The sequence below is a fragment of the Melospiza georgiana genome, chromosome 4 (assembly GCF_028018845.1).
Source record: "Melospiza georgiana isolate bMelGeo1 chromosome 4, bMelGeo1.pri, whole genome shotgun sequence".
Classification (NCBI taxonomy): Eukaryota; Metazoa; Chordata; class Aves; order Passeriformes; family Passerellidae; genus Melospiza; species Melospiza georgiana.
The window spans coordinates 67,225,689-67,286,636 of NC_080433.1; the positions used below are offsets into that span (position 1 = coordinate 67,225,689).

Genomic DNA, 60,948 nt, shown 5'->3' on the forward strand with positions numbered 1-60,948 from the left:
TTGATGAATTAAAACAATATTAAATTTATTTCTATCTTTGGGCCCAAAGGCCCAAAAACTTGCGTGTAACCCTTATGGACTCCTAACCCTGACTGTGATTTCCCAGGGCTCCAGGAGAGGACACAGCTCATGGTCAGTGTAACCTGCAGACACAAAATACCACTGAGTTCACAAAAATACCTCTCAGTTCCTGTGGTGCCCAGCTGCTTCCATGATCCTGCCTCCTGTCGGGGCAGGTCAGCCCATACTGAGCTCCCATTCCCACTGACCACCAGCCCACGTCTCAACACAGCACTGCCACCACAGTTTCTGTGTCCTGCAGCATGGGCTGGCTCCAGCTCCTCTTTACTTGTAAGGGAGAGGGTGTAACTACATTTGAAAAATAAGTAATTAGTTTCTTCCAAGCCATTTCATTGTTCCTGCTCCTGATTCAGTTCCACAGGCTTGTCGCCCCTCAGCAGGCATGGCTGTGTGACAGAAACAAAGTCTCTTTGCTTGCTGTGGGTCCCTGAGCCCTTCTGGGGCCCATCTCCCACTGGACTGTCTCTAATGCTTTTTCCTGCTGTAAGCTTTGAGGTGGTTCCATTTCACCCTGCTTCCTCAGGGAGTTATCCTGCATAAAAATGCTGTAGCTCTTTTCCTGACAGGTCCTTAAGACATGTTATAACTATTTTTCATATAGATGCAAAGAGGTTGGCAGCATTATATTCAGATGGAGCCATTTGTCACCAGAGGTTAGCAAGGCTGAACATAATTTAATAGCATGGCAAAATTCTTGTTCTGTTTTTGCTGGAACACCAAAGCTGTGGGTGAGAACATTTCAGGCCTGAGATCCAGACCTTGTCACTTCTGAGTAATTATGGGCACAGCTCTGGGGCCATTGCTAGAAGGGAAGACTGACATATGGTGCTAGCCTGACAACTCTGGGGGTAGCTGTTATTTTCTGAAAACTTTAGCATTTATTTTATTTTATGCTGATCGGGAGATCTCCAAGCTGAGAGCAGATGGTACTGATTTGCTCAGGGTTATTGCTGGTCTAAACTAAACAGTGCAGCACTCCATTCTCCCAATGAGCTATTAAATTGGATATCATTCATCCATCAGAATTTCACAGGAGTTCAGCTGGGAGTGAAGCCACACTCAGCTGGGCACTATTCACTCACACACAGAGGGCGTTACGGTTCTTCATTCCTAAAAACCCAAACCAGAAGTGAAAACCCCAGATGCCCTGACCTCAGGCTATTACCAAACACTTCTCTTACTGTTTCCAACCTCTTTTCTCAGTAATATTGTTTCCTCTTTCTCCCTCCCTAGCTTGAGGAGACCAGATGTGGTGTTGCAGCAGCTGCTGACCCGCCGGCTAGCAGGACACCCCTTCAAGGCACCTCTGAGCTGCTGCAGCTCTAATGTTGGGGTTGCTGGGAGTGGCTGTGCTTCTCTTTTCTGTATTGAAACATGCCCTGTCACATTATCCTCCAATTCAGCACTCCTGCATCTATTTGAGAGCTGTTTATTTGGTAAAACATAGGCTAAACCTGCTGTGGGCACCATCACAGAGATGCCTCCCTTGGGCAGTCTTTTCCTCCTTATCATGGGAAAGGGAGATTGCACAAGGTACTGTGATAACAGAAATGTTTCCCTGAAGCAACTATTGACAAATCCATTGTCTTTCTCAAAGCCTGTATTAAAACTACTGATTCTGGACACCATGGTCTAGCAGAGCTTGGAGGACCTCAGCAGCTCAGTGTCCCATGTGGCAGGTCTGGGGCAGGCCTGCTCAATTCTTGGGATTGGGGCAAAACAGCACTTTGGAAAGAGAAAGTGTCTCCAGGAACATGGAAAGCAGAAGAAACAGAGCCACGAGGCAATACCCATTTACCTCTGCAAAAGAATTTAACAGATTGTGATACCCAGAGGCTTTGTAAGGCCACTTTGCTTTCCCTTTCAGCTTTGGCTGATTTTGCTCCAGTGCATAAAAACATTCAAACAGTGAAATCTACTAATTCTTAGATGAAGAAAAGCCTAAAGTTAATGTAATGATTGCCATAATAATGCACATCTAATTACAACTCATCAAGGCTGTCTTGCGACAAATGTGACAGAGGCCAGTGATTCCCTTAAAACAGCATAACTGTTTCATAGGTTTGGGTAAATAAAAGCTTAAGAGCAAACACTGATTTATTACTTGGGAAAATATTACAATTTTTCAGGGGAAGTTGTATGATCCAGAATGAATTGGAAGTGTGTTCAATTTGAATTAATTTCTTAGATTAGTAATTCAAGAACAGAGATTTCCAAATCCCACAACCAGGACAACTTCTTGCAGTGGCAGGAGCTGTCAGAGTAAGTTCCCAGTATGAAACTCAAGTCTGTCCCATGGCTATAGGTGTGGCAAGGTGGCTATCAGGGCTCTGCACACCCTGTGCACTGAATCAATGAGTTCCCTGGGTGGTCCAGGAGCATCCCAGCTTGTCATCAGCACAGATGAGATAGCAAAGCTGCTTTGAGACAAGAGATTGCCTTAAAAACAGGTCTGAACTCCTCAACACATCCATGATTAAGTAATCAACACTCAGGACTTCTCCGGGGAGGAATTTTTGACAGTTCAACATATTCCCCCAGGTAGCTCCTGCTGCAGCTCATCTCCTTTGTATCTCTAAATGTGTTGGGGTGCTGAGTCCCCCGACTTCTGGGACTTAGGCTGGGCTTTTTTAGGGGGCTCCCTGTCAGGGGAGACCCTCTTGGAGTGGTTTTGTGTTAGGAAAGAGAGACGCATTGGATTGTTTTGGTCTTTAGGTTTTTGTTTATTACTATTTTATTTAAAGTTTTGTACGCTGTTCACACTAGGCTCAGTGCAGTGGAAAAGCACCTCAAAAATGGCTAACAACTTGTTGTTACAAGGTTTTAAAGCTAAATATCCATTAAGAACTGACACCTAGATTATTTCCCCTTTTAACTTAATAACTGATCCCAAAGAGCCCACAATGCAGATTTTCCCACCCAATTACAAAATGTTACCCAAACTCATGAAGAAGGAGGAAGAAGAAGCATGAAGAAGAAACTCAGGATGACACCTTGTGCCTTCTATTGCCTTCTATCTTGCTTCCTTCCACAACATACAAAAAATCCCAAAACCTAAATTTTTTACCTAAGTGATAGACCTACACTACTCTCTATAATCTACTTCACAGTTTAGTGGATTCTAGTCTATCTTGAAGTTTAGGAAACTTTCTCCATGAATGAGAGTCAAAGTCAGTGCTCCCCTGGGGGTCAGGGCACCCCAGAGCAGACAGAAATATTCCCAGAACCCTGGGCTTCCACATAAATGTTTATGTGATGATTAACATTGTGGGTGCATTGTCCCTGGCATTCTCATGAGATTCTGTTGCTGTAGCAGTTGCAGAAGGGATCAAGTTGTACACAGATATGACATTTGCAAGTAGTCAGTACAAACTGTTCCTGCAGATGCAAAAAAATACTCATGTAGGACAGTGTTTTGTACACAGTTAGGATATTTAAACCAGTTTTGTATGTAGTTGTCACAGACAAAACTGTTCAGAATTGGGTTTTTTTGCTTCATTTATTCCCAGACCACACAAGCTTCTGATACCCAATTTGGATATTAAGAGAAAAAGGAGCACAAACAGCCAGACACTTAATAAGAAACTCCACCCTTCCTCCTTCCCAGCTTCAACTTCTTTATTTTTTCTGCAGTCACAATTGTTCCATCACAGCTCCCTGGCAATGGGATGGGTGGAAGCAGAGCATGTGACATTTCTGCTGCCCCTGCAGCTGTTTCTGCTGTGCTGCCCTTTGTGACACCCTGAGCAGGGGCTTCCACCACCCTGCACACCTTGGCCTGTGCTGCTCTCCCCCTGTCCCTGTTGCTGTCCCTGCTCTGGCACAGCTCACTCATGGATGTGTTTTCTCACCAGATGATTTCCACTCATTTCAGGGCAGGCTGGAATAATTTTTGGCAGGCAGCAAGGCACGGGCTCACCCCAGAGAGGCCAGCACTGCAAACCAGTGACACATGAAGCCTGGTGACACCTGCCCAGTGCAGCAATATGGTGACAAGGACGGATGGTCACCATGGCTTGCAGCCAAGCACTCGTACAGCCACTTCAGTGGGGGGACTCCTGTGGGCACAGGACAGCAAAATTTACTTTGAACAAACATTCTCTCAATGAGTATCTCTGCAACATTGGCCCGTGTGAGGAAAGGTTACTAAAATGCCTCCCTAGCACTCCATGGGAAAGATGCACAGCTCAGCAGCCCAGCACATCCCCAAAATCATGGACAGGAGTCTCACCTGCCTAGAACAAGCAGGCTCACTTCAATTAGAAACTGCAGTACACATCTTAGAGGTAGAGCCAAATATTATCAGAGATAATTTTTTTGTTTATGCTGACAAATGAAGGGGATCTGAAAAGAGGCTGTGTGTCTGTCCATGTCTCAGAGAGCATTGCAAGGAGCAAACCTGCCAGCCTGATGCCTGTGGAGGAGCATTCTCACTTTAGGATGAGTTTCAGGGCTGGTGTTGCCATGTGTGTCTGTGTGTGTGTATAACAGGGAATCTGCCAAATCTGCAGATTGGATGTCAAAGCACTGCCCACAGTCAGACTGATGTAGCTGCCACCCTCCTTAAACAGAAATCTGGGACCGCTGAAGCTCACATAAAGTGTCTCGAGCAACTTCTCTGTGTAGTTACTCTCTGAGCTGGGAAAACAGTCTCCTTGTGTCATGTAAGAGCTGTTGGGGTCTGCTCCAGCTGTGTCCATTTTGGGTAAGGATTAAGAGAGGTTTAAGTGAGTAGGGGCAGCCTGCAAAGCTGGGACATTTGAGGGGATTCCATCCTTCTTCCTTCTGCTGGCTGACTTGAGAGTTCTCTCACCTGATTGTTTTTCACACCAATGCTGTTGTATATGAAGGTACAATGATTGCTATAATTAAATCACTTCATTGATCTAAATAATCTCTTACAGATTTTTTGTATTTATCTAAATTTATAAAGAATGATGTCAACTCTGGTAGCAGTTATAAAGCCCTCAAATACCCTCAGATATTGCTGTCCAGAATAAGTGCACTGTGAACTCTAAACATTTTTTTCAGAATATGCTTTTAAATGAAGAAAACCATGGCAGCTTCTCAGGGAATACTGCTTGCAGTAGCCAGGCACTTAGTTTTAATGCTGATCCCTAATCCTACTTTGAGTAAATCAAAAGTGGAAATAAAACTGTAGTATTACACAATTGCTAAGGCAGTCAGTTCTGCTGTCAGCAGATGTGATGGCCAAAGATCCCCTTAATCACACACAGGATGTCTGAGTGATACATCCTGGACAAAAGAATAAATATCAATGTGAAAGTGAAACATTGGAAACATTACATGTAAAGCTGGAGTGATGTACTGTGCCAGAGGGTTTGAGTCATAGATACATTTCACTGTAATATCAGATGCTGCAGACTGTGAAAATGTCATCATTAGCACAAGTTGTGCCCCCTTATCAGGCAGAAATAAAACACAGAGGTCAGTTAACCTGCCACTTGCTACACTCTTTTTTGCTATTATGGCAATAGTAGCTCCACTGAATTCCTATGTGTAATTTATTTCAGGTACAGATAGGAGAATCATTTTTAAATGTCTGTATTTAAAATATATTTTATACATATAGTATATGGATCCCACTACTCCAGATAGTTACAAACTTCTACAATCACACCCCAAAGATTTCTCAGAGGGACTCACAGATTACTGATGTTTACCCCAGGGTAACTACTGTCACACCATGTGTACCTTTTGTCTGTCAGATACATTAAACTGAGATACACTGTGCCAAGTGAGGAATGTCTGTTTTCTCAAATTCCTTTAAAGATGCTCAACTTTTAACTGTCCCTCTCAGACACCAGATGAAAGCAGCACTCAGATATTTAACAGCTAAGTTTTGCTGCACGACTTGTCCCAAGGCCAGGGTAATGGAGATTCCTTGAGGATGTATGAAGGTGATCTCTGACAACACATTCTTTGCTGGCAGGAGTTTCAGCACATATATACCTGGAATATATCCAACTATTTTGGGAGTAGTTGTATAAAATCTAATCTGATTCAGCATTTCTGTGCAAATGTTGATAGATAAAATGGCATAAGATAATTTTAAATAGAGACTGTCTTCTTCATTCCCTGTGCATTCTCCCTTTTTTTCTTATTTTCCTTAAACCTTCTTTTGGCTTTCAAGTCCCCAGTCACATTTTCATTGCACATCATTAGTTGTGTAAAACCTGGAAACTGAAGGGTTGTTTAATTGCAGTGCATGCCTACAGACTAGGCTAAAGTCCATGTGAGTTACTGTATTCCTCTGGACAGCCTTGGAAGCAGCAAAGGGCAATGTGTGAGTGCAGCCTGTGAGGGGCTGCAGCTGTCTGTTCAATTGCTCTGAGACTGCACTTTTCCAGAGTGAGTTAAGAAGCTGTGAGCTGTGGGCTGCTAGCTGACAAGGCTGTCACACCACAGCTTCAAGGGGTCTGAACCTCTGCATTCACAGAGGAAACAAAGCATTTTCATGGCTGCATGCAAGAAATATCCTGCTATAAAAGAAGAATTAACACTAGTGCAGATGGAGCCCTTATCTCCATCATCTCCAACAAATCTGTAAGAGACTGAGTGCCCAACCTTGTGTAAATACTTCTCTGTTTAGTACCTGAGGAGTACAAGGAGTTCTCCTTCAGTACATTGATTGCACTCCTGTTACAAGGCAGGTGCTGAACAAGGTCTGGTGCAGATTTTACTTAATGTCTAATGAGGAGGAGGTTCAGGAGGATCAAGGAGCTGCTGCACATGGTACATCTAGAGAGGCTGGGATTCTGTACCCTGGAGGAGAGAAGGGTCTAAATGAGCCATGGCAGAAGAGCAAAAGATAATGGGCTCAGATTGAAATTTAAAAAGGTGTACCAGATCTGGACATTGATAAAAGTTTCTTCACCATGAAGAAATTCCCAACAATCACGCATTAGAGCAGATTGTCCAGAGAAGTTGTGGAGCCTCCATCCCCTGAGGATTTCAAGACTCAACTGGATACAGCCCTGAGGGACACAGTCTGATCCCATAGATGACTCTGAGGCCCCCTGAGGTCCCTCCTAACCTGAATTATTCTAAAATGATCAAAATGTTGTGGAGTTCTCATTGCTGTTGCAGTTTGTGCCCCGTTCCCATGGTCCTGGTGCCACAGCATGGATTCTGTGTTTGGGTAGGGACAGGAAGGGTAAGTTCTCATGGCTTTTACTGGAAGTTATCTCCAGCATACACTGTTCTCATGCTGACTCACAATTGTCTGTGCATGCCATAACTCATTCATGTGGAGAATTAAGAGGCTCCTGTCTTGCTTTGTTTTACCTATTCCTTCAGCCTTTCTCCCTTCTTTCAGCATACCATTGGAAAGGTGCTGCTGCTGATTGCTTGGACTCTTGAGCATGCCAGTGTGGCCTGGCAAGGTTAGTGGAGGACAGAGGAGGGACACTATATCCCAGAAGGTTCTGGCAAATGAAGAAGGGGGGCATGTGGAAGACAGTGCTGAATTGTTTTCCCCATGTACAGAGAATAAATGCAGTGGCAAAAATGCTGACAGTAACAACATGGTGCTTTTCATTTTGTAATGCAAGACCTTCTAATAATGACATAAATAATCAGTGATTGATACTTGTAAAGTAAAAATACAATCAACTGAATAGCAGAATATACATTTCATCTCGTCCACTGTCTAGTCCATAGAAGATAAGATTATACTGCTCCTTCTGATAGTGGTTTTAATACTGAGAGACCCAGTCCTGGTGAGTTTTATCAGATTAAACATGACAGCCTTGATATTGGTTTGATATTCAGTCACAATAATATAACATACAGCAATTTTATTCATTATTTGAAAATCTGATTTTATCAAATGTTTTAAAATAATTTTATTAATTATACAGATCTTTATTGGTCTTTAAAGGTTTTAATTGTTGTGATTTAACTAAACTGGACAAGGATCAGGGAAAAAAAGCATTTGGATGTTGTGGTAATGAAGTCTCTTGCTTCTGCTGAATCAGAGCTCACACCTGATTATCTATTTTACTTAAACCAGAACAGAAGAACATTTCAGCCTAAATTTGCCCATTTCTGTAACCATTACACCTGTGTTACATCGATTTTGGTATGTTTATGTCCATTTTATACAGGGAGTGAAACAAGGCCCATGTAATTTGACTCTCCTTAATTCACACAGTTAAGTTGTAAATATTCAACATGTATGAAGTGGGTAAAAGCTTATACTCCAGCATAAAAATTAGGGCATCTTTACTTACATCACTGCCACTGACTGCCAGGCAGAGCCATGCAGATTGGAGCAGGAGAAGATTAAAGCACTTCAATTGTGCTCCTTCTGTGTTAACTGATAGGTGTTGCTCAGAAAATGCTAAATGAAGTCCATGTTTCCCCTAGGCACTCATAATTAAGCATATTAAATCTAAGTAGCAATTCACTGTGTTTTTCTAAATAACTCAGCTGAAGACCAGAAATTTCTCAAAAGTCTTCTATACATTAATAAATCACAGCAGCATTTGCAGAAATATTCACAAGAGTATTGGTACATCTTGCCTCCTTATGACAAATGTACAGACTCAAAAAGTGCACAGGAATATCTGTGTAGAGAGGGGGTTCAGCATGTGTTGCTTGTCCAGGCTTGTCCCACCATCAGGAGCTCACCTCCTGAACCAGAACTGCTCTGAATTGCTTTCGCCTGAAGTCAACAATGAGAGGAAACAGTGACTGCAGAAATTGCTGAAAGGAATTTGCACGGCTTGCAGCGCCCTTCAAGGGGGACACCAGCAGTTGGAGTCTGCATTTGCTCCTCTGATGGATCCTTCAATCAGCTCACTTGGAGAGTCATAAATAAGAGCCATGCAGAGGTTCTGCCTGTGCACAGTAAAGGGGAACAAGGGATTCATGTACCACACTCTAGATACCTTTCTTCACTGTTGGCATAGGCTGCAGGATCTTCCATAATCTCATTTGTGATGGCAGGGACCACTGGTGCCTGGCTTCCCAACACCTGCATTATCTGAGCAAAAATGCTGCATCATCTGAGCAAGTGTTTGGGGAATTGTCTGACTTAGCAAGTAGGAAAGAGTGAGTAGCTAAAAATAACACATCTCATGAATACATACAGACTATAAAGAGTTTCTTATTGGAAAGAGAAGCTAAAATAAAACCTCAACTTGTTTGTTTCCAACTCTTTTTTTTTTTTTTTTTTTTTGGCTAGAGCATGCTCAGGATTCCAGATAACCCCAAAGGTATGGATGACCCAGCTTTATTTAGTGCTCTGGCACTAAAGCCCTGCAACCATTGTCTCCAAAGATTCCAGATTCACCAGATGGCTCAGGCAGGATTTGCCCTTAGTGAAGCTGTGCTGGCTGTCTCAGATCACCTCCTTGCCTGGTGTGTGCCTGAACATTTTTTCCATGAGGATCTGCTCCAGGACCTTCCCAGGCACAAAGATGAGCTCACTGTAGCTCCTGGGTCTTGTTTTCTTCCCTTTTTAAAAATCAAGAGCAATGTTCCCCTTTTCCCAGTCACCAGGGAGTTTGCCTGACCATGGCTTTTCAAACACACTCCTCTGCCTCATTCTTTACCAGCAAGGTTCCCTGGGCTGCTGTGCCTAGAGAGGGAGCAAAGGAGAACTGTCTTCTCCTTGGAAGAGGATTGAGGCAAGTGCCTCCTGACAAATCTAGACTCACCCAGTATGATCAGATCACACATGCCCTGTGTACCTGAAGAGGAGTTTAGGAAGCACCTCATAGCAGCCTTCCAGTGCCTGAGGAAGGCTGCAGCTGAATATAAGGGTGGGGAGGAACCACTAGGAGGATAACTAATCGCAGGAACAAATTCTCTAGAGACACTGGAAAACTTGTGTTCTTGGAAATTTTCAAGACCTGACACAACAAAGTCCTGAAAAATACTGTCTGAAATCTTCACTGACCTGCTTTGAGCAGCAGGCCAGACTCAAGCTAGAGCTCTTTCAAGGGCTGTTCCAACCTGGACAGCTCTATGAATTATCACGTGGTTTAAGTAGCTTAAGATTCAACAGGAAATGGTTGAAAAAGAAATCAAATCAGGATTTGCCAAGATTTCAGCTCAGCTTTTTCCCTTGGTGCATCTCTTCTCTTACCAGCTAAAAATAACATTATGTTTTTAGAGACTACCATTCTATCAAGGAACACCCTCTGACTCCCAGGTCTGAATCTGGAGCCATACCACCTCCAGACTGATCTGGAGCTCTGAGAGAGATGTGGATGTATGGAAGTTCACAGCTGCCCTCCTTGCCCTAACCGTGCCTTGCATGCCACATTAAACAACCCCAGCTCCAGGGAAGCTGATGCTGAATGGGTAACACAGCCAGAACACCACTGGGCCATGGGGTGACTCAACACAAGAATTGGGACACAATTCCTCTGTGGATTTCCTGCTCTGGTGGAACCCCATAAAATCTGTCTGTAGCCATGACTCACAGGAAGTACAGAAGATGACTCCAGCACCATTTGCACAAAGAAGGATGTCTGACTATTTCCTCTACATGTACATTCCTTGCTGTTATCTTCTGGACATTTTCAGTCTTTAATTTCACTTCCACTCTTCTTCATTGCTTCATGCTAGTTTGTGGTCACCAATTGTTGCAGAGTTGTGAGGATCCCCAGGATGAGGTCAGAGATGAGAATTGACTCCAAGTTCTCAGAAGGCTGATATTATGTTATGTTATTTCATATTATATTCTAAAACTATACTAAAGAAAGAGAAAGAATACATCAGAAGGTTAGACAAGAATGATAATAAAAAACCTGTGACAGACTCAGGAAGTCCAACACAGCTGGACTGGATTGGTTCATTAAGTCAACACAATTCACATGGAACCAATCAAAGATGCACCTGTTGATAAGCAACCTCCAAAGCACTTTCCAAGCAATCAGATAATTATTGTTTACATTTCATTTCTGAGGCTTCTCAGCTTCTCAGGAGAAAAATCCTGGCAAAGGGATTTTTCATAAAATATGACAGTGACACTAGTTAGTTGACCCTCGCTGTCCTCAGAATGTTTCCCTTTGTGAGGAAAAGTTTTGGCTCTTTAGTATTTCAGCATCAAACAGAACACTGTTGCTTTAACTACACAGTCAGACATTTCCTCCTTAAATTTCCAGTGTTGGATTTCCATTCTCTCTGTAAAGAAGACCTTTGGGATTAGTAAATATTGCACAACATTTATCAGTTAGTTGTTCTTTAAATCGCAAAAGTCTTCTACATTTAAATCTTTTAATTGGAATAAAATAGCAGATCTTTGTGACAGTATAGGTTAGGTGAGTGGATAATACATAGACACTAATAAAGGGACACAAATAAATCCTCTTAACAGAAATATGCATTAATTTTCACTACTATGATCAGTTTATAGAGAGAGGACACATTACTATGTAAAACACTGGAGGAGGTATCTGTACAGGAAAAATAAATCAGATAACTTCTGATTCCCCAGCAAGAAGATAGAAACTCCTGCCAGCAGCAGTAAAATAGATCCAGTAAACAGAAAGACAAAGTAAATGGAAAATGATAACATAAGGAAGGCACTGGTTCAATATTGTAAAATTAACGAGGGCTGTGGAAAGGTTCACATTTTATCTGACACCAAGGATTTGACACAACCTACTTATCTCAGTGAGTTCACTGGCCCACATACTTCCCCAAATATTTGTGGAATGATTATTAATTGCTACGTGATAAGATAAATGCCAGCTTTTTTTTTCCTTGAAGATTATCTCATATTCCTGTTTAAGAAGTAATACTTAGATATGACTATTGTTTTATCCCAATTTCAGTACTGTTTTGACACAAAAATCATACCTCTAAATATAAGCCATCTAAAATCTCACTCCTATTTCCAGTAACTTTGAGATCTCAGCATCAGATTTCAGAGAGAAAAATATAAAAGATACCTTGCTAACAGTCCAGAGAAAGGACAGGCTAAAAACAACTGTGAATTTCAAGGATGTGTTTCAATACTTGGTTCATTTCTTGAGAACTCTGATAAAGAAATTAGACTGCAGTCAGGAACTGAAGTCAGAGAGCTTGGCAAATCTTGGGGGGAAAGAGGAAACGCTGTGTGCAGGGGCCATGCTGTAATTCAGCTCATTGCAACTTATCACATTGGCAAACTCTCCAAATGTCACCACAGTGAAAGGGCAGAGCCAGACCCTACAGGTATCTGTTAGGTAGGTGCAATCCAAATCAAAGAGCTCAAACTGGGAGCCCACGTTGATTCCTGATGCAGCACAAGCTGTCACACAGAATGCCTGCCCTCTCTCTCCCCAGTAGGCACAGGCAGCTCTTCCTTCTACTCCTTAGCCTCCTAATTTAAGATAATATGTTTTTTTTTTTTTTAATTTATCCATCATTCTGATCTGTATTGAAATTGAGGAATAAAGTTCATTCCTGTCTCGTCCTGCCACAGTAGGCTCCAACCTACAGTTTCCATTTCATGTTTAATTACAAAGCACTAAATAAAATTTAGGACAACTGTGAGTAAAGTTGTAGAGTTTTTCCTGGATCTTGGGTCTTCAAAGAGACAAGAGCAGCTGTTGGTTGTAGTGAAGTTGTTTATTGCATGCATACATCAGTCTTGAAGGCAAGGAGTTCAGAGTATTAAAGTCCATGCCAAAAGCTTTCGGGCACAAAGTCCTGAGCTCCCACACCTTTTTCTTCTTCCTTCCTCTTCTTCTTTTCCCAAGATCTCTGTGGATTGATTTACAGGAAATGCAGAGTCTCTGGAGCAGTGGACACTCTCCTAGAGCACTGCCCTAGAAAAATACAGGGATTTTACTCCTAAATTATCCAATCAGCTAAAAGCAAGATTCTAAAACATTCTTCCTAAACCTACCCTGGCCTGATTCTAGTGTGTGAAAGTAGTGTCAGTTCTTACACAAGATCTACACATATAATTTTATCTATTTACACAAATGGTTCTAGCTGCTCTATCTAGAAATACAAGCAATGTTCTGCTAGATTTCATTATGTCTGGAACTAATTTTGTGAAAGGTAACACTACTGTGAAAAACACATTCACTCTCCTGTGAAAATGTAAAAGGCTTAATAAATGACAGTAGGAGACAAGGAGCATAGAGCAAAGGTTATTACAGTTGGGTGCATCTGGGCACTCAGCCAAGAGCACACTCTTATCTTTGGGGATACCCCTTAAATACCTTTTCATTACATCAGCCTATTGCACATTCATAGATCCTCATGCATAGTAAACTTCCTTCCCAAACTAGTTTACATGTTCCTAGAATTGTCTAGCATGGCTCCTCCTTGGATCCGCCTTTCTAGAGCATGTGTATTCTCTGGTTGTAGTTATAGTCCATTCTTATCACCTCCAATTTTTGGGCCTTGGTCCACACTGTCTTCAGACAGTGAGTGCTGATAGTTCACATATCAGCAGATATCTTCTTCATATGTTCATTGGATGTTATCCCATCCAAGCAGGCATTTAGCACAAGCATAATTATATCAGCTATTTTACTACTATGTCTAAGCTTAATTAACAAGAAAAATAAAAATGATATCTTTACAATCAAGTTACTTTACATTACACATATAAAATCCATTTTAATATTTGCAAAAAGCCAGTATTATAATCTGTATCTATAACACTACTGGCCTTTAGGGCCTTTTACTAGCTAACACAGTCTCTTAAGGCATTTAAGATATAGTTCTCCTTACTTAAAACTAAAACTTACACTTCTATTTCATATCTGTGTAGCTTTATATTTCAGCTTCTCTAGAGGTTCTAATTCAAACTCTGCATTCCTTTTTCTCTCTGAGGCACTCAGAGAGGTTTCTATTTCACGCATTCCAACACAGAGGAGAATTTAATAGAAAGAAAAAGAGCTAAATCCAAATGCAGCATTCACAGAAAACTGTGCAGCAGAGCAGGTGCCTTGTCTAGCCCAGGGAGCCCTCGATGCCTGTCGGTGCCTCTGTGTGTGCTCGACTGCTCCAGCGCCTGCCTCTCCTCAGCCCCTTCCTTCCTCTGCTTACATCCTCAGCACATTTCTAGGCCATGCTCCTTGCACACTAATGGGATTAAGCTCTTCACAAAGTGCAGCTGCAATCTTTTCCCATGCGGACAGCAGGAGCAGAAGATTGCCCACGTGTTTGAGCAGCAGCCCCAGAGCAGAGGGCGGTGCAGGGGCTCCCACTCTGCTGCCAGCCAGGCTGGGCTCTGTAGGCAGCATTGAGGGTGCACTGGCTCTGCAAAAAGGCCAAGAATAAACCTACACCTCATCTACACTGTAAGGACTGCAGGGCAGTGCTCTAGGAGAGTGTCCACTGCTCCAGTGACTCTGCATTTGCTGTAAATCAGCCCACTGAGATCTTGGGAACCACAGTGACCTGCGCAGTGCAAATATTGTGTAAGACCACTTCACAAAAGCCCAGCAACTTGTTTTCAGAGATTATTTATGTTTGAGACATCAAAGAGAAAGACTTCCAGCTCTGAAAATTAGTTTACTTAGACACAATTTCATCATTTTTGCATTCACTCACCAAACACACCAATTTTAATCCTGCTCAATTCAACAGACTGCTAACATCCAAAATTTAAGCACCCAAGGCAGTTTTTGCCTGTTATCAGCTTAGACTAATATTCTAAAGACAAATCTTTTCCCTTCATTTTTACTTTAAGAAGGAATAAAATACAAACCTATAAATTTCCATGAGGATGTCCCTGTTTTTAAAGGTATTCTCCTAGACAATTGTATTTCACCCTCTGCACAGAAGGAGCCCAAGGAATGGCTCAGTCCAGCAGCAATTTCCGTGCAGCAGCTCTGAAGGAGCAGAAATGATCCTGCATCTGTGTGCTGGGATTCCTCACCTGCAGCTGGGATGACTTAGCAGAACAGCACTGCATCCTTATGCAGCACCACAGCCCCAGCCACGCTACAAACACCCTTGCTGACTGAAATGGTCTTGATTTGTCTCCCAGTCAAACTGTAATCTGTCCTGCACTGTTATGAGAATGGACAATGCCTGGGGCTCTGTCCAATCCCTATCATTTTATATTCACTCTCCCCAGGAACAACAGGAGCAAGGTATTTCCCTCATAAACCTCACAGTTCCTTTTGAAAAAGGACACAGGGGAAAAAAAATCACATTTCTTTAAAACTGTAGTGCAACAAATTTTGTAACCTTGTGATATTTTTTTTGGTCAGAACATTGTCTGTATAGTAGAGCTTGCCCTCCATACAATTCTTTTAGTGAGCATAAATAAATTATTCAATTTCTTTCTCCCCTTCTCTTTAAAGACACAGTGCACAAGATCCTGAGTGTACTAAAGTCACTGGCAGCTCACTAGAATGCCACTGCATTTTACAGGATCAGGCTGAACTAGAAAGTGTTTGAGCAGAGAAAAACACAGTTCAAGGCAGAAGTTCATGTGAGGACAGTGGCTGATGTCACAAACTGTGAAACCGTAACTCCTCTAACTGATGTGTTGTAGCAAAATGCCCACTGTCTGTCCCTCTACTGCTTTGTACAAATGTGTTGGTTTATCTTGTTTTGCTTCAGGTGTTCTTCTACAAAGCCAGCAAGAATATTACAAAACTGGGCAATCAGTAAATATGTATAATCTTCCATGCTGTCTACTCCTCAGAAAAAGAAACTCTGGAAAATTTGTGTTTCTAGGGAGTTCCGTTTTTTGGGTTTTGGTTTTGTTTTTTTTTTCTCTTTCACAGAAGGCATGAATCAAACGAAGAAAATAGACCCTTCAGCTTGCTAGAATGAAAATGGAGACCTGAATCATTAGAAAGTCATCTTCTGTATTTATAAACTGGACAGGTGGCATTTGATCCTCAGACATAACCGTGGCAGCTAGTTGAAATTCACATGTGCTGCAGAAGTGTTGCAACCTTGTATTTTCACCTGGACACACAAGTGTGTCTGTCCCACAGTCCAATACACACTGTGTATTGTGAAATACAAAACAAAAGTCAATCAGTTTAGCTCCAGGCCTCTGATCCCTCCATCACATAAAGCTCAATTATGCCCTGCAGACACTGTGGTTGCTGCTGTAGCTATGTCAGTGCAGGGGCTCTCACACATCAGGTGATAAACAAATACATCACTAGAAATGGTCTCAGCTCCAGAGGATTCAGCATTTACTCCAGAGCAGTAAACATTGATTAAATTATAAACTTAACTCTAGATAAACAGCAATAAAATCTTCACACTGTGACAAAACATCACAAATTCTGCATTGGCCAAACACTGCTGAAGAAACAATTTAGAAGTATATCTGAATTCAGAAATGAATGTGTTGGAAATATTTCATTATTTTTCCTATAAAAGCCAGAGGCATTCATTCTAATGAACTCTATTTGACCAAGCTGTTACTCACCACTCTTATGAAGTGGAGGGTGGTTGGTTTGGGAGGCAGAGAAACTACTTTGTGCTGATTTGATTCAAAGGGAAAAGAAACTCAGCTGTTTGGATGTTTGGGAATCTCGGTATGTGGACAAAGTACAGGTGATTGAATCTAATATTCCTGTCAGCTCCTTTCCTGCACTGCATCCCACACCCCACAGCCATCACTTGACCAGCTGCAGAGGCTTATTTCAGTTGCACATTGTGTCAGGGACACACTCAGTCCAGCTCAGAGGTTACAATTACAGAGTTTATTGGCTCAGGTACAGCACTGCACAAACCACATTACACAGTGCTTGGGTGTCAGTTCAGGAAGTGGTTTTGCCACTTTTATATGTCCTGGGACATAAAGAACCAGCTTTATTAACCCAAGCCAGCTCCATACAACTGGATATCTGAGCCACAGCACAAAACCAAGAAAATCCAGAAATGCAAGACTTGCACTGTTAACTTTATAAATCCCCATTGGAATTAGCAAGCTCCTGCTCAGGAGGATGCTTCTTGATGCAAGCTGATGCTGGACAGATGCAGTCAAACACCCATGAGCAACATTCACTTGTCACCCAGCTCCAGCATGGACAAAAGAGATGGCAGGTCCACCTGAGTGTCTCTTGGTAGAGGGCACCTCAGTACACCCAAACCTGGTAAACTGTGCTGGATCCACAGTGCCAATTCAGAACCAGTAATGCACATTTGTAACAATCATTTTCAGCATGTCCTGTGGCATTTCACCCACCTGTGTGACGGCAATTTCAAGCTACCTCAGCTTTACAATACTCTGAGCAATGAAGGGACTGAACTTCACTTACTCTTTGCAGAACATGCAAACACCTCAGTACTGGTTATGCAATGCATACCAAGAAACAACAATTTATGTGGTGTGATACAAAGCCATCCCCGTAATCTAAAATCTGCCTCTTCCAAAAGTCAAGGCAAGAAGGCTCACAGCATGTCTGGAAGTCTACCAATCCAAGTGCCAGCAGAAATATAGGCAGTGGCTTCCAGAGAACCAACCTGAGGGCTAGATGTCATTCTTAAGAAGTTTTAAAGAAAAGAGAAAAGCTGACTTGCAGTGAGTCACGCTCAGAAGCCCAAAAAATGGAAAAATATGTGAAGGCCAGAAATATTTATTCACTTCTGTGGAAAATAAAATACTTCTCTGTGATTCCTTGTGATTGGGATACTATTTAACAGGACTATTGATGGACATGGTTTATCAAAGAGAATTAAATTCTTAAGCACATTAAAATCTGCTTAGATGACTTTAATGAATTATGAACTGATTTATTCTGGAGTCCCAGCCAGGTATCCAAGGTGAAAGAACAGTACAAGAACACAACTAGATGTTGCAGAATGGTGTAGGATGGGAAGCTTTAGAAAGGATAAAAGGAGTATAGCCTTGGAGGAAGAAAGAGTCCACAGGTTCCACTCTGTTTTGCTTACAGCTTCACAGCAAAGAACTGAATGCAGCAAGGTGGCAAGTGACAGATATCTGATAAACTCCAGCTGCACCAGCCTGGCCATCAGGCACCAAGGGACCTGCTGCAAAAATTGTAAGTTTAAACACTACCACAAGTAACTAAAGCACCAAGAAGCACATTTAAAATTCTGCCCTTTTGCCAGCGTATCTGAAAAGAAAAACAACAGCATTAAGAAACAATGTTGACATTCAATCTGTCAATATGCCTTGGAATTATCACCCAAATAAAGGGAGCACAGAGGATTTGTTCAGGCTCAGAAGTAACAACCAAAACAACCAGAAATACTAGAGAGGAAAATTCATGCCCTGAACATAATCATAGTGTGTGCAGAAATTCCAGTCACAGCAATCCTCTATGCAGTGGTGACAGGACTCTCACTGATAGATTAAACAAATATCAAGTTTTGCAGTAGTGAGTGAAGAAAGGATATGGTGTCATGTCCATCTTAATTTGACTGTCCTTGCATACTTCCTAAGACATCAGCCTGAGGACATATTTACAGGATAGCTCTCCTCCAGATACAGCACCACATTATGGACTTTATATACATAAAATGCTGAGTGCACGATTCTGCTACACAGAGCATCATTTATTATCAGAAATCCCTGAGGAACAAAATGCATCCCTGGATTAATATGACTTTATTAAAGCTACCTTAGAGCTTTGTTTATTAAAATATCTAAACAAGTGCCTCTAAAAATCTCTCACATGCTAAAGGAAAATGTTGGAAGATAACTGTTGAACAACCTCACCTCAGTCTGTAGGTAAATGGTATCAGAAACAATTTAGCTGAGCTCACATTTAAATTGAAGAACATCATTTCTTGGTGTGGTTCCTTCTGGAGGGAGAAGTTAAGCCCCATATATGTTACAAATCCTGATTTCAACAAGCCAGTTGAACAGTCCAAAGCCAGTTTTACAGATAGTAGAGGACAGATACAGCACAGAAATCAAGTATTTGAGTTTCCCAGGATTATTTCTCTTTCAACATTGTGACAGTACTCCCACCACCTACAGCTGCAAGAGTTGTATTTAATTTTTTCCAAACTTAAAATATGTTCTCCTCGGAGCCAATAGTGATTTAACATAGTTCTGTTTAGCATAGTACCATTTTCTATTAATACTCTAAATGCCCTAACTTTACAATATTTTATTATAGATACAGCTTAAGATATGTTCAAACGAGCTAAATTAAACCATTATTCAAGATCTGGCACAATATAAGTTGCCAGAAAGAGCCAGCAGGAGGGGGAACAAGATGCTGACAAAAATTCTGTCTGAGCAAATAATCATTAATTATTCTATTGAAGGCTTGAAGATATATCAGCAGAATTCTGTAGTGAGAAATGCCATTTAAAAACAAAAACCAAAAAACCTGCAGTATTTTTCTGACTTTTCCAATTTCTTGCTAAGGTTCAGATAAAAGTTTGATCTGATAAAATAACTTTTGCTTTTTACTAATGAGCTTTATATTAAAGCAGAATTTAAAAAAAATAGGCTTTGTCCCTTGCATGCAGAGAGATTTCACCTTAAAAAAGATATGGACCAATAACACAGACAAAGGATGTGTTAAGGGACAAAGTCCTGATGTGACACCACAGAAGAAAATTTTGTGACAAAACATGGGAGATTTGCATATAAAGATAATTTCAAATTATCACATGACCATGTTGCCACATTGATGGGACACTCCACAAAAGGAATCCTCAGAAGGAACTAAGGAAAGGTTAAGTCTGGACAATTTCAGAAAAATAATTTTTTTATTTAAGGAGGATGTGGAAAAGGTACAGCAGCTTTCTAAACTAGCCAGCACTTTTAGATCAGTCTTGCCAGTGGAAGACAGCAGACTGGGTTGTCTATGCAGCAACAAACAAGCAGAGATAAAAGGGGAAGAGCTACAGAGAAACCTTAGAAAGAAAATGGACATTTCAATTTTTTTTTGCTCTGATGGGGAAGTTATAGGTAAGAAGATAGTTCTGTGTCCACAAGACTGAACAAAAGCAAGTGGAACATCCAAGACAAGAATTAGTTGCAAGTTCATGGTGCTAATAGCAATAACAGCAATTGCCACTGCTAATTTTATATTTTGGTGAAAAACAGCACTCAAACAAGATGGCAGAGGGAAGAATACATTAAACTCCTGATATATGGAGTCTCTTAATGTTTCCAACTTCTTCACAGACCTTCCCCTGTTGTAGGGAATCCCTTTCCCTCCAGAGAGAGCAAATGAAAGCAGTTTCCAGGATCACAGAATGGGCAGAGCTGGAAGGGACCACAGTGGGTGTCTGGTGCAAGCTCCCTGCTCAGGCAGGGTCAGCCTGGAGCTGGCACACGGCACAGGATTGTGACCGGATGGTTCCTGGATATCTCCAGCAAGGGAAACCCCACAGCCTCTCTGGGCAAGGTATTTGTATTTATATGTATTTATATATATAAAACTGGTGCTTTTCTCTCATGGAATGGCACAAAACAAGAGCATGCTGAGGTCAACAAGGACTCACAAGAGTAATCAAATTAATGTAGCTCACAGGGATGTTACGGATACAACATTCAATTTTTGGATTTGTTTATGATTGAACAACAAGGTAAGTTGTTTGGAAAGCAGGTGTAATTTTATACGTAATCCCCGATCGACAGCAACTGTAAAGAATGCTCGGAAGTATTTCTGTCAAAAAGTGTCACGTTCTTCCACCGCGGCAGCCGGTGCCGAGCGTGGGCAGTGGGGGTGGATGGAGATCGGGCTGCTCGGGAAGGCGGGCAGCTCCCTCCCCACACGGGCATCAGCCCCAGCCGCTGGTAAAAGGAACCGCAGGGCGCAGCGGCTGCCCAGGAGCTCGGCTCGGCCCGGCCCGGCCGGGTGCAGGTGCGGGTGCGGGTGCGGCGGGGGTCCCCCCGGGCCCGGTTGGTGCCGGTGCCGGTGTCGCCTCCCCTTTCCCGGAACGGCGGCTGCCGAGAACCGAAACCGGGACCCCACCGCGCATGCGCGCCGCCCCCGTCCGCCTCAGCCCCGCCGCCCGTTCAGCCGAGCGCGCGCCGCTTGCTACAGCCAGAGGGCGCCCGCCGGCCGCGCGGTGACGTCACCGGGCCGGCCCCGCCCAAACCCAATGAAAGAGAACGTGCGGCGCGGGACGCTCCCTGCCCGCCCCTCCCCCTGCACCGGCCGGCGGCGGGACCAATCGGAGCCCCCGCGGCGCCCCGGCCCCGCCCCCCTCGCCGTAACGTCAGGGAACCGCCCTCGGTGGCCGAGCGGTCCAACCAATCAGCGTCCCCGCTCGCGCCCGCCCAGGCCGCGATCCCCTGTTTCCGCCCCGCCCCCTCTCTCCGTGCTCCCCCCGCTCAAAACGCCAGCGGTGGCGGCGGAGCCCGGTTCTGTCCGTGCGGGCGGCGGCGCCTCCCGGGGCTCGGCGACATGGAGTGCGCTGCGGCGGGAGCCGAGTTCAACATCCTCCTCGCTACCGACTCCTACAAGGTGGGCACGGACAGCCGCGCGGGAGAGAGGGGGTCACCTCTGCGGACACCGGACCCGCCGGTGCGCGCCGTCCGCGGGGCGCCGAGCCAGGCCGGTCCCGCCGCCACCGGCCCCTGCCCGCGTGGCCGGGGCTGGGAGATCCCCCGGGGCGCCAGTGAGGGTGCCCGGCCTCACCCGGGCGGTGCGGGGGAGACGGCGCAGGCCTGGCCGGGGCTGCCCCTCTCGCCCCCGGCAGCCCCGAGCCGCTGCCCGCGGGGTGCCGGGGGCCGCGCAGCCGGGGGGCGGCGGCGGGGCCAGAAAAGAAAGTGAAAGCGGGCGGGGTGGGCGCCGCCATCCCGCCGCCTCTGGGCGCGGGGGGCGGCCATGGCCGGGCACGCGGGAGGCGGGGGCCGCCCGGCCCCGAGCATCGTCCGGCCCCGCCGGGCTGCCCGCCCCCCGCCCCGGCCGGGGTCGCGGAGGGCACGCACGGCGCTGCCGCGGGGCAGCCGCTCCTTCCCTCTGCCGCGCCGCGTCCCTCCCGCTGTGCTCCGCTCCTGCCCGCGGCCGTGCGCCTGGCGGCGATGCAGCGCGCCCCGGGAACCGGCTGGCGCAAAATCCGTGTTCGCTAGCCCCGTGCTTAGCTCCGGGCACTGCGGTGTCACGTTGGCTCGGCAAGGTGGAGGTCAGAGCGGAGAGGCGCACGCACGGCCCTCCCTTCGTTTCTTGGAAATAGCGGGGCTGACAGCGGTGACAAAGTGCAGGCGCCCTGTCCGCGCCGGTGCTCTGTGCCCCGGCAGCGCCTGCCGTGCCTCGCAGCCGGTGTGTCCGGGCCGGAGCTTTGTGCCCCGGCCGTGCCTCGCAGCCGGTGTGCCCGGGCCGGAGCTCCCTGCCCCGGCCGTGCCTCGCAGCCGGTGTGCCCGGGCCGGAGCTCCGTGCCCCGGCCGTGCCTCGCAGCCAGCGTGCCCGGGCCGGAGCTGCCGCTGTGCCGCGCTCATAGAAGCGCTCAGCATCCAGGCTCTGGGCACAGCCCCCGTGTGACTGCCCCGCCGGGCTGGACACGTGTGCCCGGCCTCTCCGAGGCTGCAGGGATCGCTTATTTCCTTCAGCAGCTGCGTTGCAGTGTCCACGAGGTTCTTGTAAACAAAACTACAGTAACAGTCCTGGTTGTCGTTGTAAAGCATTTATTGTGTTTTAGCTCTTTGAGCTCTTTTAGCTCTCATCTTTTGCTGGGATGAGTTTTCAGGGATGAGGGTACTTCTGGATGGAGGAATTGAGAAAGCAAACAACAAGATCACAACAAGCTATGTTGTGACCAGGTCTTGTTACTGAGTAACTACTAAAGTACAAACCTCAGTAGTTGCTGACTTGTGATATTATTATTGCTATTACTATTATTTTCATTATTATTGTCATTACTATAAGTTGCATCAAGACATAAAGAAAGTTAACAGCTATTGTTGGTGTTTGTGGGAAGGAGTTTTGGGAGATGCTGATAAATGTTGGAGCAGCTCAATCAGAGCATCCTGATGCTGCAACTGAGGGCTTGCAAAGCTGCCTCCATTCCGGGTGCAATCTGACTACAGTGCTCTTTATGAACCAGGTTTAAGTGTTTGTTGTCTAACTTATTCAAATGTGGAAGATGCACTTTTCTTCCATATCTGAGACTAATCATATTAAATACTGCAGGCCTGGGTTAAAACAGTATCTACTTCAAATGTAATTTGCACACAACTTTTTCTGAATTCTCTGGGTGTGCTCAAGGATTGGTGGCACACTGGTCCCTTCAAGTTCAGCACACTGGAGTGACATAAAACCAGTTTGCTTCTGTTTTGTTTGCTGTTTCATAGTATGACTTGGTAACATTCCAGGAGTGGTAGAAGTCTTAAAGAGGTCAAATAAAGGCCTGAGGTGGTTTTTTGGGTTTTTTCCCAGTTAAAAACCGAATTTGGATGAGGTTTTCTGTGGCAGCTTAGGAGCATTTTGTATTATATTTAGAACAGTTGCCCCCCTCAGTTGCTTTGTTAGGGCTATACAAATTGTCTCTCTTTGCATATGCTTTTTTCCAAATCTTAGGAAATGCAGTGTCTCTGAACAATGCTTAAACAAGTAGCTGCTTTTATCTTGTTAGGTAATATGAGCAAACATCACTTATCTGCTCCCTGGATGATACTGGCATTTCCCAATCAATGAAACTCACTTAGTGAGAGCACTTGCAGTAAAACTGCACTAAAATATCTCGTAGTTTGCAATGTCAAGCTTTTTACAGGAGTTACCAAACACCCCTATTAGCAATTAAAACAACAGTGAGAGTTGATTGGGAAATTTTTTCTTTATTTTTAATTTGGTTAGACAGTTCTGCTTTATCCACAACTGTAGCATCTGTTTGTGTATGCAGAACTGTCTGTACATAACATTTACACTGAGAAAAAACATGGATCAGCTCATAAGTTTACATGGTGATCTAATTGCAGTAGATGCCAGTCCATACAAGCTAATGTTGGTGACAAAAATCACGTAGAAATAAACACCTGTATGGTATTTAAGCCATACAGGTTTAAATACCATAAACACCATAAGGAATGCAGACCATAGTGAGTGGTACAACCCCAGCTTAGGCAGTTGTCCATCAATAAAAAAATTGTGGCATCTCAGGGTCGTGTCTGTCACAACTTGTTAGTTTGAGTACTAGCTCCAGTGTCCCAGTTCCGTGTTGCTGCAATTTGGGATGAAAAAACAACTCATTGCTGGTTTAGTGCCTATACAGTTTTAGAAACAAAGTAATTCAGTAGGCAGAGCTTTGTATGTAGAGAGCCTATCCAGCCTCCCCTCCTCCTACACTATTTTCCTGTCTGCCTGTGCATCGTAGGACATTTCCTCTTAAACAATGGAGATTATTAAATACTCAGTTTCAAAATCTTTCAAGTGGTTTTGAAAAATGCTGAGTATCATGCTGATTGCTAGTAAAGTGAATATTCCTAGACAGGAGTAGTTCCAGTAGGTGAATATGCACTGGTTCCAGAACTGACCTTCTCTTATAGACTGGAGCTTACTCAATTGTACAAGTTGAGGATTTTGAGGCTGGGCTTCAAATTATACGGTTTATCTCTAAACCAAATAACAAGATAAATGTTTTTACATCACTTAGATTCTTCTTCCTGTGTACTTTATTCTGTGTTCTTAAGCTTTTACAAATGCCCCAAAAGTATAATTCCTCCTGTATGCTGGGAATTATATGCCATCCCCTCAGAGTCTGGGCATGGGCATTTGGTATAGTGTGTGTGCAACATGCTGATAAGCAACAGCAGTCCTTTTAATTCTTCTGATCATGAGACTCTCAAGAGATTCATCAGTGCAGTGTTATCTGGGGAGCCTCAATATCTTCATGTGCACTAGACCAATGGCATTTCTATTAGTGAAGTTTTCTACTGGTGATTTGGTATTACTGAGAAGAGGAAGTATTTAAAGTTAAAATCCTTGTTGATAGAAAACTGCAAGTGAGGGGATATCAGCTGGCTCCTTGAAAATCGCTGTTTCTGTTGCCTGATGTCTTAGTCTTGTGTGTGCAGCAAGGTACAATTTATACAGCTCCATCTGTACAGCTAGCTGTACATCCATTATACAATATTCTATAGCAGTCTTGTCCCTCTGAGACAGTGGGGTTCTGTTCACTCTCTGCCCTTCCCCAGTGGAAGGGTCCTTGCCCTCAGTGCCTCATTTGTCTGACATTGCTGACACACCTCCTCTGCATTTTCTTTCTCTCTGATTCCCAGTGCTCTGTTTAGCCTATATTTGTTTATTTCTGCACAGGCAAGAAATATTGCAGACTATAGGTAGTCTGAAACTGTGTTGAGAGAGAGGATCAGCTTGGCAGAGCTGTGCTGTTCAGTGGGAAGACAGCTGTGACTGGCACAGGCCAGGCCTGGGTTGGATGGGCCATGAGCTGCTGTTGACTGACCCTTGTTTGCTGCAGTAATAATAGCTTATTTTGCTTTTTCCAATTAGATCTGGTACTGTTGCTTGGCATGTTTCATAATTAGGCTGATAGTTATAATAATCTGCCATGCAATTACCTCTTAGGAGGAGCTGACTTGCTATCTGGACTGTAAATGAGATCTGTTTCAGAATTAATTTCCTTCTGGATGCTTCAAGGAAACCCAAAATGTATGTTTTAATTTTGTATGCCTTACATGTTGAATTTTAAGTATTTGTCACTTCAGATGACTTTTTACTCTGTGTGGATGTAGGAGAGCACTGAGTTCTGAAGCCCTTCACGTGAATGTGTGTTTATTCTAGGCTCTGACAGCCTGTGTATTCTTTATTTAGAAGACTAGAGGTATGTGAGGAAGAAACATGAGTACTCTTTAGCCTACTGGATTTGACTAGTACGTAATGACTGCAAAATACTCTGTGCAACAGCCCATATATATTTTTTTTTTCTTAATTAAAATCTTGTGGTGGGAGTGTGAGTGTTATCTCCTGTAATTCTGCCAGTGCAAAGCATCGGAAGCGTCTGGCTCAGCCCTCCTTGTAAGACACAATCTTCACACTGTCTAGCTTCGTTATTTTCCAAGTTTTCATTTGCAGTCACATGGTCCTGTTACAAACCCCAAGACACCATTGCTCAAAAGGAGCACTGCAACTGTACAGTATTCAGATAATTTTTAAATTAGTGGGAAGCAGCCCTTCTAGAACCACTGCAGCTTTCATTGTTGAAAAGTAAATGTTTTTCCTTTTTCATTAAGGAGCGGGAGACTTACCACAGCGTGTGCAGTAGTACAGCAGACTAGTGACAGATGTGTAGACAGTAAACATAAGGCATTTTGTCATCTCTTTTGTGATAGTCTTGGATATAAAACTGCTGGCTTGACTGAGGTAGAGTTAATTTTCTTCCTAGTAGCTGGTATGAGGCTGTGGTTTGGATTTGGGCTGAAAACAATTCTGATAATTCAGGGATATTTTTGATTTTGCTGAGTAGTGCCTGCAGAGAGTGAAGGCCTTTTCTGCCCCACACACCATCCCACCAGCAAGGAGGGAGCTGGGAGGGGACACCAGGACAGCTGACCCCAGCTGACCCAAGGGATATTGCATACCACATGACATCATGCTTAGTGAATAAAGCTGGGGGAAGAAGGAGTAAAGGGGGGAACGTTTGGAGTAGTGGCATTTGTCTTACCCAGTAAATGCTACACAGGCTGGAGCCCTGCTTTTCTGGGAATGCCTGAACACCTGCCTGCCCGTGGGAAGTGATGAGTGAATTCCCAGTTCTGCTTTGCCTACATGCAGAGAAGTTTTGCTTTCCCTGTTAAACTGTCTTTATCCCAACCCATGAGTTTTCCTCTTCTACCCTTCGGATTCTCTCCCCTGTCTCACTAGGAGGAGTGAATGAGTGGCATTTGGGGCTTGGTTGCCAGTTGGGGTTAAACCACAGCAAAAACCATGAAAGTCTTTAGTGGTAAAGCAATCAACTGCAAAGTGTGGCTGTTTTTAAGCTCTGTGTTTTGTCTGAGAAATGTAGAACACATTCAGTTCTAGTGCTTACAATTGACCTTGTGCTTTAAATGAATGTGGACCTGGTCATGTACAGCATCTCTGCTGTAATGTGCAGCTTCCATAGGAATTCAGTTGCTTGCCTGTGCTTTCCTTATTTTTCATAGTACTGACTGGTCTCTTAACTTCTTTTTCCTCACCTCTGGTCCTCTTATTTTTCAATACACACATAAGAAATGATGGATGAACTCAAATATGGAGACGTTAGAAGTGGTACAAGGTCATCATTCAGTCATAACCTCCGTTAGCTTATCTCTCTCATCTCTTAAGAGCTGCTATCTCCCAATGTCCTCAGTTTGGTTCTTGAACATTGTCTCAATCCTGTGCATTCTAATCAGGGGCTTGGAGTCTCTCTAAGGCTTTTTCTTTCCCTTCTGGTAATCTGAAGCACATGTAATCAAAATAGTGAGATTCTACTTGACTCTTAGATTTTTTTAACTCACTTAAGAATGTCTTGCACTTTACCTGCTGCTGTTGGATGCCCTTTCTCTTGAATTAATAAAGATTGATTCTCCTGGCATTTCCTCTCTTGTTCAAATAAATTTATCATTTAACCATACTGGCTTTTGGTCTGGTTTTCATTTCCACTGTTGTGGTGTGGATTCCTTCTGTGATTGCTTGAATGCTGCCAAAGCATCCCTGTTGAATATAACTGTTAGTCACAGTTGTGTTGGGTTTTTTCCTGAAGGGGGTCACAATGCCTTATCACTGCTGTTAATTGTCTCATCTCAGTGAGGTATATCTGATAGAGCAGTCCCTTTGCTCCTAAGTCCTGTTTCATCTCCGTATGTTGCTAGTAATGCTGTTTTCCATGTAGATTGTTGGCAAACTTTGCTTTTAGCTGCTCTGTTGGCTAAATTTCCTAAGGGTTTAGGTAAAGCAGTATTGCATCCATGGCCTCTTTCCATAATGTTTGTAAATAGGAGGTCTTGGTGTCTTTGCAGAAGTCTCCCTGGTGTAAATACCAGCAGTACCACTGCACTGAAGTTGGGTAAGGCACACCGGGGGTGAGGACCCCCCAAATGTCACTTGCAGTGCAGTGCCCAGCCTGTGCTTTGCCAAGTGGCCCCGAGTCCAGGCCATGCTCCTTCTGCTTTATCTGCCACCTGTCCCTCTGAGTCTTCATTGCTGTGGCACCATGGGTGCAGTGGCCAGGTTGTTCTGTACTCATTTAGCACTAAGGATTTTCCAAAACAGCTCCAGAAAGTTCAAGTACTGTCTCACTTGAACTGGTATCATCTTGTCACATGAGAGTTACAGTACAGGCAAGATCCTGCTGGGTAAATGTTTGGGGGTTTGCTTTCTCCACTGTAGACAGGGTTTGGAAGCATCTCTCTGATGGTTCATGTTGGCATCTGACCTAGGGGAGCATCAGGAATTACCGCCAGTGGAGATTTTGGCCACACCTGACTTCTCATGTCCTATTTGTTTTTCCCATGTTTTCAAGTAGTTGAATTACATAGGCCTAAATAACCTTTTAAAGTAAATTTGTCACAATATCCTGTACAACAAAGTTTGTAGATTGCACGAATATTTATGTTTTTATGTCAAGTATCTTATCTAGTTTAGAAAAATGCAGCATTTACTTCAGTCGTCCCTGTTTTATGTTGAATACCCATTAATTCCTTTTTCTTAAAATTTAACTCTTAATGTTCAGGGTAGTTTTTTTTATGATCTAAATGCTATTTGTGGTTCATGCTTTTTTCCTCAAAAAAAACTTGATTTAATTAAATAGATGTAATCCTTGTTGAAAGTATTCTTTGTGCAGAATATACCTTTATTTGCATTAAATTAAACAAGGAGTTATCACAACTGGAATAAAAGTGCTCCATTTCAGTCATAGTACATAATCTTGTAGGTTGTAGTGCCAAAGCTGTTTGTCATGTGTTTTATAGACAAAACCTAAACCACAGCCTTTGAACTAAACATCAAAAGGCCTTTGAAGATACTTTGGAGAGTTGTTTTCTTGTAAGGGTCTCTTAATCCCAGTAGAGGCTTTTGTTTGCTTTTCTGTTTGTTGGTTGGGGGGTTTTTTTCTTCCTGAAGAGAAGGGATTTCCTACTGACTTTATAGTCACTGCTACTTATCTGTACAAGTCCTGCTTCTGTCATCCCCTAACTGAAAGCATAGAGTTATCAATACTGCCTTAATCTCTCAAGTCACATAAAATTTAATATCAAATATTGTACATTGCCTCTGGTTGTTCTTTCTACTGCCCTTTAGGATACAGAAAGATGCAAGTCTTCATCAGACAACAAAGATCAGGCATTTTTTGAAGCATAGTTTTCATTGTCCAAGGGCCTTTTAGTGTTGTGTCAGGTTTTTTCTTGTTGATTTGTTTAGTTTTCAATTGCATCCTTTGTGTCTTCTGTGAACTGTTCCCACTCCTGGACCTTGACCTTTTTTCCACACTTTTTTTTTGCACCACCAGGCATTTCACTACATGCCAAGCCTCCTGACCACCACTGTGGCAGATGGGCATTATTCCCCCACGTAGAAGCCCAGAAATGACAGCTAATACAGTCAGCTGCTCTGACATCTTGTGGGCAGATATTCCTGATCAGTATGGTGCCCTGTCTGAGGGCTTGGGAGCAAAAAGATGGCCAGATAACTCAGCAGGGGTTGTAGGTCTTGTGCTCAACTTCTTACACACCTATATAACAGAATCAAAGAATGCTTTGGGTTGAAAGGGACCTTCAAAGGCATCTAGTCCAGCCCCTTTGCAGTGAGCAGGGAAATCTCCAACTAGACCAGTTTGCTCAAAGCCTCATCCAGCCTGACCTTGAGAGTTTCCAGGGATGGGTCAGCTCTCTGGGCAACCTGCTCCAGTGTTTCACTAACTTTATCACAAAACAATTACTGTATCTAGTCTGAATCTACCCTCCTTTAGTTTAAAACCACTCCTTGTCCTGTTGCTGCAGGCCTTGCTAAAAAGTGTGTCTACATCTTTTTTATAAGCCCCCTTCAAGTAGCCAGTGGTTGGGAAGTGTGGTACTTTTAAGACTGTGATTGTGCCTTTAAATATAGAGTAATATTTAAAAGGGTGTCTCAGATTTGTGGGTAAAACTAACAACTTTGTGGAATGTCAAAAGAAGTATCTTTAAAATTACAGCTGTAAGGTTTGCTCAGATGTAAATATTTTAATTGCCAGGGATGTGTATTTTCACTGTTTAAATAGATTTTAATGTGTGAAGAATATAATTGAATACTACACATGTGACTTGCAAAATTAGTTGCTTATCTCCTTCAAGTACTTACAGCAACTTAATGAAATTATATTTCTGTCAAACACTAAACTTTCATATATGTTTTAATCCCTAGGAGTAACTATCTTCTGGACACTAGCTAGTATGTATTTTCAGGTTAGGATCTAATCCTATGTCAGAAAAGATAGCTAAACCTGTGATGCAATGTTTGAGAAACTTGAGTGATGTTTTTTTTAGGTTGAAGCTGTCAGCAAGGTAGTCAGGAGGAGCTGTGTCCCCAGGTATGCAATATAGAGGATAAATCTGTTGGCATTTCATCCTGATTGCAGCTCTCAAGTTCTGCTTTGCAGCCAGAGCACAGTATTTTGTGATCATGCTTTAAAGCAGAGCTAGAGTAAGTCCCTAAAAGAATGTACTTTAATGCAATAAGAAAAGGTGGCACCAGCTCAGTGCACCCTAAGTTAATTTGGGCCTGTAACCATTTTGATAGAGAGAAACATATAGCAGGAGGAGATGCCTTTGAACTGTCAAAGTCTAATATATTTTAAAGATGCGAGTGGAAGATTACAGAGATTTTCATTACAATGTAGGTGTTGGCTTCAGTAACTTGCCCATAGTTGGTAAGTTGTATAAACTTTTTAAGGAACCCTGAGTATCCCATCTCATGCAGGTATAGTTTTCATTGTTTGAACTGTTGTGATGAGTACAGCAGCATTGCTTTGCTTTGCTCTCGAGCTTGCCACAAGGAACTGAGATATTCATGTGGAGGATTGGTCCTGGGACAGGTGCTGTACTTGCAGCTGGTCCTGGGACTTGCAGCTGCTGTGTTGAGCCTTTGCTCTGAAATCACAAACTCAAAAGTCCAGTACCAGTTGTAAAACTGAGCAGAATTTTTCATGAGGTTGCTGTAGCTTATCTTGGTGGCACCAGTGGGAGGGGAGGAGTTCCCACTCTCTGTGTCCTTATAGTGCATGACCATTCTAAGGATTTGTTACAGGATCTTTTTCTCAGAGTGCATTTAATACAATTTAATACACAATATGTATGTGTGTTCATATACCCGCTCAATAGAAAGACATGGAGTCAAATTGAGCCTATTTTTGTCTACTCCATAGTAAAGAAGAGAGGATGGTGTGTGTGTGTTTTGTTTTGTGCAGGGATTTTGTTTTCTTTTAAATGTGATGATATCATGCAGAGTTTTCTTTGAGCTGGCAGTGTGATGTACTTCTTGGAACTTCTGCACAGAACTAGAACGGGCATGTTATAATTTGTGAAGCAAGACATTTATTAATAGCTAGAACTAAATCTAAAAGCCAGGTTTTGTCTTTGGATCTAACATTGCTACTCTTAGGCGTTCTGCTTTTGAGTGGCTGTGGAATTGTAACAGAAGAGGTTTGTGCTCCATCAAATGCCTGTGGTGCCATGCTTTGTTTGAACGCAGGGCAGAAAACATGCAATGACAAGCTTGGGTTTTATTTGATTTGCCTTGTAAACCTCATACAGGCAAAGACAATGGAATGATCTTTAAATTGACCTTCCTTGAATGTTTCCTTGCAGCATTGGAAACACAGCCATAACAGCCTTGTGCTGGTATAGAAGAACCAGAAATTCAGTTGAGTAGTTCATTGTCTAATCTGAGTCAAATACTCAATTTAAACGACATTTGAGAGGAGAAGTGAAACTGTAATTTTAAAATCCTTTAACATACAGTTTGAGGAATACAGGTAAAGCATCCTTCAAATATTTTTCTTTGAGAATGTTGGGGATATGTTTAAAAAAATCAGGACAAGAAGGAAGAAACAGTGAAACTATCCCTTTTCCAATTCCTTGTGGTATTAGAAACAGAAGTTTTAAAATTTATTTTGAGTAAGTAACAGTAAGAAACATAAAGAATTGATACTCTAACCTGTAAATATGGGAGTTTGAAAAAAATTCACAGGATTTTCCAACCATTTGAATTTTGTTCTGATGTACAGTGCTGCTTTCTCAGTTGTAGGAACAGTTTTTCCTTATGGAATGTATAGACTTGTTTAGACTTCCCATCATAATTTAAGAAAACTCTTGATACCTTCAGCTTTTGGGGGTACTTTACCTTGATTTGTGTGTTCTGTAATTTAAACATTGATAGTGCCAAGTTTCTGTCATTGTGTATTCTTTTTGTTCAGTATGGAATTAAGGATTTTGCATGGACTTTGCTTCTTACACATTAGGAGATGAAATTTTGCAGGCTTAAGGTTTTAGGTGTTTAGAGCGTACTTGTTTCAAATGCAGTTATTAATCAAAGTAAATTTCTGGCTAAATTTATTATCAGGAGCTCTGAAAAGCTGTAATAATTGAATTCAGCATAACATTGTGTGTTTTATGGCCAGTTTCTACGCAATACACACAGGCAGCAACTTCTCATGCTTCCTTTATGTGAACTTTTTCAAATTTTGAAAAAAAGCCCATTTGACTTTGTAGGGAGGCACAAACCTCAGGTAGATTTTAGCAGCTTTACTGACAGTAACAGGTTTGTGAACTGGCTTTGGTGTGACCAGAGTTTGAGAGACCCACTCTGCTCATGGGGAATGGGACACTTGGGTAAAGGCCATTGCCACTGCCTTCTTCGTTCTGGGTGGGTTTATCTGAGCTCTGGGATGGTGCCCTGCAAAACTGAAGTCAGATTCAAGCAGGTGTTTGGTAGTGGCGTGGAATTTTGTGCTTCCTGTAGCTATTAGGCTTGGCCAAAGTGTGGTGGATCAAAAACTGACTGGGCACATTGGTGCTCAGTGCTGCTCCTAAAATCCCAGCCAGTGCCTTTCCCAGTCAGTAAAAGCCAAGCCACCAGGGGAGGGGGAGGTTCACCTCAGGAAAAGGAGACTTGGTAAAGAAGCAAGGGATAACAGAGGGAAGACAGTCCTTGGAACTGAAAATTGAGAGTGTTTAAAAACCTGGAAATTCTGTAAATACTCGTGTAGAATGTGAATGGATAAATGATCACAGCTCAGAAGAGCTGGGAGTTACTTTTAAGCTTTAATGTACAAATATGATTTCTCTTGTGCTTTGTAGTGATGTTTTGAGTTCTTACTGAATTTTTTCTTGATGTAGGTTACACACTACAAGCAATATCCACCTAACACAAGCAAGGTATATTCCTACTTTGAATGTCGTGAAAAGAAGACTGAAAATTCCAAATTAAAGAAACTGAAATATGAAGAAACAGTTTTTTATGGCTTGCAGTACATTCTGAATAAATATTTAAAAGGTAACTGTTCCAGTTTAAATTCCAGTAAAACCTTTTCTCTAATTAAATGTCTAACTTTTTCTCAAGCTTGTAGCCTTACAGTTGAAACAATTCCAGGTTATCCTGATACACCATAAGTAGTGACATGCATAATACCTTATTTATGTGATTGTGAAAAAAGTTATCCACCCTCATAAATTGGTACTAACTTGTTAATCCAGACACCTCTCTACTGCCTTTATTTATGCCAATGGTGTATTAAAAATGAGAAGGTGTTCATTTTGCAACTTCAGTGGGCAAAATTGGAATGAATGGAGAGACCAAAGCTGTGCATAGTCACAAGCAGAGAGAAGATTTGATGGAAAATACATTTTGCATTTTGAGCATTAACTTCGGTTTTGTATTTGCTGGTTTGTTTACTGTGTAAACCAATAATGGTTTCAAATTTCCTTAAATTTTAATTTTCCTTAAATTTTGAATGGCCCTCAGCTTAGATCATTGAGTATGGCAGCTACATATGAAAGTGATTTTTATACTGATAATTTTAGGAGTAACATCTGAAAATTCCTTGGTGCTGTTCAAGATTTTTTTTGCCTTATCTACAAATATCACCTGTTCTGACCTGAGTGCATGTTGCCTTCTGCCAAGCTGTAAAGGAAAAATTTAGTCATACATCTTGTGGTTTTGTCTTGATCTAATAAACATCTCTGCCAATTCCACCAAAGACTGAAATTTCATTTTAGTCAAAATTGATAATTTTGTTTCTTTTGTCCTTAGCAATCTGAGGGTTGTTCTCTAAGGTAGATGACTGGCCCTACACCAGCAGCATGTTTATTCAAGTAATGTTGTTAGTCTGCTGGTTCCAAGCACAAGTGGTCAGTCAAAGGTTGGTTGCAAAGTCCCTCCATGGGGATTCCCTCTGGAATGGCACAGCTTAACCCTTGTGCTGGATGTGTCCTTGCTGCATGTACCAGCTTGCACAATCAACACATTCCTCTGTGAAAAGCACTGCTGTTCAACCTCTTGACTGGTTTCTGACCGTCATAAAAGAGTAGCAATCTCAAAATTTTCCTGAGTCATCTGCAAACCACAAGTGTATTTTACCCTCATGGTTTCTTGAGCTTTCTAATCTGTATAATAAATTATGATTTAAGCATTCTGCATTTGACATTTTGTTCATGTCTTTGTTGATGGCAAAGTAACTTTGCTGTGCCTGAACCTTTTTGTTATTTATTTTATCATTTGATGAATATTGCAAGTTTCTAAGCCTTAATCTGTTTCTGAAACTCCAGGTAAAGTGGTGACCAAAGAGAAAATCAAGGAAGCCAAAGAAGTATATAGGGAGCATTTTCAAGATGATGTCTTCAATGAAAAGGGATGGAACTATATTCTAGAGGTAAAAAAAATTGCAAAAATAGTTGGAGATCATTGTGAAGGATTTCTGAATCAACAGTAGAATAAATATGGCAGTCTCTCCTTTTAATCTTGATAGTGAAGACTGGATAAATTTAGCTTTTCATGTTTAGTGTACAGGGAGTAGCAGCTGTCAAAGAATAATCATATAATTGTAATTCCTTAGAGAAAAGTAATTTCCATCCTTTCAGATGCCAAATGCGGCTTTGCAGGTAATAAGGATTTATGGCTGCTGCCAGCCAGCTCCTGTGAGTGAGTGAGTGAGGGCTTGTTGGCAGCTCTCCATGTGTGATACAGCACTCAGTGCTTGCCTGCATCATTTACATTTCTCTAACTAGTCATTACAGTGTTTACTCTAATGCAGAAAGCATTGCAACTTCTTGGGTGTATAAATAGTTCAAGAAAATGCATGTTTTGTTCAGTTGTTTTGTAAATTTTTCAGAGATATGAATATTGAATTTTATTATAAAATACAAGGCTTGAGCACTTATGACACACAAAACCTTTCAACTTTAGTCTTTTCACAATTATCCTTTCCCCTTTTGTTTAAAAAAGTGTTAGACTTAAGTAATTGCAGACATCTCTGTAAAAGCAGCAGATTCAGACTAATAGCATTCATCAGAGCTGTACTAATCTCTTCAGAGTAATTAAATACTTAGTTTCATTGTGGGTTTTGGTGAGTGAATATTTTTGGTATTTGAAAGCTCCTTTTTTAGTCCTCTGCATTTATATTTCTCTGGATACCCTAATTGTATGTACTTTTATGGTGGCATCTCTTTGTTAATGTATGTGATGTCATCCTGCCACTGGGGTGGACCATAGGTGTGCAAGAGAAGAGTGACTTTCAACTAAGTGTTGCAAATGGCAACAAGGCAAATAAGCCCACAGTTTTCTAAGAGAGGGTTATGGAGAGGTTTGTAGAGGACTTGCATCCAGTTCAAATAACTACAAATTTGAATTCAATCCATATTTGTGTTTAAGCTACATTGTACATTGTGAACTGCTTTCATCTGTGTTAAAGTAAGCTTGATCCCTCTTTGGATAAAGAGAATTAATACACTTTTAATTTTGCATGTCTGTCCTCACTGAGTTGTAATGTGGCTTGACTAAGTCCATTCAACTTTTGTTCTAGTCAAAATAAGCATTCTTGCATACCTTCTGTATATGTTTATTCCTTTGTCAGGTTTTCTTATTAAAAGTGTGGGTGTGTATTTATAGATATAAAAACCCAAACATCATTTTCTTGTCTGGATCTCTTGTGCTGGTGGCTCTCAAACTGGAAGTGTAGGTACTCTTTGAGTCTGTGTGTGTGCCCTTTGTGCACAGAATTCCTGCTCCCTGAATTGCAGTGTTTGTTCACACAGCTGCCACTGTTCCTCCCTAGCTCAGTGCCTCAGGTGAGGTGGGGAAAGTGGAGGGTGCAGTGGCTGTGGGAGGGAAGTGCCAGAATGGATTTGAAATGTTCACCCATCAGTTTGTACTTGAGAGTAAATGAATGGGTAAATACTGATAGGGTGAAGGGCTGGAAGAAAGAAAAGGATTTCCTGGAGAACAATGGGCAGGTGTAAAGGGTGGAAGTTGGCAGGAATCAGTGAGGAGTGATAGAGATGGAAGTCCTGAGTTGTACAAGTCAAGTCTATCCAAAATTTTTGCAAAGGGCAATAATACAGAGCCATGGTATGATCATATAATTTTTTCCATGGGCAAAATCAACAGCTACAGCAGCTTTGAAATCTTTTCATTCTTTTTTTCATTTAACTATACTTTTGCCTTTATTGAATAATGAATAAATTATTTTGAACCTTTTTGAAGGCTTTGTTATCTTTCATTAATCTATTATCTTCAAATTTGGCAACTAGGCCCTGTGTGGTACATAAACACAGTTTGCTTCAGGTTATCACATTTTTCAATAAACTTTTGAACTGTAAGATAGAAGAGATTTCTGGTGTCTGTTAAGTACTGGAGAATGTTTTGGTGCTACTTATGAATCTGTAATTTCTCTGAATTGATGCAATTTTTGTTGCCTTTAACAGGATATCTCATGGGAAGCTTTCTGTCAAAATATATTACCATCCAAAACATTTTCAGTATTACCAGTACAGCTTGCAGAGCTCTTTCAGAAAGTTACAATTAGTCTTCTGGAGTTGCTATTTGCAGGTTACTCTTTTTCAAAAGACATATTTTACACAATGTTTAGTCCTTTGGGGATAAAAGACTGACAAAGGAGTGACACTCTGGTGTAAGACTTCATGTTTAAGAAGTTTAAGTAATTAAGATGAAAATATTCTCTAAAATAGTTATTAAATGGATCCTGCTGTAATAAATGAACAAAGCACACATTCATACTAAGCAAAACTAGTGAATTTTAAAAAAATATGAATAGTAGCTAAACTCTTTTTAGCTTACTACATGTCAAAGCATTGAAGAAAATGAGTAGTAAGTATTTCTCAATCTGTGGGTAGAACTGAGGTATTTTTAAAGAATGCTTAGGCTTTTCTGGCACAATTTGCTCAAGGAATGCAACTGATAACCATCATTTGTTTTGATAGAGACTGGTTTTTAAGTTATAGTATTTTTGTCCTTTTTTCATAAATATAGATTTTTTAATTTATTTGGACTGGTGGGTTTATTTTTAGAGTTGAAAGAAATTAAGAAGAAAGCTTTTATTCATTCATAGCCTTTTATCCATTGCAGTCAAATAAAAGAGCTGTAAGTCCTAATCTTTCCTGTTGTCTAACAACATTACTGTTCCTTACACAGAAATATGATGGCCATCTTCCCATAGAAATAAAGGCTGTTCCTGAGGGCTCTGTAATTCCCAGAGGAAATGTTCTTTTCACAGTAGAAAACACAGATCCAGAGTGCTACTGGCTCACAAATTGGATTGAGGTAGGTTTTGGAAATTTTACACCTTTTTTTTAAGTAAATAATAATGCACTTTAATTAAAGGTTTAATCCTGTATTGCTTTACGGGAAATCTCTGGCAACTTTCATTTTCTATTTTAATTCTTTTCTGTAGTCATCTTACATAGACCTTTTTCCCCCACCTGGCAAGGGATCATAATAATTGTACAGGAAGTTCACAGAGGTACTTTTATCCATAAAAAAGGAGGATGGGGGAACTGTGTGTCTGTGGTTTGCTAGTGATAACTCCTGAGAAGGTCAATGCCTTGCCTACCTTATAAAGGCTAATTACTTAAGCCCTAAAGCAAACTGTTGGAGGCATCAGTACTTTCTGAACAGGGAATGAAAATAAATAGACCTTTTTGTGCCTGAATAAATGCCAGCTGGGCATTGTCAAGCTCTAAACAAATATGCAACTAATATGATGGATTTTGTTTTAGACAATTCTTGTGCAGTCGTGGTACCCAATCACAGTGGCTACAAACTCTAGAGAGCAGAAAAAGATTTTGGCCAAATATTTGCTGGAGACTTCAGGCAGCTTGGAAGGACTGGAATATAAACTGCATGACTTTGGCTACAGAGGAGTTTCTTCACAAGAGGTAAAACTGCTTGTCTAGCAGTTTGAAAAGTCTGATTGTTCCTAGCTATGAGGAATTGTAGATGCCTCTTAACCTCTGTGACCCTGTTCTGCCCTGAAATTGTGAATGCACAGAGCACTGTGTTTGGGCTAAGTGTGGAGGGTTTGGGTACAATGTGAGCACTGGACTGGGAGAGGTTTTCTCTGTCTTCCCAGTGTAAGTGAATGAAGGGAATATTGGTGAAGTGGGAATTGAGTCAGTCTTGCTGTTGCAAACTAGTGCTGGGTGGTGGCTGGAGCCTTCTGTATCTGGCATGGAAACTCACAGTTGCATCCTCTTCAGACTGCAGGAATAGGAGCTTCAGCTCACTTGGTGAACTTCAAAGGAACAGACACTGTAGCAGGAATTGCATTAATTAAAAAGTACTATGGTACAAAAGATCCAGTTCCAGGATATTCTGTTCCAGCTGCTGAACACAGGTAAGATACTAGTCTAAACCTTTCTAAGAATAGCTTAATAAAATGTAATTATTTTCTTACCCCTCTTTGAATCCAAAAATACATACAGTATTAGCCCTGACTGATCCAGCTGTTGAAGCTGCAGTTCTGTACTGGTGCCTCTCTATGTTCTAGGGGGACATAAGTAGCATGGTTGCTCTTAGCTACAAATATATTTTAAATGTTTTAAACTCTTTCTTATCAATGTCTTTTTAGAATAAGCTTGAATGTTTATAGTCCATAGATACTGAGGATTCAAATTATGAACTTCAAATTTTGTTTTAAATATAAAATTGTCATGAATTGACAAACTCTGAGTTGCAGTTCTGGACTCTCACTGTTCGTGTTCTCCCTCCAGAAGAGGCAGTTGCTCTCAAGCTTCCCATCAGTGTAACTTGTAATGGTAAATCCTTGCTGTATCACTAAGAATGGTGAATGAGCTTTTAAGTGTAAGGAAACTGATCTCAAACATTTGAGAGAGAGCTCTTACTTTTTTCCAAATCCATGTCCTGTACAAGGTTGGGAGTGAATGCAAATCCTTGAATTTCAGTTGCATGTCTACGCACTGAAATGAGAATATAAAACAAGGTTGGTTGTGTGTTTCACAGTGAGCATGAAACCCAGTTAAATATTTACTATTGCTTTTAAATAGTTGTTATTCACTTAGGGTTGCAAGAAAGGCTTACATGAATAGCCCTTGTAGGGTAGTGAGCACCTTTAAAGCAGCAGTGCTTCATAAAACTTTTGTACCATTGCTGTAGTGCTGCTCTCAGGCAGGAGTTCCTGACCAATTGATGTGACAGTTTTTGTCTGAAATTTCTGAAGAGCAAAACTACTATAACATTTTTTGTAAGGAAAGTAAGAAACACATGGAGTCAAGATCAAGTGTCTTTTGCCCAGGATATTAAAGTGGTGGCATTAGAGCAGAGAGCTTAAACTGCCCTGCCTAAAGTTTGCACCACCAAATGTGACTGCAGTCACCCTCTCCAAGTTAATACAAAAAGGGTCTCATACAAGAGGCCCAAATTTTTACAGAATTGTTTTACTGTTCCACAACCTCCAGTACAGGGTGGTGTTGTGAGCATGGTGCTTGCCCTGGCTTGTCATAGGGCTCTTGTGAGACTGCACCAGCCTCTGTGAAATAAAGTTTGTCTGTCTCCCTGCTACCATGATCTGAGACTTGGCCACACAGCAGATAATGCTGGAATTTTAAGGTAAAAATTCAATGCCCACTGACTCTTATGTTGTGCATGAGAGCATTTTTAGGTCTTTGCACATAAGTTACTGAAGTCAATTATGTCAGCTGGTCTGAGCAGCTACTGCAGATCAACTGCATTCAGTAATTCACTACTGCTCTCAGCAGCTCTGGTTTATGTGCTCTCCTGTGGCCTTGTACCAAGGGTAATGTTCTCAGATTCCTCTGGAGGACTGTTTGTATAAGTGAGAATATTTGTTTTATATCGCTGTTAAAAAAGACAATAAATTCTGTTTCCTTCTTTAGATTTTTCTAACACATGGTGAGGTGCTTCATTCTCAATTTCTCGTTTTGTAGCATGAAGTTGTCAGAGCAGATGTTCTGTTCTTGCCTCTGTAGTTCCCTAACTGTCTGAATGAAGTCTGTTGATTTAGTATATGGTGTATTTATAATCCATGCAACACAGAGCTGATAAGCACATAGTTTCTGCTGTCATGTAATCATACTGCTTATCATTGCCCTGAACTGTTGCTGGTAGGAAATACAGAATGACATGTAAATGCAATTCTAATGTGAGTTTTTCAATTACCTTTGCAGTACCATAACAGCTTGGGGAAAAGATCATGAAAAAGATGCTTTTGAACATATAGTAACACAGTTTTCTTCAGTGCCTGTATCTGTGGTTAGTGACAGCTATGACATTTACAATGCTTGTGAAAAAATATGGGGTGATGACCTAAGGCATATAATTGAAGCCCGAAGTCCAGAGGCACCACTTATTATTAGACCAGATTCTGGGAATCCCCTTGACACTGTTCTAAAGGTAATCCTTTCTTGAAGCCATTTCTGTACAAGATTGGGAGGGCAATTGTTTGGGTTTTTGTAATGACTGGCTAGCAAATGTATAAGGCTCTAACTTGGTATTCATTGCATGTATTTGACGCTGGCTGATTGGGACCTATGAAATATGTAAATGTTTACTTCACCTCAGTGTATATATATGGAAACTCTTTTGCAGTCCAAATAATTTCCTGTTTTTCATCAATCCCATTCTTGCATGTGGTTCTTGAAGCTTTTTGCAAGTTACCAGTTCTGCTGATGTAGTGATGTTGGAATGCTTTTATAAAGAGAAGCTTTTATCACTTAACAAATGCAATGGGAAACCACTTCAGTGCTAGTAAATGCCAGGCCAATAACAATTCTTACTGCTAAGTTTAGGTATCTTGGCATCCCATCTTAATGTAATTCACTATTTTGTGCTATAAATACATGTGTAGCCCTCTTCTCTTTAATAAGATGTGCATTTAAGTCAGTGGCAGAATCCACACTGAAAAATGTTTCTTGCCTTATTGCTCTTTAGAAAGCATAATGATTGTTTCAGTTTCATAATAAAAGCTGTTGATACCTCTGAATTTGAGTAACTGTCAGCACTGTCCAAGTAAGAAGGTTGAGGCAACGTTACTCTATCAAATTAGATCTATGCAGATTTAACACTTTTTTTTTCTTTTGAGATAAGTGGCATATCACAAATAGGAACTCTGAATGATCTTTATCAGAGCTGATAAGAAAATCTCCTAGCTGAAGTGTTTCATTTTAACTATTTATGGCTTACAAAATCATAAAAAACTGAAATGCTCATCCACCCTCTTAAGGGAGGGCAAAAGAAGAGCAGGATCTTCAGCTGACACATTTAATAACAAAAAGTCACAACAAGCAAAGCGAGAAAGGGTGGAAGCATGGTTCTGATTAGCTCTTGGGTGCAACTTCTTAAAGACCATATTGTCTGTGACTGCTTTAAGGGCTTGCACCACAATGGCTGGCAGGCTTTTTGTGTTTTTGTGGGTATATTGATGGATTTATATTAATTTTTTAGAAAAAGCATGACTCAAGTGTGGAAATTTTGTTCTTTATTGGAATGGCAGATTTTTATTTTAATTTTGAACTATCTTCTTTCCACTTTTCAATAGGTGTTGGAGATCTTGGGGAAGAGGTTTCCCATTACAGAGAATTCAAAAGGCTATAAGTTGTTGCCACCATATCTCAGAGTTATTCAAGGGGATGGTGTGGATATCAACACACTGCAAGAGGTAGGAGATCCTATTCATGTGTCAGGGTGACACTGATAAGGTTGATATTTAATCTGGACTCTGTTACAACTAGTCAGAGGTTGCAGCAGAGACTGCTGACCCCACCCCTGCCCTTCATTCCAGACACTGGCAGTGCTATCATAATGCATAAAACAAATTCATTAATACTCCACAGGAAATTATTAAGATGCATAAAAACCCCTAAAAGGCATTTTCTAATCCCCCTGTTGTAAGCCTTCTCTTTCAACTGTCTCTCCTTTTGTTTGCTTTCATCATGCTTGTCAGGTCTCATTGAGATCAGAATGTGGCAGTGTTTGGTCATTTCATTGATGTCTAAGGCACACTGCATGATCACTGTGCTGCAGCAGTAATTAACTGCTTTGGCTCATTAGTTATGTATCTGAAGTCTGCTTGTCCTCACATATTGAAGGTGTAGTTTTGAAGGAAACTTTTTAAAACCTAGGGTAAGGAAAGCAAATTCCTTGATTGAGCAACTAGTGGACTAAGGATTAGTTGAGAAGCCTGGAAATATGTGTAAAAGGTTAGGCTATAGTCTGAGTCAAAATTGCAATTTTAGTGAGACATAAATTATTTAGTAAATTCTGCATGCTTGAAATAAGTCACAAATTCACCACTATTGAGTAGAGGTAGATACCAGGCAATACAATATGGCTATAAAGGTGTGGACTGCAGTAACTACAGATGACAAAGGGCATGTAAGAGGAAGAGGATTTGACTTTGTCTGGTTTGTCCTGAGTCTTTCATCTTCAGCTGTATTAGAGTTCAAAACCAGAAATAAGTCGAATTAAGTTAAGATTAATTTTACTTGAATTTATTGACATTTGTCTTAGCTTTCTAGACTGACACATCTTTAGGTTCTTCTCAACAAAGCTGACTTTTGCTGCTTCTCAAAATTATGAGCAAGAGTTCAGTTTTGGGTTTTAGTTAGTCTGAAGCCATCTGCTTGTCTAATGTGGGCACATAATGTGACAGAACTGAGATTTGTCACTCGGATCCCTGGAGAGCAGTTAATACTGAGATTGTAATCTGATAGACCAGCTGGAGTGCAGTCATGCTCTGCAGGTTTTCTTCCCCCTCCAATGGCCTTTAAAGTAAATTCTATTCTATTTTTTTGTCCCATGTGGCTTTTTGAGAATGTACAACTATGCTAATATGCTTGACATAACACAATCATGAGGGGTTAATAGCTGGAAACAGAGTGTAATCATTAGATAACAGGGGAAGACACTGTCAAAGAGAGCAAAACCCACACAGAAGAAAAACATTTCTGCTTGTTCTGAACAACAAACTAACAGGGCTCATGGCTGTGTTAGGCAAGTATGTTATGGCTGAGATTTTAATGAGTTGTGAGAGGACAGAAACTGGACTATTCTTTCTTGTAAGGAACCCTGGTTGCTTTTTCTAAGTTATACTGGACAAAATTCAAGGATGTCATATGGCATCAATTCTAATTAAATATTAAAGCGAGTATTTTTAAATGTTTGCACTAGAGTGAAAAATGCTCTGCTCTCTAAGTTCTAAATACAGCAATAAAACAATTGCAACAGCTAATGGGAGAGAATGGGAGGAGAATAAGCAATCCTTTGTTCAGGTGATCTGCCTGTTGATATATTTTCTTTATGAAGCTGTAATTGATTATGAAACACCTACCTGTAACATGCAATAAGAGAGCAGAAGATCCAGTTCCCCAAGACATACAGAGCACACAGGTCACTGCTGCCCAGTGGCATCTTCTCATTTCTTCCTGACTCAAACCTTGCTGTGCCTCATGTCATTGAACCACTAGTCATTAAAGCAATTTAGACCCCACGTGTAGCAGCAAACCAACTCAGCCAAAAGGGGATCACTTTTGTGGTTTAGTGAATTAAATTGTACCCCAGAAAGGGGCCAATACTCACCAGCACTATACAGAAGAAGACAACCTTGTTTTGAGCTGGGAGAAGTGGGCAGGAAGGAAAGTGACATTTTTTTATTTGACAGTAGCAAATTAGGTTGGAGCAAAATGACCATGATATTGCAACCTAATTTTGGTTTTATTTAAATATTGTGAATATCTTCATCCTTTTATGTCAGCAAACCCCAGGTTTTACCATGCTGACTTTTAGAAGATTGTATAATAGCATAACATTTTAAAAAATCCCTAAAACAACAACCAAAACCTAAAATAAAACAACCCACCAAAACCAAACCAACACTGAAGTATAATTGATTCTTTTCCAAAAGGAGTTTACATGAGCAAATACAAATGTATCACTGTGGCCATCTTTTTTCCCCCCCTCTTGTAGCTTTCAATTCTAGGCATGATTTATTGTTACAGATCAGGTGAAAAGTAATGGGTACAGTAGGGAAGTCTAAAATGGGTAATGACCAATAGTCTGATTTAGCTATCCAAAGTAGCTGAAACAACAATATAGAAAACAACTCAGAGTATAAACTGGATTTTAAAATTCTTTGTTTTAATAGGGGATGCTGGTAGAACAGGTAAGGAAACTTTTTTGGCTTTCTTTGCATTTTCACTTTTTAAAATCATTCCAATCTGCTAACTCCACACTTTCAAAGGATTTTCTTTGAACATTCAATTTCCAGATGTCTTTAAATTTTTATACAAAATTAATCCTCTAATCTGGAGTAACAGTTCATGTATTAGTCATGCTCATAATGGTCAGAGGAAGCTGATGAAAACCTTGACACCTGAATTGTTCTTCCTGTATAGGTTTGAAAGTGTGAAGCAAAAAATTCTTCTGTGTAGTTTTCCTTTGGGGAAGCCTTCAGTTGTTTCAGATCTGTCCCTTTTCTTCTTCCCTACTACCACTGCTGTTTGCCATTTCTTCTCCATAACTAAGGAAGTAATAAGAATACCTGGGCCTTGGCTGTGGGTCACTGGTAGAGTCAGAGCTGGCTTTCAGCTTAGATTGATCTTTGTCTGGTGAGGAGGGGAAGGGAAATCCAGACAGAGTAAGAAGTCCCTTGAGGGAGTAGAAAGCTAGAAGCCAGTTCTTCACCCAGAGTAAGTGAGGAGTTGTGCCTGTAGCATGAGGTGAACAAGCCATCTGTAAATGAGAGCAGGAACAGGAGCTGCAAGGGGATTCACATTTCTTCTCACGCAGGCACGAGGGTTAAGCAGCCACAGCCCAGCTCTGCTGCTGTTGCACTAACATCTGTTAACCTGCAGGTATCAATTAGCATGGAGCCTCAGCACCACGTGCCTTGGTGTAGGATGTTGTTTGTACAGGTAGTTGTTATCTTGCAGGTGTGTTCAGGTGAGCTCAGTGTCATTCCTGCCTTTACAACTGCACAGTGAGGTGGGCAGGGCACACTGGCTCAGGCTTGGCCAGCAGCTCATGTGGCTTCAGACTTGCCCAGGGTCTGGACAGAACCATGGGGAGTTCACCTGTATTTACTCTTTAAAAGACAGCACAGATAAGTAGAGTCCATATCCAGACCCAGTTAAATATAATTTCTTATGGCTCCACTGGGCATTGTTCTCAAGTAGAAGGTATATAACATACCATTTCTTACCTGTCCTTTGTCAGCTTTAGTTACTTTGAGGTACTTAAAGGAGAATTTAATTAATTGCAATTGTTTATCTTCCCTGAGTGCCTCTTTTAACTGCTTCCAGGAGAGTCTAATTACCTGAAAATAAAGATTCCTTTTGCTCTTGGTCACTGAGAGTGTATGATGTCTACTACTAAAATCCACAGGACTGTCATGTATTTAAGAGGGCATTTGTTCAGGATGCAAAGCTTTCAAAGGGCTCTCTTAAGAAGAGAACTTCTCTTAGAAGTCATGGAGGTAGAGCTTGAGATGACTTTTGCTTGACTTGCTGTGTGAGGCTGAGTGAGTTGGTACCATTGGAGTGGTGGAAACTCACTGATAAGATTTCTCCTGGGGAAATCTGTGACAGGAGGGTAGTGGGAAGGTGTTCCCAGCATGTCCTGGGAAGGTGATGGCTCTGCTGTCCACGTGTCCTGTTGGCATTCAGACAGAGTGTCTGTGAAGAGTCTGCATGTGACTAAGTGCATAAACAAAATACTGGTGTGCTCTTTTGTTTACAATACCAGTTTGTTACAGTCTGAAATTAGAATTGTGTTTTCCATTTTTTTCCCCTCTGATGAGCCTTTGCTGTCTTTTAGAAAAGCACCTTGGCATCAGTAGCTCCTGAAGCAGTCCTGTTCAGTGTTGCTCTGGCATTTCTTCTTGATGCAGGACTCTAAGATTGCCCAAAATATTACCAGATTTCTGACTATGCTGAATTTTGAAACTCTGCATTTTCCCCCATAGATTATGTTCTTCCATTCTGCTTCTCACCTTCCTGTGTTTCTAGATGGATGGTCCTTTGCTGTCTCACCCACTCTGGTTTTCTCACCTGTTTTCGATAGTAAAATGCTAGAAGAAGAGAGTTTGAACTCCTGTTCTGGGGCTATAGCCATCATTTCAGGCTGTCATAAGAGTAACAGGCCAGGGAAACAAATGTTGGCCCTTTATGAGCATGACTAAATGAGCACCCATTACTCGAGGCTAGAGGATGTCACATTTGTCAGGGTAGAATCAGGGTGGAGGGGAATGGCACAGTAACTTTTACCTCCACTCTTGATAGAGTGCAGATCACGTTGATCTGTCCCTGCTGGAGAAGGTGGCAAAGCAAACGCTGTGAGCAGTTTGATGTGTTTTCATTTCCCATCTTTGTCTAGAGTAAGATCAGCAAGTTCAATGAGATTTTCAAGAGAATTTCTCTGTTCAAGTCATTGCTCAGAGAGGGGAATAACTTTCTGGAGTAGAGCATGATGGCTGCATTGTTTCAGGATACAGGCTCTGCTTCCAGGTCTTTCCATAATTCTGGGAAATTGGAAGGCTCTGAAATACTCCCATGAAGTTTTTTATTTTCTTTAGAGCTCTGTTTTCCTGGACATTGCATCACTGTGCCACCTTAGTTTGGGAAGAATATGTGCTGGCCTGGTAATTGTGCTACAGCAAAAGCTTTCCAGTTCCACACTGGAGCTGTAAATAAAAATGCAAACAGTGTCCCAAGTATTGACCAAATTATTGCATACATCTTCTGGAAACTGAATGTTAGTTGGCTTAATTGTCTGTAAAAGCATCTTGCTTAAGTAGTATATTTTTATGGGAAAATGGCATGGCCTAAAAGTGTACTCCATCATAATTTTCTTTTTTTTTTTTTTATTAGATTGTGGAGGGAATGAAGAAGAATAAATGGAGTATTGAGAATATTGCCTTTGGATCTGGTGGAGCTTTGTTGCAGAAACTAACCAGAGACCTCTTAAACTGTTCCTTCAAATGTAGTTACGTGGTGACCAACGGCCTTGGGGTATGTCTGTGCACAGCTTCTACCCCTCTGCTTTCTGGAGAGGCCTCCCCATTTGAAAACCTGTTTGACATTTCCTGTTACATTACCAGCATCTGCATTAGGTCCCACAAAGCCCTTTCCTCCTAAAAAAATCCTCTTCATTTTAGATAAATGTCTTCAAAGATCCTGTAGCCGATCCCAACAAAAGGTCAAAGAAAGGACGGCTGTCGTTGCATAGGACACCAGCTGGGGAGTATGTGACACTGGAGGAAGGCAAGGGGGATCTTGAAGAGTATGGACAGGTAGGAATTTTCAACATCTTCATGCAAAAATACACTGAGAAAAAGCAGGCTATAGCTTAATTTCGGAATTTATTTCTGATCTGTCATTTTGTTCAATTCCCATTTTATTACCTTAAAATGACCTCAGTACCAAATTTGGTAACAGCAGAATGTTAGAATGACAGTAGAATGCAGGCTTTACAATTACACATCTTTGGCTTCTTTTTTTTGTCTTCAGAAACACGAGAACATTACCACTTCTCCTCAAAACTAAAATCTCAGTGTTGCCTAATATATACTGGCCAGGTAGTTTTGTTTGGCCAATATTGCACAATTTGAGTAGTGACCCTTGGTGAAGATGGAACAGCTGTAGCTGCTTTAGCAAGAGTGTAACTTTAGTTACAGCTGTAATTAAAATGTGTTTCTACTTCTCCACTGAGATTTTTTTAAAATAGTTCCTTCAGGAATTAATGCTCTGTACGCAGAGTAATTTCAGTTTTTAAAGATTCAGGAATTCAGTTTCCCTGTGAATTCTTTACAATTGTAAAATGGAATGCTGTTTCCATGAAATAAGTACAAACTTTATGCCAATCTCAGGCTTTCAGTTTGATATGTCTTGTTTCAATGTCCAATAGTGAATCACTAAATTACATGTTGAGTCTCTTCCCAAGTTAAGAGGACTGAAAATAATCTGTCAAATTACACTTCTGCTTTTAGAAGTTGAAAGTTTTCTGGTATACAGAAGCTGTTTTTGTACTACTAGGCAGAGGGTACTTACCAGGCACACTGCTTTACATAACTGTAAGCCTAAAACTTGGATATCTGAAAAATCTCAAGATGAAGAAAACCTGACTTACACACACTGAAGATATGCTCTGGGCACAAAGATCTTATATAAATTTGTAACTTTTTTCTATACACATATTCCTTTACATATGTTAATTATGAACATTGATACGTATGTAGAGAGGGAAGGACCTAATGGTGAATGGTGAGAAATCTCTTCAACACAAACTGCAAGACTTGGGTTCTGAAATTAGGCAATATGTTGTCCCTTCATTTTTGTCAGGTGAAATGATTCATTAAAATGTTTTGGTCCCAGGAAATTAGAGAGGGTCATTGGTGTGGTGCCAGCTCTGGGGCTCCCTGGAAATGACAGGGAAATGTCCCCTTCTGTGTGCCCATTTCTCTAAAGCCACAGGTCCTTGCAGTAGGTCACCCAGTGCAGGGACTGCTCAGTGTTGCTGCTGTGCTGACTTTTGTTGCCAGCTGTGCTTGTTGCCCTTCCAGTGTGTGCTGTGTGCCAGCCTGTCCTGATATGCTGTTTTACAAAATATATGAATAAAAGGCACAGTGAAGAAAGATTTAATTTTTTCCTAGAGTTAAAAAGTACTGCATTTAAACCTCTATAATTGGCTTGTATTTGGTTGTGTGTCACCTTTCTTACAAACTGCTCTAGCAAGGTGTATTTAGTGTGTATTTTGCTTTGGCCAGGTACAGATACCACACTCAAGAGACCAGGGAGCACAAAGCTGCTGTCTGTGCACAGGATGACCCAAGCCCTTTCTTCTGTGTAAACATTAGTGAAAGGTGTCAGAAAAAGCTGTAAAGATTTAGTACCTTGACAGTCTAAAGTTCCAGCCTTATCAGGCTGGGTTTGTGTGCTTGCTTTGGAGTTTGTGTAACCTGTTTGCCAAATCACTCTTGCTAAAACAGCGGTGTTTCTTGCAGGACCTGCTTCACACAGTATTTAAGAATGGAAAGGTAACGAAGTCATATTCATTTGATGAAGTCAGACAGAATGCCAGGCTGAAGAACAGTGAATTACAATCAGCATCTCACTGAGTTCCATTCCATGTCTGTGTATGTGTGTGTAACTAGTTCGTACTGCATAGCTACTGGTTTATTGTACAGATTTGTGTGTTTGTGTTTTATGACATTGTAGCCAAATTATTTGTTGGTTTATGGACATACTGCCCTATCTTTTGCCAGTCTTTAGAAGATGAAATCAGGAAATGGTACTTACCTTGTAAAACATATTTAATGCTGAAGTGTGCTTTTTAGGGCCCTTTGCCAGTAGTGATTCAATCTGGTATTGATCTTTTCACAAATGAGACAGAGCTGCGAAACTTTTTTATATATAACAGAATATCACAAAATGGATTTACATAAAATTATCATGATTGCTTTATGTTTATATTTAACTTGTATTTTTGTACAAACAAGATTGTGTAAAATATATTTAAAGTTTCAATAATTAAGTCTTTCCAACTTTTCATAATTTTTATGAGCACAGACTTTCAAGAAAATATTCAGTGGGGGGGGAATCCATTGCCTTTTGTCCATTAATCAGCAAATAAAACATGGCCTTAAAAGTTTGTTGTGACATTGTTCCATTCGACAACTAAATCAGGACTCGTATCTCCTTAAGATCCCATAGAGTTGCTGACCTCACCATTTCTTGTAGTTGTCTGTATTAGTAAATCTGCATTAAACAAAATTACTGTTCTTTCTAGAAGGTTTAGGTATTACTGACCTTGCTGGCACAGTAAGGTGTGTAAGTGAAATGCCAAATTTGAAAGGATTCTCTACTGCAACTTAACTTGCCAAGTCTATCCCACTTGGTATATGCACCTCAATATTTTAAGAGTAAAGTTTTTAAGAGATCTCCTCTTCCACTATAGAATATATGTGTAAAATACTGAGATACGGAAGCGGTGTATTTTAAAGTAATTACACTTCTGGGTTTATTTTTCATATACTGTAAGTGACATGAATTTAAAGCAAAATACTGGACTGGGTAGTGCACTTTTTTACTTTTTTGTATTTTTTTCATTGATTTGCCTTTTGTCAGACTGGATGTTAAATTGTAAAAATGTTTAACTATTTTTGTTAACAACTTTAATAAAACTATGCTAGCCAAACTCCTACATGAATGGCAGACCTGTTTCCCCTTCTCACCCATCTGTTTGGGGTGAGGAGGGGCTTTTATTTTGCAGAGGGTAACTGTAAAACAATGTGTTTGAGAGATACATTTGAACTGTCTGCACTTGATTGTATTTGCTCTCTGCATATGCTTGATATAAGTATCTGCTGGAAAATGAAACTGTTGAGGATTTTATTTGAGAAGCTATGTAGTAACCTCTGAAATATTTGATAGTACTGTAGGGTGGCTCTCACTAGAAAAGTACCTCCCTTAAAGACAAAAATACAACAGCAAAAGCAAACAGTTCCTGTTCTGCTGGTGATCAGCTATCAGCCAATTGCTTAATATACTGATGTAATTAATGCTTCTAATTAGTAGATGGTGTTACTGGAAAATGTTAAGGCCTAAGATAATTTAAGCCTACAAAATTTTATAAAACATGCTTTTAAAGGAAGATTGAAAAGCCATACTTCATTGTTCTTACTCTCACCAAAAAGGGCCACATCAAGGCATCCATAATATTTCCAGGGTTTGTGGTTAAGATGTTTATGCCCAGTCTCAATAGTTCTTGTTAATAAAAACCTGTTTTTCACTTGTAGTGTATGTAATTATACATTTAAGTGATGTATTGTTTCAAGAATAGTGTTTTAGTAAAACTAAATGCTGACCTTTCACACTGAGGAACTGCCTTCCCTTAGCTATTAATTATATTGTTTGGTTTTGGCCCAGAAAGATTTTGAATCTGGCCTTAGGATCAGTAGCAGGTAAATAGTACAGAGCCTATTTCACTCCTCCACATGTGTACTAGGGAATTTTATGATGTATGGTTTAAAAAACAATAAAGTAAATGCTGCTTTCATTCTGTACCAATAAAAATTTTGATAACTATTGACTACCCATATTTTTGTACTTGAGAACTGAGGATATACTGTGGAAGCACTGTCTTCATGTGTTCCATGAAATACATTGTAATTGTTCAGTATTGTCTAAAACTTTTCAGCTTATTAGTTGGAAACTCAAAGCAAATTCTCTACTTGTGCATGTCACTTTGAGAAAGTTGTAATGTCACTCATTTTATTAAATGTTAATAACTTTAAAAGGGGAGGGGGGGAAGAAAAACACCTGGTGCTATTCAGACCTGAACACTTGTCTCTTTGTGTTTGGCAGTTTGACATTCTGGGCATCAAGGAGTTGACAGAAATTACTGCAGTGCTTGAACCATACAATATCCTAATTCTTCCACATGAAAGCAAACAGCATGTTTGTTTGCTTTAAATTACTAGATTTGTAGTCATTGATATATTTTAATTATCCCCATTTCATAATATAATACAGTATTTGTATTTAAAAATAGGAATTGGGAATTTTGTGTTTAATACTCTGATTTGTAACCATATTTAGCGTAAGAAATGGATTTTGTAAAACTATTTTTTTTCTTCAGCTGCATGATTATAAAAAAAAAAAAGATACTTTTTTGGTACTTTGAAAGATCTGAGGAGAGAAAAGAAGAGTACTTAAACTGTTTGGTTTGCCAAAATCAAAACAAAGCTTAAACAGTTCTTTTCTTATAGGTTTTTACATTCCTTCTTGTTTAGTGAAGAATTCCTCACTTAAATCCTCTGTTAAAGTAATTTTAATGTACTTGGCATCAAATACCAGTATGTAATACACATGGAAATAAAGTTTAGTTCTGGCAGTGAAAATCAGAGCCATCTGACTGTGTCTTCAAGTTCTGATGCTGGGCACCAGAGATGTCATCCTGTGCTCTTTGGTGCCAAAGCCAGGCCAGAGCAGGGCTGTGCTGGTGCTGCATTCCTTTAAGGAGAGATGCTCAGCTCCTCACAGACAGCTGGGCTTACATTTGCAGCCAGCTCAGCCCTAGGGAAGAGAAAGCAAACTGAGCTCTTTTTTTCTTGTTTGGGGTGTGGGTATGTGTGTGTGGTTTTGGGGATTTGGTTTGGTTTCTGGGTTTTTTCCTTTTTTTTTTTTTTTTTTTTGTGTGTGTGTGAGTACATCCATGCTTCATTTTGTCTGTGTTGAAAAGTAAAGCACTTGGCTTTGAATTTGATATAAGAGATTATCCTCTATATTTGACATAATCCTTTCTCAAATAAAGTTTCATTATTTCAGCTTTAAAATCACTAGAATGCTTGTCTAAAGGCAAATTAACCATCAGTGTTGCATCCTTCAGTTTGCTGCAGTACTGTCAAAAATAACCTCAGCTCTGTAGCAGAGAGAGTCCTTTGGACAGGATTTCTGTAACTAGAAGTTACACTTTAACTCCTGCATGACTTCAAGGTGCAGCAGGTATGGTACAGCAGGGATGCGTCAGTAAGGGCAGATAAGGCACCTCCTGTGATGCTGCCACCATTTGTTGCTGCTCCCTGCAGCTCTTGCTGTGCTGTACAAAGGGGCTCTTACAGCCCACAATAATGCTTGAATTTAAAGGTTCTGTTCCAGGATTTACAGAGAGCACGCACAGCCCAAGTGCCAGGGCTCCTCTGCCTCCTCTGCATGGAGTTAAAGCCCAGGAGCTCCAGCACTGCCATCTCCTCACTCCTGTCAGCCCTGAGCGGGTGCTGGTGGCTCCCAGGTCAGCTGCAGGGAAATTCCAGGCCTTGGCCTGTGCAGAAGGCAAGGGATTCACAGCAAGAGCTGCATCATTTATGTCCTCCTATATATAATCCTACTGTAACAATTAAAATTGTAACTGAGCTGAGCTGCTTGAGGCAGGGGCTGTGAGGCTGCATTGGTGTGATGGTAATTGCATCTCTGCATGAGGGTCCCATCAGGGTCCTGTAGGTGCACATCTCCATCAGATTTGTAAACATCTGAGTGAGAGATCATCCTCTTAAACCTGATGAGTGTGGCCTTATGTGGAGAACCACATGCCTTCTAAATTACCAGGTGATAAGGAAATAATGAGATTAGAGATGCTTTGTAAAGTCATGCCTACTAAATCCCAGTTGCTAACCATGAATGTTTTGTTCTTGGGGGGGTTTCCTGTTTTACTAGCGGCACAGCTGATCTTGGGAATGATTTTAAAACCCCCTTCACAGAAAGACAGTTGGTTTTAATTAATCCAAAGGCCTGAAAAGCACTTAGCCATAGAGTATTTCCAAAAAGTATTTTACTGTGGCACCATATTTTGTTGAAAGGTACCCTGATGTCTGGTGTAATACAATTCAGAGCAATCCAGAAGATACAGGAGTGAAGTCAGCAGGATTCTTCTCAAGTAACATATTTTGTTCCATATAATTTTCTTGCTAATCTTTGCATGAGTACTCCTAATTGCTTTTTGAACAGAACTTCTAGAATTTTCAAGTTATGATGAGGTTTCCTGGCATCAGAATGGCAGTTTTCTCTTCTGCTTCTGGCTGGAGCAGAGGTCTTTTAAGGACAGATAAGGAGCCTTTGTGCCCCTAGCAAGGTTTTTACTTCCCTCTTACACAACTCTTCTCGGTTCAACGGCAAATTTTACCTTTGAAAAAAAAAAAATCAGTAAATTTGGGTTGTATAGCTCCTTTTTTTCCCAGCAGTTCATATAGAAATCAATCCAAGATATTTCACAGGATCACTAGATAAATTTGCATGAGCATACTCTAATTTTTAGTATATATATTTATGCTTCATTGCTAACTTGTTAGATCTGAGGATCTGATTCTTGGTAGTTGATCCAATACTCATGTCAAGTAATCATACTGCATATAGCCAGGTAATTATAAATTGCTGAAAATGGCTTCAGCATCTTCATATAATTACAGTGCTTAAGAAATTCTAGTGGGTAGATAATGGATGCAGGGAAGGTTCTGAGGGCCGGACATTTTTACTTCTTTGTCATTAATTTTGGTTATTAATGTAGCTATTTAAAGCTTCCACATCATCTCTGCTAGGAAACTTGTTTTATAATGTCTGAGTACTCATCATCAAAATATTTCTATAAGTAGTACACATGTCAAACAAACTGCATGGACTCAACTTTATCTCTTGTAAGGTAAAGGGGAGAACTTCAGCCTCAAGCTTAATTCCCTTCCCTGCAAACAGGAGAAGAAATGAGCTGTTCTTCAGCCTTTGGGACATGCTTTCCTCAGCTTCCTGGTAAAGAACAAGGCTGGCGTGCTCTTCCCTTTCAAGGAAGTTTTCCCTATTCCAAAAGGTGTCACCCTATTTGAAGCATGAGGAATTGCAGCCTGTTGTTGGATGTGTCAGAAGGATGACATAGCCCAGCAATTTAAGAGGATAATCTGTGTGAGATGGCTTTGGGTAGAGATATGTCTGTAAGTCACAGAAAGGTCACTCAGAGCATGACAACTAATCTCCCTCTGGTGGGGGAGCCTCCCTGCCCTTTCTGCCTCAGCTGAGCAGGTTCAAGTCTGTCCTGTAATCTGCTGTGAAAACATTGAGTCTGTTCAGCCAAAACAAAGTGTTGCCAGGCCCCTGTGATTACAAAGCAGTGGTCTGTTCGTGTGCCCCACTCTAACCTTAATCCATTTTTCAAGCTTTGTATCTTGCATCTACTTAGACCAAGTGCCAGTGGCAAACTTCACAAAGCTCCTGTTCCTCCCCCACACTGAGGGTTTTGCAGCCTCACCTCCAGCACTGCTGCTTGAAGACCATTATTTGTTTTTATTGCCACTGTAAATCTCCAGAAGATAACAAGAATTATTTCACCTCTGTACAAGGTTTTGCAATCATTACACCTTCAAATTAAAGCAAGTAGATTCATGCATTAAGATCAGAGAGAGGTGACCCTTTGTTACCTTTTGTGTCCAAGTTGTGACCGTGAAAATGTTAACAGATATGAATCTGGCAAAAATAAGGATACATTCTCCTGAAAATTGGTTTCCATGTAAAAGCCCTATACTTTTACATGAAAACATATATTTAGAACTTTTATAGTCATTAATGAATCACTGCTGGATACTCAATCACTTTAGCTTGGTTTCTGCAGGTGCTTCTTGACAGTCCAGTCTCACTCATGTCCCATGTGGGTTAGCCACAGGTTATCCCATCAGACAGGGGCTGCACTGGCACATGGAGTGGCAAGATAAAGTTCTTGAGTTCATGGAGTCCACAATCCTGGGTCTTGTGTCTGCTGGGAAAGTCCAACACTACATGAAATAACCTGTCCCACTGCCATCCCGACCACCAACGCTGGGTTTGCTGAGCCTAACTCAGCTCCAGCCCTGGCTGTAGCTGTGCAGACTTCCCATGGCTCTTATCTTTGGAGAGAGCACACATGGTTAATCCCTGGTCTGTCTTTCACAGCCCATTGTGGATTAGGCAAGACCTGGGAAGAGTTTCAGTCCTTTCTTCTCTGTTACAACAGAGTCCTGCCCAAAGGCATTTTGAGACAAGAACCCATATGGTTATTGAATATGTGGTGTGCTGTAACCCAGCACAAGAGGAGGGAGTGACTTTGGGGCTTGTGGTATGATTGTAAATAATAATTCCTACCCAAATCAAGTGATTAGACACAAGTGCTGTCAGTGGTTGCTATAACATCACAGCAGAGACAAGGCAATTGAGGCAAGTCAGCTAAGGCCTCTGGTTCTTTCCCAAATGGCTTTCTCTATCCACTACTCTCTTAACACACATGGAATTTGGGAAATCCCACTACCATCAATCACCCATGTGTAATTTTCCTACAATGGCATAAATCTCTGTGTCACACTCTGTTCTTGCCTGGCATTTGACTTGCCAGGGTTTGGTTTGGTTTGCTTTGGTATTAGTGCTTCTGCACTCTGTACTGACATTTTTATTAAGCTATTTTTATAACACCAGGACTTTCTATTTAAGAGGTAATAGATGAATCACAGGATGTCACTTTTTGCAAGGTTAGTATTATTTTCTCCTGTGCACATTGGTTTATGCCAAACTTCATGTCCTATTTTAATTTGCATTCACAGTGTTTCATAAAGTCCTTTTGCAATTCTTCACAATCAGCTCCCACCTTTATTGCTGTGCATGACTCAGCACCTCCAGCAAGCTGTCACCTCCTTACCCACCCTTCTCTACATTGTTTAACATGAAAAGCAGCAGGAGCTCCAGCACAGATCACCAAGTGGAGTTTCACTCTCTGAGAAAGCTGAGTAACTTCCTATTATTTTCTTTGATCAATGTTGTGAACATGTGAGGACCTCTCCTCGTGTCTCAAAACTTCTTAGCTTCCTTGAAAACTTTATAATAAATCTTGTTGGATGCCTTTTTTAAATTAAAGAAGGTTATATCCACACATCTATCGACTCCTTCAAAGGACTTCAAAGAAGGTAACTTCCTCTTGCATTTATCAATCAGAATCTCCCCCAGGAGCTTAAATTCATTCTTTCTACTGTAATTTCTCCCTTAGTCTTACTGTGCCTTTGTCCACAAGATCAAAAGTCTTTTGAAAAATTGGAAAATCCAACTCCAGACAGCTCAGGGAATTTTGTGAAATGGATTCTTGTTCTCATGCTGTCTTTTTCCTTTTGCAGGACAGTGCTTGATGGTGAATGGCACAGGATTCTGCAGTGGGGGACCTTGGGATAAGAAAAGCACTGAGCCATTGGGACAAATCTGTTCTTCAGGTTTGAATTAAAAAAGGGACAATTATCAAGGGACAGACCAACTTATGGGAGGCTTCACCTGATGATGCCTCTCAGGGACTTGCATGAGCAGGAAAGCTGGACATAAAAACAGAGACAGCCCCTCCAAGCACTGTGGGCTAGAGGCAGAGATATCCTAGTTTGCACAGTGCTCATCCTTGGACTCTAAAACAAATTCTGTTCAGCGAGGGACTCAGGATTAAACCAGATTCCAGAACATTTTTGAGTGAAGAGCCATTTGTTTGAAAACCACAGGCATCATCTTCATGTCCCAAAAAGATAGATGTATAAACCTGGTCACCTCTATACTTGAAACAAGGATGTATTGGAAGCAGTAGTTCCAATGTGGGTGCCTCTGTCCTGTTTGTTGAGCATCAAGTAAGCCCTGGCAGTTGATATTTTATATAACACTCATTGTATAGGGATCACATACACATATGTACAGTTTCTACACACAAGGATGCAAATCTTTATATATGTGAATAGACAGATGTGTATATATTCTAACTATAGAAGAAAACATCCATAAATACTAAGGACATTCTATTAGTGATTGTTCATGGACTATGATCTTTCACAAACTCTGTGTACCTGGATCATGCTTGCTCTGCTTCTTTCTGATAACTTCATTTCATACATCAAAGGGTTGTGTAAGCAGCCTTTCAGCCACCAGCTGACTGGCAGCTTAAGCTGAAATGATAATCTGTGGTTACTCCCAGCTCTGGCTCTGAATTGCTCCTTGCCAAGACACTGCATGTCTGTCTCTGGAGTTGTGTAAATTGGTATTTGGCTACCTGCCAGTGGATGTTGTGGGACTGTGATCAGGCAAGTCAGGTTTGCATAACAATAACCTGTCTTTGCCCCTCTTTATTAGCCCTGACTTTATCAATGGAAGGTTTATGTCATTGTCTAGGTCACCACTGAGCAGAAGAATTGTGGCAAAGAGATCCCAGTCCTGTGGCATCACTGCTACATGTGGTCTTGCTCATTGGTGACCTGCGATGATCAATATTTTGAGATCAATGAAACAACTAGTTTTTAAACCACATAGTGAATTACCTGGTAGTTATATATTATTTGAGTTTTCAAAACCAAATTCAGTGTTGTACTAATGCCTTGGAGGAATTAACATTGCATTATGATGGTTTGCTTTATTCAACAGACCTGGAAAAATAAAATAACAAAAGAAAAAACACCAACCCAGTTTCATTCCCTTTTTACTACCAGCCAGCAAAATGCTCTGAATTGCAGTGTTAGAGAGAATCTTCTTTCTCCACTTGGGATCTCCTCCTTTTAGCTTTAAACAGGACCTGCTTCTGGCCAAATCCTTGTTTCTACTGCAATACCTAATGATGAAAAATAATGTCATTAGGTAGAGAATGTGTTGGGAATATTTGGCTGCAGAAAACACAGCCCCAGAGGAGAAGTGGGATCTGTGCACGGGCTGGGTAAAGTCACAGGAGGAGCAGGGTGACCTGGGGACAGCCCAGGCCTCTTTTGTCAGCCATCCCAGGACCCTGAGCTGCTCCAGCCAGGACCTGACAGCCCATGGTGGCTCAACAAACCTCTCTGGGAGAGGAGCCTGTGCAGCTTTGGAGCAGCTCAAATGCAAGTGTGTGCTGCATTTAGGGATTGCCTAGAGTGCATCAGAACAACACACCACAACACACCTCCCAGGGCCTGCCCTGGGTACCTGCCTGGTTCCTCCAGCCCTGCTTGCTTGCTCAGAGCCAGGAGTGTTCATTTTCTGCAGAAATACCCAGACACCCACTGCAGCCTCCATGAGCAGCCTCCTGGGGCCTATGGGATCCATGGGGTAGCAGAGAGCTGTGCCTGGGGTGGTGTCCACCTGTGCAGGACAGACACAAAGCAAAACAAAACAACGTTGTGCAGCTATAGGGGATGCCAGATCCCTCTGTCTGCATCTAAGAAAAGCCAGAGGGATGAGCACAGTTTTGAGTATCCTGCTCAGCTTTCCTGTATAGCTTTCATTGGAGACCTATCAGCTCCTAAAATCTTGGCTATAGCTTACTGAAATACACTTTGCCTTTACTATCACACCTGTCCAAGGGGAGGAGGGAGGAGAGGAGAGGAGAGGAGAGGAGAGGAGAGGAGAGGAGAGGAGAGGAGAGGAGAGGAGAGGAGAGGAGAGGAGAGGAGAGGAGAGGAGAGGAGAGGAGAGGAGAGGAGAGGAGAGGAGAGGAGAGGAGAGGAGAGGAGAGGAGAGGAGAGGAGAGGAGAGGAGAGGAGAGGAGAGGAGAGGAGAGGAGAGGAGAGGAGAGGAGAGGAGAGGAGAGGAGAGGAGAGGAGAGGAGAGGAGAGGAGAGGAGAGGAGAGGAGAGGAGAGGAGAGGAGAGGAGAGGAGAGGAGAGGAAGCTGCAGCACATCCTTTCCATCAGCAGCTGCCACCCAGATGCTCTCAGGAGGGACCTCTGTCCCTGCAGCCCCTGGGGTGACTCCACTCCCAGATCAGCCCAATCCAAAGGTCGGTTCAGGCTCCAAAAGGAGGGCACAGCCCTGGCTGATGGGCAGGTGTGGCACAGCCCGTGGCCCATGGAAGGCACTCTGTATTCCTGCCTCGTTCATTGGCACTTCCTTCCAGATAAGATCCTCTCAGTGTCAGCTTGGTGCTGCTCAGAAATGGGCAACAGCAACACCTGGAAGGAAAACTAATTTCAAAAGTGGAAGAATCTGGGATTCCCTGATGTCTTTCTCTGCTGCATGAATAACATACCACACAGCCACAGTGTTTGTAAGTAGACTCTCTGTATTTTTAGCAACTGATCTATGAGATCATTTTGCTATTTTCAGTTGTTTGTGACTTGGGATTTTTCTGCTAGGAACAGAGTGAGTGGGAGGAGCACCCACCCTCAGCTTCCAGTGAGGGCCTGAGCAGACCCTGTGTGCCCAGTAATTAATACTCATTTTCTGAACAGCTTACCTCCTGGAGCATCATCAGTGCAGGGCATCTGCTGCAGTCTGAGAAATGCCCTCTAGTGTTCTACCAGGATGCAGGAGAATGAGCACACAGCCAGGAAAAGTCCAGACAGCCTCCAGTGAGCTGACCAACAGCTTCCATGTAGGCAGGCAGTCTGCCTGTGGGCCTGGCTGGGCTCTCCCAGCCCCATTCACAAGCAAACAGCCTCTTGCTTAAAGCCACAAATACAACTCGTGCATGTGCCCTTTGGTGACTCGGTGGATTCAGCACAAGGGGTCTCACAGCACCTTTCCATGTCCTGCAGGTCCTGCACCATTCCCAGTGTCCACACAGGCTGGGTACAGCACCCATGTCTGCCAGCTGGGCACCATGAGCAGCCTGGCCTCCAAAGGGGCATCTTGAGCATCTCCTGCCCCTGTCCTGCTGCCCTGGGGCACTGCAGTGAGCCTTTAGTGCATTTCTTATCTCAGAGCACAGACTGTGACCCTGAGTGCTGCTGTTCATTCATTGAATAAGGATGCAATAATTAATTGACTGAGAGATAAACCATAGATTTAATTATATGTCGAGCCTGCAGGATTCCCTCAACACCACCCACACTGTGCTAAAACTGTTGATTTCTGCACGGATGGCAGAATTTTAACATGTATTAAACAGAGTCATCCTTTTGCCCCAGAGCGAGGCTCAGAGGAGGTGATGTACTGGGGCTGCCTGTACATGGCACAGCCCTGGCAGGGCAGGGGTTGGAATGAGGGGCTGCCAGCCACAGCTCCAGGCCCTCCTCCTGGCACCTTGCTCTCAGCCTTAGCCCCCTGCTCCACCCA

The 60,948-nt window shown here is 41.6% G+C and overlaps 1 protein-coding gene across 1 annotated transcript; it reads left to right on the plus strand.

Annotated features, from left to right (window-relative positions):
* The first annotated feature begins 21,291 nt into the window (after positions 1-21,291).
* Positions 21,292-58,348, plus strand: NAMPT (nicotinamide phosphoribosyltransferase). The gene is made up of 11 exons (XM_058022620.1): positions 21,292-21,440; positions 33,260-33,416; positions 34,688-34,791; positions 37,569-37,697; positions 38,153-38,311; positions 38,633-38,769; positions 40,580-40,805; positions 41,950-42,069; positions 47,276-47,416; positions 47,563-47,697; positions 49,408-58,348. Exons 1-11 carry the CDS (start codon positions 21,381-21,383, stop codon positions 49,519-49,521), a joined length of 1,482 nt encoding a protein of 493 aa, XP_057878603.1. The 5' UTR covers positions 21,292-21,380; the 3' UTR covers positions 49,522-58,348.
* The last annotated feature ends 2,600 nt before the right edge of the window (positions 58,349-60,948 follow it).

Bases quoted from the DNA above. Each gene is read 5' to 3' on its own strand.
- NAMPT (XM_058022620.1), top strand. From the start codon at position 21,381: ATGGAGTGCGCTGCGGCGGGAGCCGAGTTCAACATCCTCCTCGCTACC. The intron at 38,312-38,632 runs GTAAAACTGCTT...CATCCTCTTCAG, and splicing joins GAGGAGTTTCTTCACAAGAG to ACTGCAGGAATAGGAGCTTC. The intron at 40,806-41,949 runs GTAATCCTTTCT...ACTTTTCAATAG, and splicing joins CCCTTGACACTGTTCTAAAG to GTGTTGGAGATCTTGGGGAA.